The sequence below is a fragment of the Coffea arabica genome, chromosome 5c (genome assembly GCF_036785885.1).
Source record: "Coffea arabica cultivar ET-39 chromosome 5c, Coffea Arabica ET-39 HiFi, whole genome shotgun sequence".
In the NCBI taxonomy this organism is placed as follows: domain Eukaryota; kingdom Viridiplantae; phylum Streptophyta; class Magnoliopsida; order Gentianales; family Rubiaceae; genus Coffea; species Coffea arabica.
The window spans coordinates 2,638,011-2,710,099 of NC_092319.1; the positions used below are offsets into that span (position 1 = coordinate 2,638,011).

Here is a 72,089-nt window from a genome sequence, read left to right on the forward strand (position 1 = left end):
GGAAAATACACTTTTTAACTCGAGATTCTAATTTTCCATCATTTACATGCATGTATGCTGGACACCCAAAAATTTTAAAATCAGAATAATCAGCAGGAATACCTGACCAAACTTCCTCAGTAGTTTTGAAATTAAGAGCAGCAGAAGGAGTACGGTTGACAATATAATAGGCCATAGAAATTGCCTCAACCCAAAAATCCTTTGCCAACCCTACGTTAGAGATCATGCACCTCGCTCTCTCCAAAAGTGTTCTGTTCATACGTTCGGTTACACCATTTTGCTAAGGCGTCATCCTGATAGTGTGATGCCGAATAATTCCTTCATTCTTGCAAAATTTATCAAATTCTCTTTCACAAAATTTCATGTCATTATCTGTTCTAGGCCGCTTGATCTGTTTACCTGTCTGTTTCTCAATCAAAACTTTCCATTGCTTGAAAGTGAGGTAAACGTCATTCTTATGTTTAAGAAAATAAACCCAAACTTTTTTTGAATAATCATCAATGAAAGTCAACATATATCTGGCACCACCCTTAGACGGAATACGAGATGGACCCCATAAATCTGAATAAATATAATCAAGAGTACCTTTCATCTTATGGATTGCTTGAGAACTGAAGCTAACTCTTTTTTGCTTTCCAAAGATACAATGTTCACAGAATTCCAGTGACCCAGTACTCTGACCGCAAAGAAGTCCCCTTTTGCTTAATATGCCCAGGCTTTTCTCGCTCATCTGTCCCAAATGCATATGCCACAATTTGGTGATGTCAGAATCAGACAAAGATGATGATGACGAAACTGCAACCGAGCCTGTGACAGTAGATCCCTGCAAAACATATAAACTACCAACCCTGCAAGCTTTCATTACAACGAGAACATCTTTAGAAACCTTCATAACGCCATTTTCAGCTGTATATTTGCACCCAAGAGTCTCTAAGGTGCCCAAAGAGATGAGATTCTTTTTCAAATCAGGAACATGTCTAACATTAGTGAGCGTCCTCGCAATACCATCATGCATTTTAATTCGAATTGTACCCTTACCAACAACATTACAAGCGGCATTATTACCCATCAAAACAATTCCACCATTGTAAGATTCATAAGTAGAAAATAAATCCTTATTGGGACACGTGTGATAAGAGCACCCCGAATCTAAAATCCATTCATTTTTAGACCTTGTCCTGTCATCAGTTACAAAGAAAATACTTCCTTCATTCTCATCAGCTGCAACACCAGATTCGGCAGTCTCAAAATTTTTCTCGCCAAGTTTCCCCTTTTGTTTTAATTTGTTTTTCAATTTGAAACAATCTGCCTTAATGTGCCCCATTTTATAACAATAATTACACTCCATATTTCTATGTCTGGATTTAGATCTAGATTATCTACTTTTATCAAATTCTCTTCTCTCAGTTCTGCCCGTAACAACCAAACCTTCTGCATGGCCTCCACTAAATTCCTCAGTAATATTCCTGTCTATCTGCTCCTTAGATTTTAATGCAGATTTAATTTCCTAATACGAAATTGTTTCTTTTCCATAAATCATAGTATCGCGAAAATGTTTAAAAGATTGGGGAAGGGAACACAAAAGTAACAAGGCCTGATCCTCATCATCAATTTTTGAATCTGTATTTTCCAAATCCATAATAATGGAATCAAATTTATCAAGATGTGAGAGTATAGATGTAACTTCAGTCATGCGAAACATATACAAACTTTGTTTTAAATAAAGCCGATTCTCAACTGTCTTCTTCATGTACAAGACCTTAAGTTTGTCTCACATAGCCTTTGCCGAAGTCTCAGTGGCTACCTCCCGCAAAACCTCGTTAGAGAGATTTAAGATAATACTGGATCTTGCCTTTTTATCCATCTCAGCAAAATTTGCTTCTATCACACTCTCTGACTTTTTCTCAATTCCGTGTATCGCTAGATCAACTCCGTCTTGAACCAAAATGGCCTCCATCTTAAGCTGTCACATCTCGAAGTTGACATTCCTGTCGAATTTCTCGATGACAGTCTTTGTTATTGTCATTGTTGCCACAAAATCCAAAGCCTCCGAAGAAGCTCTGATACCAGTTTGTTAGGTCTGGCCCCAAGAAATTGACGAAAAGATTTTTGGCAACCCCAAAAGACAAATAACAAAGCAGAAATAAGTAAAACAGGAACACAAGAATTTACGTGGTTCGGTCAAATTGACCTACGTTCACAGGCGAAAGAGGAGCAATATTTTACCATGAAGAAGAGAGTACAAAAGATGCCTTAGGAAAGTGTTCCTAGACCTAAAACACCTAATACTAAAAACACAAGAGAGTCTAAAAATATTTAACTAAACAAAAGGTTTAATGACCCAAAGGCCCAAATAGCCCACTAATGCTCTCTTGATTTTGGTGCACTTAACCCCATCACAGGCCCACTGTATTTATAGGCAACTAAGGGAAAGGTTCCCTTATACAAAAGCCAATGTGGGACAACGCCACATTAACAAAATCCTTGCCTTGTGTGCTTAAAACTACTAATCATTATGCATTCTATTACCTTCAAAGGAATTAAATCATAGAGTGGTAATTCTGTTAACCAACCTAGCAAATATCTCCATCCACAAGTTCACCAGAGGCTATTCTTCGCTAGTATTCTACAAGGGGCCCTGCTCCATCTATTTCTGCAGTTAAACCAAAATAATCCAATAAACAACAAAAACTAAAACTGACAGGTTGTCAGCCTGTGCAATAATAAAACCTGCTCAAATTAAAAGTAATTTCTGTAGATAGCGGAAAGCAGGGTCGAATCCACAGGGACTGGGTATATTTGTTTCTTAAGAAATCCAAAGTAACACAAGGGGTGATTTTGTAGGAACGACGACAATCAAATAAATTCAAATAAGAAAATAAAAATAAGTAACTGACTAGAAATTAAACCACAATTCATTGAACTCAGAATAACAATAATTAAAGGCCTGAATCAATTAAAGCAAGAGAGCACTTAAAAATAAAATGAAGTAGACAACTAGAAATCAAATGGCAATTCACTAAAATCAAGGTAATATTAATTAACGATCTAGCCAAGAAATAACTTCAGCAATGGTTCACCTAATTGATCATCGATGCAAAGCCAATTACAATTATTTACCAATAAATAGGTTATAACTACCAAACAAGCGATGGCAGTCAACCCCTCCTTACTGTGTCGGTGATTAAGGTACGCCCGTTAATCACTACTCTAATTAAAAAATAATCTTAGGTACGCCCATAAGATTTAATTCCCCAATTGCTTTACGTATTAGAGGAGCCCTATTCTAATCAAATAACGCACTACCAGGGTTATTTTAGATTAGCCCGCGTATTCCCCTGACACGAATCCAATCATGCCAGTTATCACTATTTTGAAACAATTAAACAATTACGGATTTAACGTCCCAATTGACAATAGATTATCAAATTAACTAATTATCTGGATCCAAGACAATCAATTAATTGAACAATCATAAGCACTGTAACCAGGGAATATGCGAATACCAATAAATAAAAGCAAAAGATAAAATTAAATCGATCTCACAATTTTAGGCGACCCAAAGCATCCGTTGTCCCTTGACTAGACAAAGGGAATTAGTTCATAATTGATGAACTAAACCCATGGAAAATTGCAGCAAGGAACGCGACCATTATCACAGAAACTGGGAAAATGCAATTCGCTTGCGCGATGGAGGATAATGAAGCTACAGAGGAGAATTCAATGTTCCTGATCGCCTCTGACATGCGAGGGAAGCAAACCCACTACAAGACGAAAAGCTAAAATCTAAATCAAAAGTACTACAGAGCATGACTCAAGTCTTTCCTTTTGTTCTTGACATACGTGAGCTCCATCTCTCAAAGCTCTCTATAGAAAAATCAAAGGTAAAAGCTAAGCTACAGGACGAAAAGCTAAGGAAGCCAGCCGTCCTCTTTCTCTGCTATTTGTTTGGTTTTTATCCTCTGCCTTCCTCAGATGTGCGGCGGCCCAGGAGAAAGGAAGACTTCAGCCCAAATTACAAAGGGCTCACGTCTTTTTTGTGTTCCCAAAATGCCCCTGTCAACCTCCTATTTGAATTCTTTCCTGATGACTGTCAAATTAGCATTGATTGTGGTATTTTCGTTCTACTCCCTGAAATAAATGTAAAATACTAAAAGTGAGTAGAATCCAGCAATTAAATCACATTGAGTCAGGTAATAGGGAACATTTATCAGCAAATGGAATGACGCGCAACATTTATCAGCAAATGGTCCAACTATTAACCAGAATCTCAACATTAAATCCATAAATCGGCAAGCTGACTTTTATTACACACTAACACAACTTTCATTTTTTTTATCACATTTTTCTACTTTTCTCTTTTGTTGATTTTTTTTTCTTCTCTCTCTTTTTTCCGTTTCTCAATAGTAACAAAAGACTTAGTCGCTAGCCATTAGAGTCTTTTGACGTGAACTCCAATATTTGCCAGATGAAGGAGCCCGATTACTCAGCTTCTATCGCCACGTGACCACGTACTCATAGGAATTACTACCTTTTGACGCGAGAATCAACACTTTTAGGTGCAGATCCCGGTTACTCAGTAGTAACTAATAGTGGAGTACAGTCAAATTTATTCATAACTAAAAATCATAAAAACTTAATATAACACACGAACCAAAAGAAAACTTGCATCAGCTTGCCTCATTTTCAAACATGGAGAACTAAAATTAATAACCAGACCAATTCACATGAAAATGCCAACAATCATTCCCTATGCCTAGAAAAGTTAACCAAAAATTATAAGAATGAAACAATCATCGATATTCACCAAAGAGATATTTTTGGATTCAACCACATTAACTCGATACCCTTTTATTATTAAAACTTGGCAATAGCAGAAATAGAGGCAACAATCCAACATCAAACTTGGTAGAGCTAGACAGATAAATGACAAAAAGTAGGCGAAAACTAGACAAATAACAAACTAAAAATAAAAGAAAAATATCTGAAAACTAAAAACTAGAAAAAGAAACTAGCACAGCTGTCCCCCCCACACCTAGATCCTACATTGTCCTCAATGGAGGAATTAAAGCAATTAAAGTGAAGAGGACAACGAAACTTCCCTCTCAAGTGGCTACTGGGTAGGCGGGGACGATGGAGGGAAACCGATGCGGTGGAAGTGCGCACCCAAGTTCTGAGACATCATAACTCAATTCAACCAGCAAATGCCAAACTCTGTCCACCCAAAATCTCAAAAAAATGGTTCCAGTTGGCCAGTTAATGCCTTAACTTAAAATCAGCAATTTCAACAATGACAACTTAGATATTTGAAAAAAAAATTAAAAAAAAAATAACTCAGCCAACCAAATAGAGGTACCAAATTCAATTGAAAATATTCCCACTAGTACCACTGGGGGCAAAACGTAGTCCAAAATCAATGAAATTGCTATAGCAGAGTAGAGCAGTAGTAAAGCAAAAACCCCCCAAATAAGTATTCACCCACCAAGAAATACAAATACCCAATTCTCGACAGCCAGACTGCCCCCCAATAGATCAATTTGAAACTAGCAACAGCAGCAAGTAAATCATGTGGCACAGGTCTCCCAACTCAACATGCAATTCATGAATAAGCAATATAAAGGGCATAGAAGCCTCCCAATCAGACAAACGAAAGCAAGAATCGCCCCACTAAAGTGGCAATAGACGATCCAAGCAGACGATACCCAAATTAATCTCCACAACCGACCTCAAATTACTCAGTAATAAAGCAGCAGAGTGGGTCACAATTGATCACAAAAAGTTGTCCACGCACTCGAATTTGCAAAGTCACCAACAAGGGTTTCCGGATACGTTAAAGAGCAGGAGTGAAAGGAATACCTCCACCTTGACAACTACACGGAGCAATGGTGCTGCAAGGGGGAAGGCCGGTGGCGCTGCGGCTTGGTCGCGGACAGGAGCTTGCGACGCATAGGTGGAGAGCGGCGAGGTGGGAGTTGCGAAGAGGAGAGGGAGGGCGCGAGGGCAGGTTGCGGTCTTGGCGCACGATGGTGGAGTTGGCGGCGGCGATGGAGGTTCAGCGGCGGCGGCGGCCAGTGGAGGCGTGGGTTGCGGCTGATGGCCGCGGGTCAAAGAGAGAGGGAGAGAGCTCGCTGCGTGAGCGGAGCTGGTGGGAGGACGTCCGTGGGTGGTGGCGCGGCTCTCGGTCGGCGTGCGCAGGATAGAAGGGAAGCAGTGGGGAAGAAAGAAAGAAAAGAGAAAGAAAGAAGAAAAAGAAAGAAGGAAAGAAAAGAAAGAAAGAAGAAAGAAAAAGAAAGGAACTGTTTTTTTTTTCTTTGTTATTTTTTTTTTTTGAAATTTGGAAACCAAAGCTACGGTGAAAAATATCTCCCCCTTCTTTTTGTGTTTTTTTTTTTTACGGAAATTAATAATTTTTTTTTCTCTTTTTTTTTAATTTTGGAAACTAAAGCTACGGGGATAAAGAAAGATTTTCTGTGTTTTTTTTTTAATCCTTACCTTTCCCGCGAACGTGACGCGGGCACGCCATGAGAGCAGAGGAGCTCTCTGATCGTGAGCTTACTGTTTATCATGACGCGGGCGCGTCAAGAGGGCAAGGGAGCTCTCTGACCGTGAGTATCCTGGGCGTCATGACGCGGGCGCGCCGAATAAGATAGACACCTACAACTCACCAAAAACGAAAATTTCAACCCGAAATCAGTTAAATTCAAGAAAAACATATTTAAACTATCACACAAAATCAAAACAAACAATTAAAAGAAACAATTGGATTGCTTCCCAATGAGCGCCTTTTTTTTAACGTCTTTGGCGAGACATTGAACACCACTCTTCAATTTGGGTGTAACTCAATTTTCCTGGAAATCGGTGGCCCTCCTTCAGGATCCAAATAGCCTTTGAGTGCAGCTCTCTTTCTAAATTTTCTACTCCTTTTCACCTCATACAGTGATTTCATCCCCTTATCCTTGTTCTCAGTAAATTTGAATTTATCCCTACAAGCAAACTCAGAAAATTCTTGCACAGAGGGATTAATAGCATGAATAGCAAACACAGGGTGAGAGTTAACAGGATGTTCTATTGTATCAAAAATATTAAAGTGGACTAGTTCCCCATCAAATTCCATGGATAATGTACCCTTATTAACGTCAATTTTTGTTTGTGCTGTGCTAAAAAAGGGTCTACCTAGTAGCAAAGGTGAGGGGTTAGGGGAATGATCATCATCCATGTCAAGTACATAAAAGTCAGCCGGAAATATCAATTCATTAACTTTGACCAGCACATCCTCTATCAACCCATCAGGGTATGCGTTTGTTCGGTCAGCTAATTGAATTATTATCTCGGTTTCTTTTAATGGACCGAGGTTCAGAGAAGCATACATAGATTTAGGCATTACGTTGATCGATGCTCCTAAGTCCAGCAGGGTATTCCTAATCAGAGTATTACCTATCTTACATGGGACAGTAAACCTACCTGGATCCCCGCACTTTGGTGGAAGCTTCCTTTGGAGAACTGTTGACACATTCTCCCCAACAATGATCCTTTCGTCTCCCCTAAGCCGCTTTCGGTTGACACATAGGTCCCTCAAAAATTTTGCATATTTCGTCACTTGTTTGATGGCGTCTAATAAGGGGATATTGATCTCCACCTTGCGGAACACCTCTAGGATCTCTTTCTCTTTGTCCTGCTTCTTCGGTTTCTCCAACCTGCAAGGAAATGGAGGGGGATCAGTTTTAACGTCTATGATCGGGTCAGGGAGTACCACTGGATTTTTGGTGCTTGTATTCTCTGCATGCAGTTCTTTCTCAATCTTCTCTTCGTCCTTATCCTTTGGAGTCACGAGTTCGGGCCCTTGAATTTTCTTCCCGCTCCTTAAAGTCATTGCACTTACGTTCTTCAGATTCAGTTCAGGTTGGGATGACAATCTTCCATTTATTTGGGACTCCAAACGGTTGATTTTTGTGGCTATTTGACTCATCTGATTTCTTATGTCATGCATTTCGGAGTCCGTCCTTTGCTGATTTTGCATAATGGTTGCCTCCGTCCTTTGCTGATTTTGTGTCATGGTTGTCATCATTTGTTTCATCATCTCCTCCAAAAAAGGACCAGAGCTTGGGGCCGGAGGTGGTCGGGGTTGGTATTGCTGCTGGTACCATGGTAGCCTATTTGGCACAAAGTTAGACTGCCTGTTCGGTGTAAAGTTGGGTTGCCTATTCCCTCCATAACTGAGGTTGTGATGATCTCCACCCGGGGTTGTAGGTGCTTGAGTAAGGGTCGTACTGCTTCCTTGGCGCGGGCGCGTGATCAGCCATGTTCACATGTTCTGCAGTTTCTTCCTGAATCATTGGGCACATGTCTGCAGAGTGACCTATACCAGTGCAAATCCCGCATACCCTGACTTGTGATGCATTTCTCACAGCCAGTTGCCTAACAAACGCGGTCAACTCAGTTAGCTGCTGCTGCATGGAGGGTGTCTCTACCTCATTCACCCTGCGTATTGGAACATCCTCTCTCGTACCGAATTGTTGTGAATTTTCTGCCATCCCCTCTATTAGCTCCCGTGCTTCCTGAGGGATTTTGTTCACCAGCGCCCCTCCACTTGCAACATCAATTATGCTCCTGTCTCTGAAAAAGAGCCCCTCATAAAAATATTGTATGATCAACTGCTCACTTATTTGGTGTTGGGGGCACCTGTGCAACAAGTTCTTGAACCGTTCCCAATACTCATAGAGTGACTCCCCTGGATGCTGCTTGATCCCACAAATTTCTTTCCTCAGACTTGCAGCCCTGGACGCAGGAAAATATTTATCCAAAAATTTTTTCTTCAATTGGTCCCACGTGGTGATGCTACCTGGTGACAGGTAGTACAGCCAGTCCTTCGCAGAATCTTTCAAGGAGAAGGGGAATGCCCTCATTTTTATCTGCTCTTCTGTGATACCCGGGGGCTTCATACTGTTGCACACGACATCAAATTCCTGCAGATGCTTATACGGTTTTTCACCTGGTAAACCATGAAAAGAGGGTAAAAGCTGAATCAGACCAGATTTTAGTTCAAATGGAATGTTATCATTTAAGGTGGGGAAGGTAATGCATAGAGGCTGCTGATTTAAATTAGGGGCAGCCAACTCCCTCAATGTTCGTGCATTAGCCATGATTCCTTCCTCCTGGTCAGAGTCACTTGAAATGTCACCAAACGAATCTGTTGGGTCAACTCTTGGCTCAGGTCTCTGAGATGCAGCACTGGAGTACTCCTCTCTGAGCTGTCTGGTTTCCTTTCTCGTTCTACGCTCGGTCTTCTCTACCTCAGGGTCAAAAATCAAATCACCTGTACGAGAAGATCGATGCATACACTAGAAGAAAACCAGAAAATTAGGACAGAAAAAAATGAATTTAAAAAGAAACAAATAATAAAGCCAGTCCCCGGCAACGGCGCCAAAAATTGACAGGTTGTCAGCCTGTGCAATAATAAAACCTGCTCAAACTAAAAGTAATTTCTGTAGATAGCGGTAAGCAGGGTCGAATTCACAGGGACTGGGTATATTTGTTTCTTAAGAAATCCAAAGTAATACAGGGGGTGATTTTGTAGGAACGACGACAATCAAATAAATTCAAATAAGAAAATAAAAATAAGTAACTGACTAGAAATTAAACCACAATTCATTGAACTCAGAGTAACAATAATTAAAGGCCTAAATCAATTAAAGCAAGAGAGCACTTAAAAATAAAATGAAGTAGACAACTAGAAATCAAATGGCAATTCACTAAAATCAAGGTAATATTAATTAACGATCTAGCCAAGAAATAACTTCAGCAATGGTTCACCTAATTGATCATCGATGCAAAGCCAATTGCAATTATTTACCAATAAATAGGTTATAACTACCAAACAAGCGATGGCAGTCAACCCCTCTTTACTGTGTCGGTGATTAAGGTACGCCCGTTAATCACTGCTCTAATTGAAAAATAATCTTAGGTACGCCCATAAGATTTAATTTCTCAATTGCCTTACGTATTAGAGGAGCCCTATTCTAACCAAATAACGCACTACCAGGGTTATTTTAGATTAGCCCGCGTATTCCCCTGACACGAATCCAATCATGCCAGTTATCACTATTTTGAAATAATTAAACAATTACGGATTTAACGTCCCAATTGACAATAGATTATCAAATTAACTAATTATCCGGATCCAAGACAATCAATTAATTGAACAATCATAGCAAAAGATAAAATTAAATCGATCTCACAATTTTAGGCGACCCAAAGCATCCGTTGTCCCTTGACTAGACAAAGGGAATTAGTTCATAATTGATGAACTAAACCCATGGAAAATTGCAGCAAGGAACGCGACCATTATCATAGAAACTGGGAAAATGCAATTCGCTTGCGCGATGGAGGATAATGAAGCTACAGAGGAGAATTCAATGTTCCTGATCGCCTCTGACATGCTAGGGAAGCAAACCCACTACAAGACGAAAAGCTAAAATCTAAATCAAAAGTACTACAGAGCATGACTCAAGTCTTTCCTTTTGTTCTTGACATACGTGAGCTCCATCTCTCAAAGCTCTCTATAGAAAAATCAAAGGTAAAAGCTAAGCTACAGGACGAAAAGCTAAGGAAGCCAGCCGTCCTCTTTCTCTGCTATTTGTTTGGTTTTTATCCTCTGCCTTCCTCAGATGTGCGGCGGCCCAGGAGAAAGGAAGACTTCAGCCCAAATTACAAAGGGCTCACGTCTTTTTTGTGTTCCCAAAATGCCCCTGTCAACCTCCTATTTGAATTCTTTCCTGATGACTGTCAAATTAGCATTGATTGTGGTATTTTCGTTCTACTCCCTGAAATAAATGTAAAATACTAAAAGTGAGTAGAATCCAGCAATTAAATCACATTGAGTCAGGTAATAGGGGAAATTAATAATAAAATAAATAATAAAATCGCACCCTATCAAAAACTTCATGTCCATTAAAAATGCCACTAGAAGAATTGCGAACCATAAATCACCAATAAGGTATCAACCTCCATTAGCTAATCTTGCAGCATCAGCATGCAAACCTCTGGAGAACAGGTAAGATGGATGGTAACATCTGCAAATAGCTGCATATCGGTGTAGACTTTAGGTTGCCTTTCACTCGTATTGACCCAAAAATGCTGTCTTTTTGGAAATCCGATAGAGACAGTATCTGCTCTGTACCGAGAGACTGATTTGAATTGCTTGATGGACCTAAGAACTGCTCTCATCCCCAAATCAGAACTCAAGTAAAGCAAAAAGGGGATAGCTGCCAATCCAGTTTTGCCAAGGAAAGAGTAAAAAACCCTGAATTTCGCATCAGAGCTGAATCAAGTTGCTTTGAGAGAAATGATACGTTGCAATCAGAATATTCCTATTTTAAAGGATCATAAAAAGACAGACTTTTGACTGTAGCATCTACTTTACTCAATAAAAAAACAGCATTTCCCTACCATGAAGTTTGATAACATTAATCCATCAAGTAACACTACCATTGTGCAAAAACCATCGACTTCAGTCATTAACCATTCATAATGGGCACAAAGAAATCTCAGATTCTTCAGACAATAAAACAGAAAGAATATTGAAAGCATCAACAATCTCATCGTTCCTATTAACATATTACATCTAATATCAAATTAGAGGCTGAAAAAGACAAGAATCACGTCTTTTGCATACAATCCTCCCTAGTCAAAAAGATTGAAGAGATTAAGAGAAAAGGTCAAGAAACACACCTGATTAGATAAAATGAGCAAAACCCAGGTGTAAAAACCTATGAAGTCAAAGACTGGATTATTGTTAGGTTTTTTGAAAAAATAATGCACCTTCTTGTAAATTGGATTTCATCTAAAAAATTTTCTAAGGCTTGTACATAAAATTAACAAAATTGATTAAGCAAACAGGCTGCAAGGCTTTGTCAAGTTTTTTTTTTTAAGCACCTTGCAAACAGCCCAGCAGCCTTTGAGAAAAGTTTCCAGCCTAAGCCCAGTAGCTTAACATTTAAAAAAAAATATATTCAAGCAGGTTGTCAGGCTAACAATCTTAGCAGCCTTTTAGAAAAATTCCTAATTGGCTGCTGAAAAATATTTTTGCCCTTCCTGTCGAGCTAATTAGCATGGCAGGCATTGTTCTGTATCATTTTCCTATGAAATCAATATTCATGATTTTTTTTCAACAATAAACAAAGGAATTAGTGGATATAACGTACTTATAAATAGTAGAAATGCATATTATTCTATCCGCTTTTTCAACACTTGATACAAAGGGAAAAAAATCGTGGCACAACAATTATTATTATTATTATTTTCAATGCAATTCTTGATTTTTGATCTCTCTCTCTCTCTCTCTTTCTCTCTCTCTGTCTCAGTGTTTTGAAAATCAGATTGGACCAGCCGGTTCGATCGGTTGAACCGCGAACCGGCCATAGCACCGGTCCGATTCTATACTAAAGTTGACTTCATTAGAAAACCGGTCAAAATCAGTCAAACCCGTTAAAATCGGTGAACCGGCAGTTTCTAGTTTTCAACATTCCCCTCTTTTTTTTTTTTAAGTTTTGCAAAATAAAGCTACCAAGGTTCGAACTACCTTTGTGATAGAAGACAATGTAATAACCATTGTACCACCACATTCTATTAGCCTTTTTTGATAACTTATTTATATAGAATAAACATCCATCTTTCTTTTCTCCATTTTTCTTACAAAATTCATCCTCTCATGACTCTTTCTTTTTAATCTTCAACTCTAATATCGTTTTTGTTTGAATTTGTCTATTTGTCGCTAAATCATTCAAGACATATAATATTTAAACATATCAATGTCCCTAACATAATAATACAAATGGTTGTACACTTAAGAATGCAAATCCTGTTAAATTTTATCTCCATAACTACATTTTTTCAGATAGAGAAAGACATCCCTCTTATTTTACATGATAAGGGGAAAAATAAAAATTATTAGTGAAAAAATAAACTATAAAAATATTACCAAAGTTCTATACATTTCAGCTTATACAATTGAAGTTGAAAGGAAAACTGCCGGACTTAGTCAAGTTGAAAAAAAAAAAAAACCTACCTAGCAAGTTGTGGGGCTGACAGCCCGTTAGCCTTTTACAAAAGTTCCCAACCTAAGTCGGCAGCCCAACATTGGCTGTCAGCCAGGCAGCATTTTAGAAAAATTCCCAACTCTTGGCAGCCCAACATTTAAATAAAAAAAAAAATTGCCTTGCCTAGCAGTCATAGTTCTATACCACTCTCGTATCAGGTTAATATTCTCAATTTTTTTCTGCAATAAACAAAAGAATTAGCTCAATATAACATTCTTATAAATAGTAGAAATGCATATTATTCTATTCCCTCTTTCAATATATACTTAATATAAAGGGAAAAAATTGTGGCACAACAATTTTTTTTTTTGTTTTGAACGCAATTCTTGGTTTTTTACTTCTCTCTCTCTCTCTCTCTCTCGATATAATTAAGCTAATAAATCCTAAATGTGTTTCATTTTCTCTTTAAATTATTGAAATGTATGTCTTCAAACTAAAATATTGCATTTAAGATAGAAAAAAAATATGATTTTTAGCATTTACTTCTACATACTTTTGTACTTTGTAATATATAATTCAAAGCTGATGATAAGTTGTAAATTTAAAATACAAGCACCAGCGGATTTAGATATACAGTAAAACTTTTATAAATTAATAATTTTGGGATCATGCAAATTTTATTAATTTAAAGAGGTATTAATTAACCAATAAATTACTAAATTTATTAATCTGTTGAATGTACTTACGATTCAAAGAAACACTCATTTAATCAACTAAAATTTTATTTTATTTTATAAAAATATAAATTATTTTATTAATAAAAGGAGTTAAAAGTCTGAGGATCATAAATCCATATCTGTTTGATTTGTAAGTATAATTTAATTGGATAAAAAATTTGGATGATCTTCAAATATTAAGTTGGTCAACTTTTAACCCTCCAACTATTAAGTACATCCCTTTGCACCCTCAAACTTGTAAAATGGTATATCTCACCCTTTTGGCTAGAGATAATTTTAGAAACCTTTCTTGCAGTTTACGTTAATAGCATTTAGGATCTCTAAAGTTTCAAAATTATCACTAACCTCCCATAAAACTATACCTTTGTATATCTCACTCTCGTATTATTAAAAAATTCTTAAAATAATCTGTTACCGAGAGAGATATATTTTTCTCCCAATTCTACCCTTTTGTATTGTTTTATTATCCCTTAGCATGATCGTAGGATGATGGGAGAAGCGCTAAGTTCTTTTCCAATTACACAGTAGTACAGAGTACATTTGTGAGACATCAATTCGAACTAGGTTGGCCTCGTTTAAATACCCTCAAATATAGAACATTACACTGCTCTGCCATTTTAGGTATTAGGTAGATGTGATGCGACCGAATGTACCTTCGGTAGCTTCCAAATGACCAAGGGTGTTTTATTACAAACGTGTATATAGTTTTACCATGGGTGTTTTTATCAAAAACCATGAATTGTTTGTTCCTAATCTGAATTGTTTAACCTCTTGGCCTCATAGATATTACTACCTTAATCATCTAGAATATTGACATGGCATTTGTGCCATAACTTTCGGTATTTTTGTTGTAAATGCTGACTTCTCTAGTGGATATTAATACATTGATTGTATACATTTTTGAAATGCAGGCGTGGAGCAACGGTAGAGTGCATTCCCCATTTCATAGAGTAACTATGAAGGGAAGAGGAACTAGGTATTCGATTGCACAATTTTCCTATTGCAAAAAATTGGTAAAGACACCAACAGAGCTGGTTGATGATGAACACCCCTTATTATATAAGCCATTCGACTGTTTTGGTTATCTACGATTCTTGAGCACAAATGAGGATTGGAATATTCCAAATTCGCTGAAGGTCTATTGTGGCGTCTAAAACACCAGATGCATCGAATTTTAATGATCACAAGACTACATGATCTATGGATGAAAAGCTTTTTCTTCTTTTCAGTCGATGTTTATTCTTCTCCCCTATTGTGCCCATTTTTTCTTGAAAATGTTAGGGGAGTAGCTTTCTCCAGGATTAATCTATGAAATAGTTTATTTTAATGTGCTATCTGTTTTGTACCTAGAAGCAATAAATAAGGGAAAAGAAAGAAATTGGAGGGATACAAATAAATAAAATTTGGCAAATAATCTACTATTCAATCAAAAGGATTTGGAGGTTGACGCATCTGATGAGATATTTTTTTCTTCCCATTTCAATCTTTACTGATTTTTCAAAAGGATTTGATATCTTTATTGATTTTTCTTAACATGGTGTTTTAGCCATTGCGATTGTTAAGATTTTTCTCTAGGTTCGATTGTGGTCGTGGCATGAGTGAGGAGAAACTCTTAAAAAAGTAGAAGAAAACACTGTAGGATCGAGTTTTTTTAACAAAGAAGAGAATTTCGAGGATGAAATTCTGTTAAGGGGAAGAGAGTGTGAGAATCCAAAAAATTAGGTTAAATTTATTTATTTCTTTGAATGCATTTTCTTTACTTTAAATAATTGGCTTAATTTCCTCGATATTTTTATAAGTGTGTTAAGTTTTTAAATCATTTTTTTGGTATAAGTTAGTACACGTTAAGTTTGAAGTGCATTATGGACGTGGGAACCGCTAATGCGGTTAGTGAGGTAAAATTTTGACTACTAGGTGAAGTTTTGCATAAAGGGATATTGTTTTACAAGGTGTTAGGGGATAATTAGAGGTTAGCTAGATAAATTAGCTTTGGAAGACAAGAAGATGAGAACAAAACCCTAAGACGCCATTTGTCGCAAAACCGTTGGATGTTGGACTTTGACCAACCTTTCTTAACTTTACTAAAAATCAAAATTTGACCAAGATGTCTTCATTTTCTCCTTGTCTTGGCTGAAAATTGTGAGAGGAAAAACAGGAGAGAGCGCTTCATCTTCCACCTCAATGCTTGCTTGAATCTTGAGATTTAGCCATCAACTTTGCAAACCACTCCATAAGAGTTGCTCACTAAGGAAGATTAAAGGTGTTGGTAGAGTGATTTTGGAGGAAGAAGCATTAAGTTGCCATCTTTCTTGAGGTTACAAGGTAACATTGCTAAGAAATCCCTTTTTGCTTCTAATACTACCATACTAGTGGTTTAGGGTTGCTAAAATGGTATTTTATGAGAGGACAAATCAGGGATAAAGTGAAGGGTGGCAATTGATTGGTGAGTGTACCACTCGCATGACTTGTTGCTTAACTGGTTTACTTGTACATGCAATTTGTGACTTGAATAACTGTGACTTCTGTATATTCAAGGCGAAATGAGGGTGTACTTTATCACACTCGTTTTTCTTGTCTGTTTGACTGGTTGCTGTATAAATTTGAATCTGTTAACTGTACATGATTTGATGTCGTTTGGAGGCTTGTATCCAACGACCTTGCGTGACATCTAAGCTCAACCTTATTAGTAGTTTATCGAATCGAGCCAGCAAGGGTTTGGTCGAAGTAGATTGACGAACCATGAGGCACTGAAACCCCTCTGATATTTGGTATACTCGAGTATTACCACCTCTGTTTCTGTTTGGTGTTTGGGCCCGGTAAGGGGTATGTTTGGTGGATGGAAATTGATGTAAAGTGGGGTCTACAGTCATGGTTGCTTCTCTAAACGTTGGCGGAGAGTCAACGAGTTTGGATCAAGTACTGCAACGGAATTTGACCCTTGAGAGCCATCTGTATCCTTTCTATTTGAATTACTATGTCTGACTATGGTGTTTGTTCATCTCCCTATTTGGTGTTTATATTTGATTGAGTAAAAGTGGAGTTCAATGATTCTTAACTATTTGAACTTTTGATACCTCATTGGGCGAAAACTCATACCCGTTGCCTTTGTTTTCCTTACAAGGGACAAATATTGGAACCATGATTTTGGAGAAGAGTTGAGCTAGATATAGTTATTTTGGATAAGCTCCTCTGTAATAGTAAACCCTAATTGTATTTTTATCAAGTATAACATTTTGGCTTGTAAAGACTCCAATGTTTATATATTTATGCAAGCGTATGCTTATGTATATTAGTTGAGAATGCATGTTTCTATGGTTATGTGAACTTTTCTTGTATTCGTTGGAAAATCAGGTGAGCGCGGAACTTGAGCAAGGAAAGAAAAGAAATCTGGGGGGAAACAATTGCAGGGAATCCGGCCGTATATCCGGCCAGATACTTGGCCGGATTGTCAGGGAAAGATGAGACAATTTTTGTTTTGGTCACTGCCTTGAATCCGGTCGGCAATCCAGCCAAATCTTGGCCGGATTCTGACTTGGCCTTAGTTCTTTGCGCGTTTCGTTGGAGCGTTTAATCGAAGTCCTATTGCACCGTATGGTTTGGTAAGTGTGTTTTCGGCTTAGTAGTCCTAGTCAGAGTTGGGCAGGGAGTTCGCTAACCCTTAGGGTACGCTCTAGGGGAAGGTGGGGTTGTCACACTCCCTCCATCCCTCTTTCATACTTTTCCCTCTTTTCTCCCACAATCACTTCTTCCTCTCATCAAATACTATATTCCATTGTTAGCAGTCATACCACTATCAATTTTTTACCATCTCCAAAATTTATTTGTACTTTTTTGTTTTTCTGTCTCTTTCTTACTATAAAAATTTTAGACTATTTCTTTTTTTTTAAAAAAAAATAGTTTTACTCTTTTCAAATGTTAGCCAATTGAAGTTACCAAATTAACAAGGTGCGAACTATAGATTTCATTGTCAAACTAGGAGAAGATAAAAAAGGTGGCAGTGATATAGAAAAATAAAATAAAATTGAGAGTTGGAAGATAAAGAAGTGACTATTATGTTTGTTAAGCAAAAAAATCTAGTAATAATAAAAAAATTCATTGGTTCTCTCTTTTATTTGCCTATTGATTGTGGTTTTGCTATGAAGGTAGATTTTGTCTCTATTTCTAATAGTACTAGAGTAATAATGAATCATGTTCTTAGGGACATGATGGCATTTTTTGGTTCAGTATTGGTAATGGTAGCAGTGAGTTGCATTAGTCAAGAATTAGCAAGTAATGAATTTTGAGATGAGTTGGAATTGCTGGACTATATTTGATTTAGTGAGTATGCCACGTACAAAAAGTTAAAAATTAAAACCTTATTTTATTTTGTCTTATTCTCTAGAAAAAGGGTATTTTAGGATATTTGTGAAAAAATATAATCTATTGGTTTATATTGTTACATAACCTTAAAAGCAAGGGAGGTAGGTGTAATTTTTAAAACTGATGAGAGCTCTCTGTAATTGTTGGAAACCTCAAGGGAGGTTTCTGAAATTATCCCAAAAGTTTAACACATTTTCTTGGGAACAGTAGTAATTCAATGAGATTCCTGTCAACCATTGATTTTGAATTCTCGTAACAAATTCAAGGTGCGGGCTAATTTTGTAACTCCAACAAAATATTCAAGAAACCTTGAACTCTAAATGAAACACAATTATATGCATTTCTACTGTTTTATAAGTACGTTATATCCTATGCTATAAATCCACATCCTACACCCTTGATGGGAGCAGAAGAGATGGTAGTATTCCCAATACACTTAAGGCGTCGAGCTAGCTCTGCAAAATCCGTCTAGTTCAATTTCATGGATAACCCAAAGTTGCAAAAACTTCCTGTCATCAACTTCGGTCAGGAGAATTTGCAGTATGGCACAAAAAGCTGGTCCTTGGCACGCAACGAAGTCCGCCACGCTCTTGAAGAATGCGGTTGCTTTCTTGCTGTGTATGATGCAGTTTCTTTCAACTTGAGGGATTCAGTATTTTCTGCGCTAGAAAAACTGTTCGATCTTCCCGTGGAAACAAAAAAGAAGAACACTTCTGATAGGCTTTTCTTTGGTTATCTTAGCGACCACCGTGACTCAGCTATTCGTGAGAGCGTGGAAATCGAAAATGCAACCGACATAGAAGAAGTCAAGAAATTCTCTAAGCTCAAGTGGCCCGAAGGAAATGATGACAATTTCAGGTACAACTTGATTTATTTATCCTCATCTTATCAATTCTTACTAGTAAATCCAACAATTAATTAGCGCGCAATGTATTGAAATGATCCCAAGCGAATTGCACCTTCAATTTGTTTCCTTTTATGAATAATTGTTAGTGGGATCATCCATGAATATGCAAATCTGGTAGCGAAGTTGGAACAGGTGGTGACTCGAATGGTTTTCGAAAGCTATGGGGTAGAGAAGCTGAAGTGTGATTCTCACATAGATTCAATCACGTACTTGCTTCTGCTCAACAGCTACGAGGCGCCTGGAGTAGACGATGAATATCTTTTAACTTGAGGATATTTTGTAATACAACAACTGCAGTGTGAATTGTAGCTCTTCTTTTTTTTTTTCTGACATTTTCTTACGGAATTTTCGGCAAATAAATCTAACTCCCCAGAGTAACTCCAAAAGCCGGCAACTTTTGGAGTCCTGTGAGAGACTTATAAACCTAAATCCCAACCCCCCCAATACCGATGTGGGATAGAAAACCCCACAGAGTGCCCCGCTACTAAGAGATAAAGACCCCCCAAGCCTCTGAGAATGAGTTTTCTTTCTGACATTTTCTTATGAAAGTAAGAATTTTCGGCAAATAAATCTAACTCCCCACAGTAACTCCAAAAGCCGGCAACTTTTGGAGTCCTGTGAGGGACTTATAAAACTAAACCCCAACCCCCCAATACCGATGTCACAGGGGTGAATTGTAGCTTTACTGCAGTGTACTTGATGATGACAGCAATGAAAGTTACAGATTTACCAAAAAATAATAATAATAATTTTTAAAGTCACGTTCTTTAAAATTTTTGCTGCATTTCCTTTTGTTTCTGTAGAAACTGGAACATGGAGAAAATTCTTAAATTGTGATGAAAAAAAAAGTTATTCTACAAAGGGGGTAATTTTTTAAGTAGGTTCCAGACTTGTGATCTTCGCATTTGTGAAATGCGAGTTCAGATAACTCGCATTTCACAAATGTGAGGTAAGTGTTTCCAGAAAAAAAGAAAAAGAAGATCGCATTCTCCAAATGCAAGCTTCTTAAGCTCGCATTAGGAGAATGCGAGATTATGTACCTCGCATTTCTTAAATGCGAGGTACTCGATCTGAAAACAATCAGATAAGCAAATTGGCTACAATATGGACTCGAAAGGGGGGTGCTTGGAAACGTTAAATAAAACAAGATAAGCATGTATTTAATAAACTTATATTCAATTTAATTAGGAATTCTTGATTAACATTTTGGCATGATGCGTAATAATGTATAGGGGGTTAGAGGGAATATTAACTTAAAATATTAACTAAAAATATGTATACAAGACAAGCATGTATCACATTTGCTTGTACTACTAAAATATTAACTAAAATATTTGTACCATAGTCTTGTGCTACTAATTCTAATTTATTTTTCCAGTTGCAGAGAATGGACACTCGCTTGGCACGTATAGATGATCATTTAGGCATTACTCCACCTCAGGGTGGAGCTGCAGATGAAGATGACGATTGAAGCTGCACCATTAGGATCACTATATTATTTGTACATGGATTTGCTTGCATTTTGTTTTTAATCTGTGGAATGTTGGATGTTTAACTTGATTTTACTTTTTCTGTTTTTTAATTTACTAAAGACTTGTGCTTTTGCAGTGGTTTGTGATTATTGGCTAACAAGTTGCTTGGATTAAATGTTGTCTATTTTGGGTTTTCTGGTAGGGAGTTTAGTCCACTTTTTAATGGGAGATTCTGTCATAATTTTTCCAAAAAAAATTTATATATATTTAATCATAATAAATTACAATAAACAAATAAAATGTTTTTCAAATATCCTAGTGAAATAAATATATGTGGTTTGGGAATATTTTTTCTCATTTAATTTGAAAATGATTATTATGTGATTATAATTTTTGCATTTATAGGAAAGTATATCTTTTAATCTATAAGATAAATAATCACATAATAATCATTTGATTTTTTTTTAAAACAATCTCTTTATTAATCAACTGCAATGAGGGAAAAAGAAACAAAAAGCAAACTGCTACCTAACAAGCTAACGAAACTCTACTCCTACGAAGGCTCGGAACGCCCAACCGATCCAGAGTAATATCACCTCTCACCAGGCGAGGCAAGTCAGAGAACGAACCATACGTTGAATTAATCCCAAAGTCCACCCCCACATTGGCCAATCTATCCGCAGGCCTATTCGCTTCTCGAAAACAATGGGAAATCTCCCTAATATACCGTCTAGCTTCCATCAGCTCTTGTAAACCACTTTGCAACTGCCATGGACACCTCACTGTACCCCTAACAATCTGAACTAGCACCAAAGAATCTGATTCGATGTGCAACTCACGATACCCCCGATCCAAGGCCAACCTAATCCCATGAAGAAGCGCCTTCAATTCCGCCTGCAGACTCGTCAGCTCCCCAAAAAAACATGAGAACCCTAACAGAAACCTTCCCGCACAGTCGCGAATGACGCCTCCTCCTCCACTCTTGCCAGGATTACCCCTAGAGCATCCGTCAGAGTTTAGCTTCACCACCGACTGCACCAGACACTGCCATCGAACAATTTGCACATGGTAACGCCGAGCCAAACCAGCTACAAACTCAAAAAAACTCGGCCACCCTCGACAAGAGGTTACAGAATTTTTAAACCTAATCCGAAACAGGTCTCGCAGATCACAAAAAATTCTATCACAGACTATAGTAACAGGCAAAAGCTGACCTTCGAACACAACGCATTTTCCACAAATTCCAACATATCAAAGAAGGCAACAAACGAAAGAGAACCTGAAGAAACGGGTTCCGAGTAGGCTTCAACCACCAGCTAATCACCTTATGTCGTATCGTCGAGGAAACACCAAACCCTCCCACCACCACTTCAAAGTTAGCCCAGATTCGCCGTGCAACCTCCCCAGTACAGAAAATATGGTCCAGAGACTCCTGGCATGGGAAGGAGCAACAAAAACACCGAGACGGCCCGACAACCCCAAACTTGTGCAAAATATCCATCACTGGCAGTCTGCCTCCCAGCAGACGCAGCATAAAAAATGAAACGTTACACGGCAAATCCTGACTCCAGATCGAGGAATACAGACAAGACCTGTTACCAACCCCTCGAGCAATTTGGTAGGCCGACGATAGGGAAAAATTCCCTGAGGTACTGGGAGACCAGACCATTCTGTCCGAGTGCGCCTCAGCGGGAGGTACAACACTCAAGATCTGCCCCGCCCACCAGCTGGGCAAGACAGAGCGTAGCCTCTGCTCATTCCACCGACCGTGCTCCACGAATTCGGAAACTGCATATTCCTGGAAAGTATCCACCTGGCGGCATAACGGACCTTGTCCTAACCAATCATCATGCCAAAAGCTTGCCGAACCGTTGGACAAGATCCAGCGAATATGTTTCTCAGCAACCCCCTGAATAGATACCAATCTCTTCCAAGTCCAAGAACTCCCCGGCAAGACTTCAGCAAAACAAGGGTGAGAGTTCGGGCAATATTTACAATGCAAAAACTCAGCCCATAAGGACTTCCGCAACCTAAACTGCCACCACAGTTTCATTGAGAAAGCCTCGAAAACATGCCTCAACGACCTCAACCCAGCACCTCCCCTGTCATATGGCTGACACAACTGTTCCCATTTGATCCAGTGGAAACGCAGCCCCCCCTCAGAGGAGCCCCAAAGGAAATTAGCAAACGTCTTCTCCAGCATCCCAAAAATAGCTTTGGGAGGAGTCGATGCCGCAAGAATATGAAGAGGCATAGAAGATAGCACACTCTTGATCAGTACCAGCCTACCACCATGCGACAATAACCTCCCCTTCCACGATAGCACCGTGCCCAGTATGGAATCACAAATTGCCGAAAAATAAACTTTCTTCCTCCGCCCGACATATAAGGGACAACCCAAGTATTTAACTGGAAACTCCCTCGAGGAAAACCCCGTGAGTTCTCCAAGCATACGTTTCCTCGCCCTGGGAAAGTTGCTATGGGTCAAAAAACAACTCTTTTGATGGTTCACCTGCTGACCTGATACCAAAGAGTAATCTTCCAGAGCTTTCAACACCAAACGAACTGACCTCTTCAGCCCGCTAGAAAAGATAACGACATCATCGGCATAAGCCAGATGCGTAACCTTCGGGCATCCTTGGGATACACTAAACGGTGAGAAGAGCGGGGAGGAAAGCAACGAATTTAACAGGCGAGAAAGAACCTCGGCACCGATCACAAAAAGAGCTGGAGAAATAGGGTCCCCCTGCCGTAGCCCACGACTAGATTTAAAGAAACCTTGTGGGACACCATTAATCAAAACCGAAAACCAGACATTCGAAATCAGCCTCCAAATCATATCAATCCATCTCTCTCCAAACCCAAACTTACGCAAAACCTGTAACAAAAAAGGCCAAGAGACTCTGTCGTAGGCCTTGGCCATATCCAACTTCAACACTACATTGCCCCCTCGATTAGATTTCCGAATATCAGATATCAACTCCTGGGCCAACAAAAAATTCTCAAAAATCTGCCTTCCCTGAACAAACCCACTTTGTTGCGGAGAGATAATACTCGGCAGCACCTTTGACAAACGGTTGGCCAACAGTTTCGAAATGACTTTATTGACAAAGTTACAAAGGCTTATCGGCCGAAATTGACTAAAATCTTGCGGGGAAGTTACCTTGGGAAGCAGCATTATCCACGTCGAAGAAACGCTTCTCGGCAACTCATGACCACAAAAGAAACTAATCACTGCTTCACACAAATCATTGCCCACCACCTCCCACGCAAATGTAAAAAAGGTGCCTGTAAATCCATCTGGCCCACCCGCACTCTCCCCATCCATTTTAAACACCACCTCCCTTACCTCCTCGTGAGATGGAAACCGCTCCAAATCAGCATTTTGAACATCGGAAACAACCTTAGGAATTACGTCCAAAATACTCCATGACCCGCCGGCAGTCTCCTCCGAAAGTAAGGATTTGAAGAACTCAACCCCAATAGCAGACACCTGACCTTCATCTGATATCCACTCCCCCTGGTCATTCTTAATTCGGTGTATGATAGACTTTGCTCTTCTCTCCGCCACTATCGAGTGGAAGTACTTAGAATTTTTGTCCCCGTCCTTAAGCCATTTGACCCGTGCCTTTTGCCTCCAAAACCCTTCCTCCCTTGCCAGAGAATTCCTCATTATAGCACGAGCCTCCTGGAGAGCCAACCAATGCGACTGAGAAGGCTCATTTCCAAACGCATCCTCTGCAGCTGCTACCTCGCCCTCCGCCCTCTTCACCGCGTCAAAAATGTTACCAAACTCCACACGAGACCAAACTTGAAGGTCCCGTTTAACATTTCGCAATTTAGCAGATAAACGTTGCAAAGGACGCCCAGAACAAGGGGCTGCCCAACTCCTCCTAATGACATCCAAAAACCCAGGCTTCGTCGTCCAAACATTCAAGAACCGAAAAGGTTTAGGCTTGTTATCCAGCCTCGTCGACGATGACATTAAAAGGGGGGCGTGATCCGAAGGCTCCCTCCCTAGATGTTGAGCCTGAAACTGCGCCCCTGAAAGAACGGCCGTTTGATTGACAAGCATTCTGTCCAGGCGTTTCCAAATGCGAGCCATACCCCCCCTATTATTACACCAAGTGAAAGGGGACCCCGAAAAACCAACATCCGAAACACCCGCCATCGACATGAAAGTTCTAAGCTCCACTCCTTCATCTACTCGAAAAGGCAAGCCGCCCCTCTTTTCCTCCGCGCTAACAGTGACATTGAAATCACCCGCCAACATCCAAGGGTGCTCCGCCAGATTTTCCGCTAACAAAGCTGACCAAAGCAAAGATCGCTCCTGCTCATTACACTTTGCGTGGATAAAAGAAAAATAAATTGGACCTGATAGAAGTTGAGAAGTGATTTTAAGCGACAAATGCTGAGAGGATTCTCCCACAAAGGCACAATCAAAAGAGTTTTTAAAGAACACCCAAATAGACCTCTGGCTATTCACCATCCAACTATCCATCCTGAGCCGTGCTCCAAACACATGAATGTCGCATGGTAACGCCTTAGGCTCACAAATAGCCACTAAAGGAATTGAGAACTCATCAATTAACCGTTTTAACCTACGAAAATATACAAATTTATTTAATAATAAAATTAGGTGTTTTCAACCGTCTGATTATCAAATCTTTTAATCTATAAGAAATATAACGTTTTGGTTATTTATATACAAATAATTACTAGTACATAAAATTTTGTACTGAGACCTCACATTTGTTAACTTCTAACTCGTGTGAGTTTTAAAATAAAAAGGATTTATTCCTCTATGATAAATGTCAATGCAAAAACAAAAATGATTGTGTGCTCCTAATTAAAAAAAATTTTGAATATAATTTTTTAGGAATTCGCTTTTATCGGATGTGAGATACAATAAAGCCGAAAGCATACTAGTTCGGTTAAGATTTATTGCCCCAAATTATTATCAAGTATCGATGGCAATATTATGGGATCTTTTTTTTTTTTTCAATTTTGATGAATTTACAGCCTTAGGTAGTAAAATTTGTAGAGATTTTCATTGCAAATTGTAAATCATTTTATAATTTGCAGTGAAATCATAAAGCAAGGGAAGGCCTGCATTAGAACTGAAGCAAAAAGAAAAATCATGGCAAAATCTAGATTCATGTTCTTGAAAATAATTTGAAGATGGTAAATAGTTAATTTTGGCTCCAGTTTCATCACTGGCATGATGAAACACGCACGGCTTCTAACTTATGTCAATTGTTTGAGCAGCCTTTTTATGTAAAATTGCAGCTTGATCACGCTCACTGGACCAGGGGCTTCTTTCGTCACAATGCTCGCTAAATGCGAGCTGAGTTGCCTGGCCGAGAACCCCGCATTTGACAAATGCGAGGTCTGTTTTTCTTTTTCTTTTTTTTTATTTGGATGCTAGGAAAATTCAGGGAGACCTCGCATTCAGCAAATCATCATAATAATGCTCCCTTTGTAGAATTTTTTTAAAAATCATCATAATTTTAGAAATTTCTCCTGGAACATGGGCTGCTGGGACATTTGTACCAATGGTACGTAAGCTTAGAGTAGAATTGAACAGGAGAGGCTCCATCTCCTTAAATACTGGTACAAGGCGAAAGCTCAGTTACCAGGGCGAATCCACAATTCAGTGAACATAGAGTAGAATAGAATCTGTAATTAGTAGGCCGGTGGGATCTTTTGAAGTGTAGTAGTAATATGGATTCTTTGGCAGAAACAACCAAGAACCAAGTTGTACTAAAAGAAGAAGAAGAAGAGGAGGAGGAGCACTTCTCGTACGCCATGCAGCTAGTTACCTCCGCAGGGCTGCCCATGATGTTGCTTGCTGCCATCCGGCTCAATGTGTTCGAGATCATCGCCAGAGCTGGTCCCGGTGCTCAACTGTCGCCTTCAGAAATTGCGGCTAACGTGTCTTCAGAAAACCCAAATGCCGCTGCTATGCTGGATCGGATGTTGCGGCTCCTGGCAAGCTACTCTGTGCTCACCTGCTCCGTTGCCACCGACGTGGATGGTGATCATGCTATCCAAACGCCAACAAGAGTGTATGGATTGGCGCCGGTGGGCCAAGTTCTTTGTACAGAACAAAACAAAGGGAGGAGGTTCACTAAGCTCCTGCTGGCCTTGCTTCAAGATAAGGTCTTCATTGACGGTGAGATTTTCACTTTTCTTTTATCCTGTTTAATAAAAACAAAAACTCCTATAGTTGAGATTACTCCTTTGTGGATGCATAGTGCCTGGTCCAAAAGCGATTCACTACCCTAAGAAACTCCATTGAGCCCTCTTCTTTTATTTTAATTTTTAGAAATGAATAGAAATGAACTTGTGGCAGGAATTATTACAGTCATGATTGGCCAAGAAAAAAAAAATGCACGGCTGAAATTATGACTTGGGAATCATTTTCAACAATATGTGTGGATCCCACCAAAATATATACTGAACTTACACCGTGTTTAAAATGATTAACATTGTAATCAAATTCATTTACATCTTGTTGAAATACACATAACCGGTAAGGAACTGTTCCAGCCCCTAGTCCATTAAATATTATCAGTGTCTGGAATAAAAAAAAAACAAATCACTCCTTTGCGTCTAACTATGCCTTAACCTACAAGTTGTAATTCTACGATGCACGTAGCCATTTTGTTAGTGATGGTCTTAATTCCTCTGCAAAAGGATTACTTTTAGTGATTTTCTTCTAAAATCGCCAAAACAGGATCACTGGATTTTGATAGAACAACACAAGATAGTGGACTTAAACGACTCAAATCTCTACTTTGGATGTAACACATAATTCCTTTGTGAAATATCAAATCCATAGACAATTATACTTAAAGTAGCACTGACTACTCAAGCCAACATTAAAGTAGCACTGAATAAATTTTGTTCATAGTTTTCGTTGTGAGTACACGTGTGAACTCTATGGATGCTTTTCTTCCTTGCATGTATTTAAGAACAATTCGGCTTGTAAAAAGGCCTCCATAAAATATGCTTTTGGACCCAAAATTTAGGTACCAATTAGAAGATGCAGTTCGCGAAGGGGGAGATCCGTTTCACAGGGCGCATGGTACACATGCTTTTGAATTTCTTGGAAGCGACCCCAGATTCAATGAGGTATTCAACAAGACAATGATCCACCACACAGCTATCGTCATAAACAGAATGCTTGAACGGTACAAAGGTTTTGAGCACCTCAAAACTTTGGTAGATGTTGGTGGTGGTCTTGGAATGAACCTCAATATAATCACAACTAAATACCCTAGCCTCAAGGTAATAATTTTGATTTGCCACATGTTATACAACATGCACCAGCCTATCCTGGTATAATTTTTGCTCTTCTCCATTTGTTGCTCAGTTATGTTTGCTCTTTTGCTTCATTACCCTTTAATTAACCAATTCAAGATAGCATGTGAGAACAAATAAAGAAACAGATGCAGACACTTCAAAATAATCTCCGTTAAATTGCAAAACGAATGAGTTAGTTTTGGGGAAGAAAGACACTTACCATCATGAGTTCTATAATTTTTTTTTTTTTTGGAATTAAAGAAGTTTCAATATGTTGTACGACACACTGTTATACTGAATCACAGGCTTCCACAAACTATTGCTTGAAAAGAAGAATTGTTTATTCCATAATCCACTGCATTAGAATAGGATTTTTTTTTTCTAAATCTGTAATCCATTACCTTCTACCCTTAATAAGGTAAATTTGCAGGAGTTGAACATGTTGGAGGAGACATGTTTGAAAGTGTTCCACAGGGGGATGCCATTTTATGAAGGTAAGTTCAACTTTGAAGGAAATCTTATTAGAAGTCAGTCAGTCACAACAAATGCTATCTTTGAACAATATTCTGCAGATCTTTTCAATCTAATTATGTACAGTCCTTCTCTTTTGAACCATATTATGCAGATCTTCAGAGTCTAATAAGTTACCCAACTTCTTATTTGAGTTGCATTTATTTTTACCACTTTAATCAATGAACATTTAGTTGTTAGGCAACAGACGCTTTAACTTTAAAGGTTACTTACACACATGGTTCAAAGACTCGGTCGAGTCGTTACCGTCTCGGTCCCTCCTGATACGATACCGGGACGATACGATTTTGAAATACTTGACTCATCAAGACGTCACCGCAAAGGGTTAAAACAGCCGAGTCATCACTCCGAATCATCCCGAGTCAACTTGAATTTTCATTATTTTTACTAATTTTTTAATTATCCTTGTTTATCAAATTTTTTACAATTTTTAGAATATTAAATATTTCAAAAATGCGGATCTCGCCGAGACCGCGACTGATATGTCGAGACCGATGTGAAACTGTCCGGGCCGCGACCGCGACTTTGAACCACGCATACAAATTATATAACACTCTCTCTAACTTTAGCTATACCATATGGAATTTTAAATAATCAGGAAAGTATCTACAGATCCGGTGAATACTTATAGATTAAGGGATAGGATAATGACACATTAGAAATATTAGTAGTTGAGAGTGATCTATAACTCTCAAGATCATAAAGTCTGTCATCGTCTTATGATGCTTTGTAAAAGGAGTGCCTTTTGTCTGGAATACTCACAGACAACATCCATCAATACTTTTGTAATGGATACTTCATGATTGGGATGATGATCATTGCTTGAAGTTGCTGAAAAATTGTTACAAGACTTTACCAGACAATGGAAAGGTAATAGCTGTTGACGCAATTCTTCCTGTGATTCCTGATTATAGTGCACGCGACAAAGCTACTTGCCAAACAGATCTTATAGTGGTGACTAAAGAAGGAATTGAGAGATATGAAACAGAGTTTCTTGCCCTGGCTACTGCTGCTGGATTTAAAGGCATAAGTGTGAAATGTTTCGTATGTAACTTGTGGGTCATGGAGTTCTATAGTTCATGGGGCATTGTACTTTAAAACCTTAAATGTTGTATGTTGAGTGATTGTTAATGTCATGGTGATCATCTGCAATCTACAGCGAGGAAAAAAAACTGCAATAGTGACCTCGTAAGAATAAATTTAAATATTGTTTTGTTTCCGAATATGATAATTATGATGGAGTTAAGGCAAGTATGATTTAGGTGTGGTTGGGTATTGTTATTTTACTTCATCCATGCCTTAGCATACTCCAAAAGACATGAAAAAAAGTTTTCTAATACAACACATTTACGTAAAAGTGCACTATCCTACCTATTAAAAGCGCCAAACGCTGAGGAACAGTAGAAGTGGCGTCCTCTGGTGTTCTGCCGGTTCTTTGGTGATTTTGTGCAGCCTTAGAGGCAATTTCGGCGGGAGGTTTCCCTTGCTGCCTGCTTCTTTCTTTTGTTTTTTCCCATCTCCCATTTGGTGTTTCAACCTGGTGCTGCATGTAGTTTTTTAATGCTCCCAAGCCACAATTTATTTTGGTTTTGCCATGATGAGCCACAATTTGTTCCTGTTTTGCCATGGCTTGAGCCTAACATTAAAAAAAAAAAAAAAAATGGTGCCTGGTTTTGGACTGATACTACCTTTTTTAGCCATTAGGAAAATATAAATTTAGATTAACATTTTAGTATGAGTTCCGCTTCAAATTTCTTCTAAATTAGTCACCAAAAAGCCTACTCCAAATTTTCTCTACACTCCTAACCAAAAAAAAAAAATACAAAAGGTCCTTGTGTGGCCATTTCTACAACACTTTTTGCTCGAATTCAAAACAAATTTCAGTATAATTTTGTTCCAAATTCAATTGAATATTTTAATACCAATTTTGTTCGAAATTCTTCTACATTACTTGAAAAGGAAAAGATGTATGGTGAGCTTTGTCTACACTCCTGACCAACAATAAATACATAAATAAATAAAGTGTCCCTTTAGTGTCCACTTATACAACACATTTTGCATGAATTCATTGCTACTACTTTTATGCATCATTTAATTACTTGCATGAAAAAACAAAATTTTATTATAATTTTGTTCTAAGTTCAATTGAATATTTTTAATACCAATTTTATTCAAAATTTTTCTATATTACGAAAAAAGAAAATGAAGTATGGTCAGCTTTGATTACTTGCATACATTTTAAATAGTCAAAAAGTAATAATAGTAATAGATGACTAAACAAACAACATATAAAGTCTTGGTAAAAAATAATGGTGAGCTTTAATTACTTATATACATTTTAAATAGTGAAAAAATAATAATAGCAATAGATGATTAAACAAACAACATATAAAGCAAATTTATTATTTCCTACCTGTTTCTCCAAGTTTTTCCCTTCCTTAAATGGCTTTTTTCCTAACTATTACTTTGTATTAATAAACATAACTTAAAGAAAAATTCTAGGATAAATTTTGTTCCAAAATTTTCTATATTAGTGAAAGATGCTTGCAATTAATGAACGTAATCTAATAATCTAACAAAAAGAATAAGGATACATTTGCTCCAAATTCCTCTATATTAGCGAAAAATTAGAAGCTTCCTTGATTGATTACTTATTTAATGCTCTTTGGATATATTAACTATTACTATTTTTATGCACCATTTATTTATTTCTTCGTTGCTAAAAAAATAATAATAAAGGGTCCCTTGAGTGGCCACTTATAAAGCACTTTTTGCACAAATTAAAAAAATTAGTATAATGTTGTTCTAAATTCAATTGAATATTTTAATACTAATTTTGAAATTCTTCTACATTACTGGAAAAGAAGAAGATGTATGTTGAGCTTTGTCTACATTCCCGACCAAAAACAAAATAAATAAATAAAGGGTCCTTTTAGTGTCCACTTATATAACATTTTTTGCAGGAATTCATTGTTACTATTTTTATGCATCATTTAATTACTTGTGTGGAAAAATAAAAGTTTAGTATAATTTTGTTTCATATTCAATTGAACATTTTAATACCAATTTGTTCAAAATTTTTCTATATTGATAAAAAGGAAAACGAAGTATGGTGAGTTTCAATTACTTGCGTACATTTTAAATAGTCAAAAAGTAATAATAGCAATAGATGATTAAACAAACAACATATAAAGTTTTGGTAAAAAATAATGGTGAGCTTTAATTACTTATGTATGTTTTAAATAGCCAAAAATAATAATAGCAATAGATGGTTAAACAAACAATATATAAAGCAAAATTTATTAGTTCCTATCTGTTTCTTTCAGTTTTTCCCGTCATTAAATGACTTTTTTCCAAACTATTACTTTGTATTAATAAACATAGCGTAACAAAAAATTCCAAGATAAATTTTGTTCCAAATTTCTCAATATTAGTGAAAGATGCTTGCCATTAATGAACATAATCTAATAATCCTGTCTTGCCATGGCTTGAGCTTAATATATATATTAAAAAAAAACATGGTGCCTGGCTTTGGATTGATTTGACCTTTTTTAGCCATTAGGAAAATATAAATTTAGATTAACATTTTAGTATGAGTTCCGTTCCAAATTTCTTCTACATTCCTCCCCAAAAAATTTGCTCCAAAATTTGTCTACACTCCTAACCAAAAACAAAATTGTAAAGGGTCCTTGTGTGGCCACATATATAACACTTTTTGCACAAATTCAAAAAAAAAATTAGTATAATTTTGTTCCAAATTCAATTGAATATTTTAATACCAATTTTGTTTGAAATTCTTGTATATTACTAGAAAGGGAAAAGACGTATGGTGAGCTTTGTCTACATTCCTGACCAACAATAAATAAATAAATAAAGGGTCCCTTTAGTGTCCACTTATATAACATTTTTTGCACGAATTCGTTGCTACTACTATTATGCATCATTTAATTACTTGCGTGAAAACCAAAATTTTAGTATACTTTTGCTCTAAGTTTAGTTGAATATTTTAATACCAATTTTGTTTAAAATTTCTATAGTACTGAAAAAGAAAATGAAGTATGGTGAGATTTAATTACTTGCATACGTTTTATATGCTCAAAAAGCAATGATAGTAATAGATGATTAAACAAACAACATATAAAGTCTTGGTAAAAAAATATAATGGTGAGCTTTAATTATTTATGTACTTTTTTTTTTCATAATCTTTTTTTTTTTTTTATTGAGAGGAAAATGGATAGCACAAACATACAAATGCTGCATGGAAGCAGCTATTTAACCTGATATCTACGGAAATTTGGAAGACCCAACCTATCAAGAGTGATATCACCTTTTACTAGACGAGGTAATTCATTAAAAGACATATACGTTATAGATACCCTCGATTCCACCCCAACATTAGACAATCTATCTGCAGGCCTATTTGCTTCACGAAAACAATGTGAAACTACCTTAATAAACCTTCTAGCTTCCAACATTTCTTGTAACTCCCTGCGCATCCTCCAAGGACATCGTGCCTTACCTTGAATAATATGAACCAGCTCTAGAGAATCAGATTCTACATGCAAATTTTGGAAACCCTTATCCAATGCCAACCGAACACCAAAAAGGAGCGCTTTGAATTCCGCATGTAGGCTCGTAAACTCCCCAAAGAAACAGGAGAACCCAAAAAGAAATTCAGCATTACAAGATCGAAGAACGCCTCCTCCTCCGCTCATGCCCGGATTACCCCTTGAACAGCCATCAGAATTAAGTTTCACCATTGATTGCACTGGACACCTCCAATGAACTATTCGCACTTGATAACGTCTCACCAATCCAGCTACCGAAGAAAAAAAATCTGGCCAATCTTGATATTGCAAATAAAGCTTCTTAAATTTTAGGTGAAAAAGATCACGCATGTCACCCAAGATTCTCTCACATATGAATGCCACCGGCAAAAGTTGACCCTCAAACATGGTTTTGTTTCGCATTTTCCATAAGTTCCAACATATCAAAGAAGGTAACAATCGGATGAGAAACTGAAGGTAAGGGTTACGAGTAGGTTTCAACCACCAACTAATGACCCTGTGTCTTACTGTGAAAGAAGGATGGAAACCTCCGACCACCACCTCAAAGAAATGCCAGATTTTGCTCGCCACCTCCCCATTACAAAAGATATGGTCAATAGACTCGGAACATGGAGATGAGCAACAAAAGCAGCGAGATGGACCTAGTATCCCAAGATGATGTAGCCTATCCATGACAGGCAACCTGGCTCTAAGCAATCTCATCATGAAGAAAGAAATGTTAACCGGTAAACCCTGAATCCAGACCGATGAGTACAGCCAAGAAATGTTACCACTGCCCTGTACACATTTATAAGCTGTTGATATTGAAAAATCGCCAGAGGTGCTAGGGGCCCAAACCATGCTATCCGGGGATGTGTGACATGGGGGATCAACCTTCAATATACGTCCCACCAACCAAGAGGGTAAGACGTCGTTTAACTTGTGCACATTCCAGCGACCTTGCTCAACGTAGTCATAGACTGCACACTCCTGGAAGGTTTCCACCTGGTGACATAACGGACCTTGCCCCAACCAATTATCATGCCAAAAATTGACCGAGCCATCGGATAATTGCCAAAGAATGTGTTGCTCCGCCTTTCCTTGAATAGCCATCATCCTCTTCCAGGTCCATGAGCTTCCCAACTTAACTTCAGCAAAGCAAGGATGAGTTTTAGAACAATTTTTGCAGTGCATGAACTCAGCCCATAACGACTGTCGCGACCTAAAATGCCACCATAATTTCATAGAAAAAGCCTCGAATACATGCCTTAGCGAACGTAAACCGACACCCCCCCTTTCCTGAGATTTACATAATTGATCCCATTTAATCCAGTGGAATCGCGGCCCATTGTCGGAGACGCCCCAAAGAAAGCCAGCGAATATCTTTTCCAAAAAACCAAACAGAGACTTGGGGGGAGTCGAAGCTGCAAACAAATGAATAGGCATGGAAGACAACACACTCTTAAGCAAAACCAACTTACCACCATACGACAAAAGCTTCCCTTTCCATGATAACACCCTGCCTACAATCGAATCGCAAATTTCCGAGAAATAACATTTCTTTCTCCGTCCAACATATAATGGACAACCCAAGTACTTGACAGGAAACTCGTGAGGTTGAAATCCAGTGATCTCTGCAACCATACCTTTGCGTACCCTAGGGATATTAGAATGCAACAAGAAACAACTCTTTTGTTGATTAACCTTTTGGCCTGATACCGATACATAAGAATGTAGAGCGTTCATGACCAATCGAATTGATCGCTTCAATCCACTAGAAAAAATAATCACATCATCGGCATAGGCCAAATGTGTAATACTCGGGCAATCTGGAGGGACTTTGAACGGCTTAAAACCCTTGCAAAGAAGCAAGGACTTAAGAAGGCGAGAAAGAATCTCGGCACTAATTACAAAAAGGCCCGGTGAAATAGGATCTCCTTGACGCAATCCCCTGCTGGATTTGAAAAAACCTTGGGGAGCACCATTGATAATTACTGAAAACCAAACATTAGAAATCAACCGCCAAATCATATCGATCCACCTTTCTCCAAACCCAAACCTTCTCAACACCTGAAGCAAGAAAGGCCAAGAGACTCTGTCATAGGCCTTTGCCATATCTAGCTTCAAAACTATATTTCCCCCTCTATTTGGTCTTCGAATATCAGAAATCAGCTCCTGAGCCAACAGAAAGTTATCAAAAATCTGCCTGCCCTTTACAAATCCACTTTGTTGAGGAGAAATAATGCTTGGAAGCACCTTTGCCAAACGAGCAGCCAAGATCTTTGAAATTATTTTATTGACAAAGGTGCAAAGACTAATAGGCCGAAATTGATTGAAATGTTGGGGGGCATTAACCTTGGGGATCAACACGAGCAATGTAGAGGAAATACTCTTCGGCAGTTCATGCCCACAGAAAAAACTCATCACAGCTTCACATACATCTGTGCCAACCACCTCCCATGCAAAAGTAAAGAAACGACCAGTAAAACCGTCCGGTCCAGCCGCACTATCCCCATCCATCGAAAATACCACAGATCTTATTTCATCATTAGAGGGAAAACGTTCCAATTCAACATTTTGTTCTGCAGAAATTAACTTAGGAACCACTTCCAAAACATTCAATGATCCCATGATAGGCTCCGCGGATAGTAATGACTTGAAGTATTTCTCCGCTTCTGCCGAAATATGGCCTTCGTCTGATATCCACTCCCCCTGGTCGTTCTTAATACGATGTATGATTGATTTAGCTCTCCTCTTCGCCACCACCGAATGGAAATACTTCGAATTTGTGTCTCCGTCCTTTAACCATTTAACTCTTGATTTTTGTTTCCAAAACGCTTCCTCCCTAACAAGAGAATTTTTCAAGATTGCCCTTGCTTCTTGCAGAGAAAGCCAGTGTGGTTGAGATGGCTCATTGATAAATGCATTTTCTGCTACCTCTACTGCTTCTTCAGCTTGCTTCACCGCATCAAAAATATTACCAAACACCTCACGAGACCAAAGTTGGACGGCTCGCTTAACAGAGCGTAACTTTGCAGCCAGCCGTTGTAGTGGTTTCCCAGAGCATGGGACTGCCCAACTTGACCTAATAACATCCAAGAATTCTGGCCTCGACATCCAAATGTTCAAAAATCGAAATGGTTTAGGCTTGTTGTCCAGTCTAGTTGAAGTCGAAATTAAAAGCGGGGAATGGTCCGAAGGTTCCCTTGCCAGATGTTGCACCATAAAAGAAACTCCCAACGAAGAAATCGACTGATTCACAAGCACTCTGTCCAGACGCTTCCAAATACGAGCCAAACCACCCCTATTGTTACACCATGTAAAAGGCGACCCCGAAAAACCAGCATCAGAAACACCCGCCAGAGACATAAATGTTCTCAACTCCATCCCTTCATCCACTCGAAAAGGCAAACCGCCCCTCTTCTCATTAGTAGTAACAATAGCGTTGAAGTCCCCCATCACCATCCACGGGCAATCTTTGCCTTAGAGCGTAAAGACCGATTACTCGTGGGAAGGGTTCGAGAGCTCTTCGGTTTTGCCTTATTAACCAAATTAATCCCCTTCCCGCCATTAACCTTGTGTTGAGCTTGTTGAATGATGGGATCAAGATTAAAAATATCAATAACCAAGGATTCTGATTCACCATGTTGCCCGGATAACATCCCTCTCGATGATAATCTCCCAGGTCTATGTTCTGCGTTGGAGATCTCCGCCTCTGCAAGTTGGAGCTCGGCATCTGATATTTCCTCTCTCGAATCAGACAAAGCCTCTTCTAGTTCTACAATGCCCGCATCAACCTGGACAGAAATATTGTCAAGAGTGATAGCGGTTTGATGCTTTGAAGGAGATGTGTGCTTTGTTTCACCCCTTGGCTGAAGTGAAGACAGAAATGGGCTGTCACCAACTTTAGCAAGAGTTGGCTTTTGTTTTTGCGATGACCCAGCAGTAGTTTGTTGTTGCAATAAATCAGAAATCCCATCTTGAATTTCTTCCCCTTGAGAAAGCTTGGTGGAAGTTGAAGAATGTACATTGTCTCGTGTTTGTCGGCCACCGAAATCAGTAAAGAGATTTTGCAGTTTCGTGTTTTCGGCTCCGTGATAATGTTCAACGCATAAAGTTTGTTCCATAATGGATTGAGGCCCCTCAATGTCATGGTCATGAGTATTGTCGACACTATCAATTTGCATTGGATAAGTTTCAGACATTTGCTTTCTTTCAACAATTTGTTGCTGTAATTCTCCCAAAGTATTCTCCACTGCCATTTGTTCCTGGGACCCTTCATTATCATGATGTTGTACAATGTGCTTCATGCCATCATCCAAAATGGGTTGTCCAACAGAATCCAAAGCTACTTTTTGTTGTCCCACATCAGTAACTCCATTCTCTGCCGTAACCGTTGCCGCAACAGAGACAAGTTGAACAGATAGAGAAACCGCTGCTGTGTTTTCTTCATTGTCATCCACACCTGCTAATGTCAAATTCTCAGAATCTTTCTCATTAGTAATTGTATTGTGCTCAGGTGAAATATGTGCACGATCTACCATAAGATCATTGTTCCCATCAGTATCCATTATTTTCCTTTCGTCGTCGAACTGGACAGACCTCACATTCTTCACCCTTGCATCTGTTGATGTCCCTTCATCCTCAATCATACCAGGAAATGGCACTTCATCGGAAACTTTCCCATTAGAAAGAGCCTTACGCATTTGTTTGGTTACTAGCATGGAATCATGTTGACTTTGTAAATGTAAACCATGTTGCAGCCGCTTGGATTGAGTATATTCCACCTCAGTCGAATTCTTTTTGCAGTCCACAGACAAATGACCCAATCTCCAGCAACAAGAACAGTACGGTGGCAAATTCTCTGGTACTATCTTTTGCCAAAAACCTGATTCTCCTTCAACAGCTACCCAGATCCTTGGTACAACTTGTTTCAATACATCAATCTCCACACATACCCTGGCCACACTAGGTCTTGTCCCAGCAGCCGTTGCCGAATCCAAGAACAAAGGTCTTCCTACTGGAGAAATTATGGAGAACAAAGAATGTTTATCAAAATAATGGATAGGTAAATTAGGAAGACCTACCCAAACTGGAACCAAAGATGATTCTTTATGCACATGAAACTCCCTGGTCCATCGGAATACACGCATCGGATATTTGCCCAATTGCCAAATCCCTCTCGTCCAAATCCTGTTGAAATCTGATTCAGCTGAACACTTAATCAAAACATGTCTATAATCCATCAATCCAATGGAAACTTGATCTTTCAGATTTAGTGAAGAGAAGAACTTTCGAGTCTCCTCCAATGACGGTCTTCCATGAGAAAATTTTCCAACCAAAGCCCATCTAAATGGTGCCGCAAGTTTATCCGCATCTTCTCTGGAAAATATAACCGCAGCTTCACCCTTGTAAATAGACGCTTGCCGAATTTGGATAGGTGATATAGAAGGCTGTGAGAAAAGTTGGGAAAAAGATTTTTTTTCTGTAGGAGACCTTTGCCCCTCAGCCGAAGGCTGAAGGGCAGCCATTCAAGCTAAATGAATTCACGGAGAGAACCAAACTTTTTAGAAAGAAGGTTTTTAGAGAGAAGGCGGAGAAAACTCGGTTTTACTACAGCTTCTCGGACATGAATTGTGCTTTAATTATTTATGTACATTTTAAATAGCGAAAAAATAATAATAGCAATAGATGATTAAACAAACAACGTATAAAGAATAATTTATTATTTCCTGCCTGTTTCTCTGAGTTTTTCCCCTCCATAAATGGCTTTTTTTCCTAACTATTACTTTGTATTAATAAACATAGCGTAAAGAAAAATTCTAGGATAAATTTTGTTCCAAATTTTTCTATATTAGTGAAAGATGCTAGCTATTAATGAATATAATCTAATAATCTAACAGAAAGAATCAGCATACATTTTGCTCTTAATTCCTCTAACAGAAAGAATCAGCATACATTTTGCTCTTAATTCCTCTATATTAGCGAAAAATTAGAAGCTTCCTTGATTGGACACTTATTTAATGCTCTTTGGATATATTAACTATTACTATTTTTATGCACCATTTATTTATTTCTTCATTGCTAAAAAAATAATAATAAAGGGTTCTTGAATGGCCACTTATATAGCACTTCTTGCACAAATTCAAAAAAAAAATTAGTATAATGTTGCTCCAAATTCAATTGAATATTTTAATACCAATTTTGTTTGAAATTCTTCTACATTATTGGAAAAGAAGAAGAGGTATGGTGAACTTTGTCTACATTCCCGACCAAAAATAAATAAATGAATAAAGGGTCCCTTTAGTGTCCACTTATATAACACTTTTGTAGAAATTCATTGCTACTATTTTTACACATCATTTAATTATTTGTGTGAAAAAGCAAAATTTTAGTATAATTTTGTTCCAGATTCAATTGAATATTTTAATACTAATTTTGTTCAAAATTTTTCTATATTGCTGAAAAGAAAATGAAGTATGGTGAGCTTTAATTACTTGCCTACATTTTAAATATTCAAAAAATAATAATAGCAATAGATGATTAAACATACAACATATAAAGTCTTGGTAACAAATAATGGAGAGCTTTAATTACTTGTGTACGTTTTAAATAGCCAAAAAAAAATAATAGCAATAGATGGTTAAACAAACAACATATAAAGCAAAATTTCCTACCATTTCCTACATATTTCTTTGAGTTTTTCCCCCTCCTTAAGTGGCTTTTTTCTTAACTATTACTTTGTATTAATAAACATAGCGTAACAAAAAATTTCAGGATAAATGTTGTTCCAAATTTCTCTATTTTAGCGAAAGATGCTTGCATTAATGAACATAATCTAATAATCTAACAAAAAAAATAGGATACATTTTGCTCCAAATTTCTCTATATTAGCAGAAAAAAATAGAAGCTTCCTTGATTGGACACTTATTTGGTGCTCTTTTGATACATTAACTAGTACTATTTTATGCACTATTTATTTATTTCTTTGTTGCCAAAAAATAATTATTCTAACTTTTTTTGTGTTAAATGCGTTGAGCACCAATTGTTTCAATGAGTTTTAGATAATAGAAAAAGAATGTTTAACAGTTGGAAATGGCTACACATAAAGAATACAAGGCAGAATTTATTTTTACTTGCTTGCTTCTTTAAAAAGCTTTTTGCTTGATAAATTTTGTCCTAATTACTCCCTCTGTTCCATTTTGGTAGTATTTTTTTGTTCATAGTTTAAGTAAAACTGCTTAACTTTTGAAAGAATAAATCTAGTCTACTATTTTCTTAAAATACCATTAAACCAATATCAGAAGTTTGACTAATCACCATACCTTTCTCCCTTTCTCTCTCAACATCTCTCCCTCTCTTGCTTATTTTGAATTCTAGGGTTAGCCAAGATGAAGGGCAACCTATGCATCCATTACCATCAAAATGTTCCTTCACATATATAGGGCTTGTTTAACAAATAAATTTTCGCCTAAGTTTGTCTGCTACAAATTTTTTAATAACTTTAGTTATAGTAATCTGAAAAACTTCTCAAAGTTTTTAAACTATATATTTCAAACTATCCAAAAATTTACACACTTCAAAAAATTTTTTTACAATTTTTATAGTAAGTTACAGTAAAGTTTTAAACAAACACTCAAAAAACTCATTTGCCAAACAGGGCCATAATCTCCTCTTCTTCTCCTACCTTAACGCCAACTTCTTGTCTCAAACCTAGTGAACTTTACAGGGAGGAACGAACATTATCCTTTTGGGGGGAAGATGTTCGGCTCCTCGCTGCTCCTTTCAAGTTTGTGCTCTTTGGAAAATTTTCCAAAGGTCGGCCGTCCATGGAAGGGCTCAGAAAAGAATTCTTGGCTCTCGGCTTTAAGGGTCCTATATCTTTAGGACTTCTTGACCCTCAACACATCTTAATCAGATTCAAGTTGGAAAATGATTTCGATAGGTGTTGGCTTCATGGATTCTGGTCTTTTCAAGGATTTGACATGAGGGTTTTTAAGTGGTCTCCAACCTTTCACTAGACATGGAATCATCGATTGTCCCAATCTAGATCCGGTTGCTGTGCCTTCTAGTGCATCTTTTTAACAAGGGACCCTTGTTTTCCATAGCTAAATTGATCTGTGAACCCTTAAGGCTGGACGCATCGACAGCAACGCTTGCTAGGCCGAGAGTGGCAACGATTTTTGTTGACGTGGATCTACCACGGCCCCTTCCTGAATGTGTTTGGATCTGGAATCGGTCCAATGGTTTTTGGCAGTGAGTTGAGTACGAGAATTTACATGATTATTGTGTGAACTGTAACAAACTTGGACACCATAGTAGCGCTTGTAGACAATTTAGTAGTTCAAGGAAGCAACGTGATAATAAGGATGGGAATATTGGGGGGCGATGGGACAACATAAAATTTGGATCCCAAAGGATGGTCACAATCACTCGAAGGAACGAAATCACACTTTGTCAGATAGCAACTAGCATCTTCAAATTCGAACAATCAATTGTGGAGGAGCAAACGATGCTGAAGAACTTAGTCCCGGACAATCAGTTGACACTAACGGTACAACATAATAGTCACAACCCTAGCTCGCAACAACCGACGAGTGACCAGCAATCAATGGATTTGAATCATAGCCAGAGTGCATCCAAAAAATTAGCCTCAGTGGTGCAACGGCAGCACCAGACCAAAACCTAGGAAACTCCAATGGAGCAACCACAGAATAAAGTTGTGCACTAGCAGGAATTAACCTTGGTAATTCCATTAGAGCTAGGGCAAAGTGAAGTTTTGCATTAGCAGGCATCAACAGTGTTGTAGTGTGAGACATTGTAGTAGCCATTAGAACCACAAACAAAATCGCTACCACAACTCCCCTTGACAGATCACAACACCTTCGCTAGCTCTATTATAGATTACCAGAAGCTTTATTCTAAATGAAGAGGAAACCTAGACTCTTTCTCAGATGTTGAGGGATAGCAACATTAACGTAAACCTCGTGAAATACTGGTAGAGGACTTTATTCAATTCAAGAAACATGTAGACCACCTCTTTCCAATACCCCAGAAGGAGACGCAATTAGCCAAACGTTGGCAACGAAGGCGATCTCTAAACTTACCAAAGACTATTGTAACTAGGCAGTTTTCAAAGGTATCCACAGAATCTTCCTCCCAATTTTAATTATGACGAGTATTTTGGTTCGGAATATAAGGGGCATAGTTGGTCATGCCTTTTCGCATCGTTTAAAGAAGTTAATAAGGTTTCATTCAGTGTCGTTTTTAGTAATCTTAGAGCCTATGGTTGAGCCGGAACAATTAGATGGTTTTACAGCCAAGTTTGGCTTCCATCTTGGTGTTAGTAACTTTTCCAATAAAATATGGGTCATGTGGAAGGCAGGTTTTATAGTAGATGTAGTAATTAATGCAGATCAATTTATTCATTTGGCTGTTGCTCATGAGTCATGGATTTTGTTTCTTATTGTTCCTTTATATATGCTAAATGTTCACAAATTGAAAGAAGATCTTTATGGTCGGACTTAGTTTCTTTGTCAGGTGGCTTGGTTTCTAAGCCGTGGCTGATAGGTGGTGACATTAATATTGCTGCATCCATTGATGAATACTTGGGCCGAGCACTATAGAACTTGAGTGTAATGGTGGAATTTGCTGATTGTATTTCAATCTATGGTCTGAAACATATTACTTTGTCTGAAAGTTGTTACACTTGAACTGGCGTTCGTCATGGTAGGCGAGTGTGGAAGAGACTGGATAGGTTCCTAATGAATCTAGAATGGCAGCACCTCTTTCCTAACTCAGAAGTACAACACCTTAATCGTGCAACTTAAGATCAAGTCCATTATTGTAGTAACTCCAGCCATGCTCGAGCTTGGGAACGCGATCATTTAGGTTTCAATATATGTAGGTTAATAACCCCAGCTTTCTCATTGTGGTTCGAAGCAGTTGGGATCAGCCGGCTTTAGGTTACAGTATGGCGAGGTTTGTCATAAAATTGAAGAGACTTAAGTAGGTTTTGCATGAATGGAATAAGGTGTCTTTTGGGAACATTTTTGATAACATAGCTAAAGCTCAAGAAGAAGTTAAACAGAATGAATTACAACTAGAAGAAGAGGAAATAGAAGCAATGCATCTGCAATGGAGTCAGGCAAATGCTGCCCTGCTAAAGCATTTGGCGGACGAAGAAGTTTCTTGGAAATAGAAAGCTAGAGTAGGTGGTTAAAAGAAGGTGATTCGAACACAAGATATTTTCACTGTGCACTTTTAGATAAGTGAGTTTGGCTTTCTATGTAGAAAATTAAAAGCTTGAAGGGGGTCTACATTGAGGGAGATGACAACATTGGTGCATCGGCTGTAGATTTCTTCAAGTCCTTGTTAGCAGATTCTTCATTGTTAAATACCAGGCAACCTTGAAGCTATGAAACAATGTTCCTGCCCTTGTAACGCCTCTTTAGAATGACCAACTGATAGAGGAAGTCACTCTAGAGGAAGTTGAAAGGGCAGTGTTTGAATTGGATGGGCAAAGTGCAGCTGACAGCGATGGATTTGCGGGTTGCATTTATACTCATTGTTGGGAGATCATTGCGGAAGATGTCTTCCGAGCTGCTCGAGAATTCATGTGTGGAGTTCCACTACCTAAGGGTATTGCAAGTACTCTAGTGGTATTAATTCCAAAGAAGGAGGTGCCTACGACATTTGCAGACTTCAGGCCAATTAATCTTTGTACCTTTATCAATAAGGTCTTCACTAAAATTCTTAGTAATTGAATGAAAATCGTTCTTCCCACTCTCATCTCACCAGAACAATTCAGATTTGTCAGTGGAAGAGAGATCTCAGATAGTATCTTACTTGCATAGGAGATGGTTAACTCAATTGATAAAAAGGTCAGGGGGTACAATGTAATACTCAAGATTGATATGATAAAGGCATTTGATCATGTCTTATGGCGTTTTTTGTCCCTATTGCTGGACTGTTTTGGCTTCCATTCTCATTTTTTCTCCCTGGTTATGAATAACCTCTCTTCCACTTGGTTTTCAATCTTTGTCAACGGGAAGCCATATGGATTTTTCCAAACAAGTCATTGAAACAAAAGGATCCCCTTTCTCCTTTTCTTTTTATATGGTGTTAGAGGTGCTTAGTAGAGGCTTGAAGAGCTTAACCTTGATGGGAACAGCACAACCATATGCTCTTGGCTGTGGCTGCATGCCAGTGTCACACCTAGCATTTAGGAATGATGTTGTAATTTTTTCAAGAGGAGACCGTCGTTCAGTTAGCTAGGAAACGACTAATGGCTCGGTGAACGGGGTTTCAGTAGATGGATCTCCCCTTTGTTGATTAGCGAGCAAGCTTTTCAAAGGAAAGGGTAAGAAAGAACACTTTCAGCAGTTAGTTGAGAAGATGAGACAAAAGTTGGCGGGCTGGAAGAACAAGTTGGTATCAGCTGGTGGCCAGATAATTTTAATCAAACATGTTTCGGCTGCTATACCATTATATGCTTTTACAGTTTTACAGCCACCTAAGAGTGTGTTAGGCTAGTTGGAGAGGATTATGTCCTATTTTTTCTGGGGGGAAGTAGATGGACTGGATAAAAGACATCGGATTAAATGGAGCAATGTGTGCAAGCCAACACAGGAAAATGGTTTGGGGTTGTGCCGACTGGAAGACAATGTGAACGCTTTTGGGTGCAAACTATGGTGGAAATTGCGGTCTACTGAAACTTTATGGGCTCGGTTCATTCACTCTAAATATGCTATTGCTAAGAAGGTTTGTCACAAGTCCGAGGTTTGGTGGAAGAAAACTTGCAAGTTGCAAGTATTAATAAGGGATGGTAGCTCCTCATTCTGGTACGATAATTGGTTTGGCTCCGGTCCTCTTGCTAGCCAAAAGGTTCAAGTGCCATTGCCAAATGTTCGTGTTCGAGATTTGTTGCAAAATAACGACTGGAACTTGGGCCAAGTAGAGTTGGTTCTCACACATGAAGAAAAAAAATGCAGATTTTACGGTCTCATACGTAGCTCTCCCAGGGTAAGGATCTGATGGTCTAGTGTCCATCTGCAAATGGTTCGTTTTAGGTATCCTTAGCAATGGAAATGCTTCGGCAACCTTCAAGCTCAATGATATCCAGGAGGATGAGCAGGCGAATGCCATCAAAGGTATCGGTCTTTATGTCGAAACTGATTAATTTCATACTGCCATTTCCAGATATCCTACAATAATTTGGTTTTAATCTCCCCTCGAAGTTTGCATTCTATGATAATTAGGACGGTTTTGCCCACTGCTTCCTTGGATGTCAACTGGGAATTCAGGTGTGGAAGAGAATAGAGTAGAAATTGGGTTTGAAAGTACCACCATCAAAGGATATTATGCTTCATTTGCAGAATTGGTGGATGCACTCTTTGGGGAGGTCAACAATGGCCAAGCTGACACAGATAATCCCCTTGTTAATCTGCTGGGAGCTGTGGAAAGCAAGGAACAAAGCCATTTTTGATGATTATAAAATGATAGCTGGTCAAGTCTTTCATCATGTGCTTGAGTTGTTACATTTTATTTCCTTGGCTCACCTCTTTGTCTTGGAAAATTGTAGTGGAAAGGATCTTCAGCAGCTGGGGTTGTGGCTTTCCTTCACAGTTTCTAAACCCAAAAATGCTTAACTCTAGTTTGGTCTTTGCCATCACACCCTCATGCAAAACTAAATATAGACGGCTCGTTGCTAGGGAGTCTGGGAGACTCGAGGGAGATAATATCACTCGTTGGCGTCCCTTCCCGTGTGCGAGGCTTTGCCGGTTAAAACAAAAACATTAATTACAATAACAGTACTATAAAAATTATACCATTTAAACTATGAATCTAAGCAATTCATGAATAAAGTAGATTATACTCATTGATAATAAAGTACATTAAATAAAAGTATTCTTAGAGAAATTAAAATTTAATTAATTTTTAATTGAAAAGTGGGTTCTAGGTTGGGCTCACGAATGAGCTAATAAACGAGCTCCTTAGTAGCAAACATCATTGGTTCGATGTTTCGGGTGAAACCAATTCACTAATAAAAAGCATTTTCTAAGTGAAGATCTGTGTGAGTTGAAGTGAGACTATATTTTAAAATGAATGAAAAACAAACTATTAAAGTGGGACGAATAGATTACTTTGTATTGATATTAATAAATGAATGGTGTAATAAAAGATTCCATGAATTTTGTTCCAAATTTATAAATTTTGTTCCACATATTTTCTATTTATATTAAAAGAAAAATAAAATGACCTCTTGATTAGACTTTGACATAATTGATATGTACTAACTGACGTAAACAATTGCTATAATAACAAAACTCTATTAGAATATTAAACAGAGTTGATTATAGTGAGTTATAATTTGTTTAAAAGGTTGTATACTAGCCATTCCACATTTGTTCTTGGCCATTATTGATACCCCTTTTTTAAAAAAAAAAATTATGGAGGAGGAGAGCGGGATAGTACAACGTCTCTGCAACTGTGTTTTTAAACTTGTACTCAATAGGCTGGTCCAACTAGTCGAACCAAAAACTGGCTAGGCTTCCTATTCGTGTCTCTTTTAAAAATTGCACGTCAAAAACTCTGTAAATCCCGATTTTACTAATCTTGTCATTTTTTCTATATTTTTTCATTACTAATTTCTATTTTTTTCCTATATTTTCTTCATCTCTAAAGCCTAATTTCATCTCTCCACCAATCAGGTGATCAGATATGCAAAATCATGAGGGAAAAGTTTCAAGAAAAAAGCAAGAAAGAAAGTGGGAATATAGATTTATAAATCTATGCATTGCTATCTTTTTTTTTTTGGCAAGAGAAAGTTGCTTTTATTGATCTGTACAATATAACCTTACAAAGGAATAAACCTCCTACATCGACAAAACTTCTAGTGCAATATTAATACTGTACAGAACAGGTAGAAAAGCTAACAACATTAAAAGCTGAACCCATTAATCAATCTTGGTACAAACCCCAGTCAAGCATCAATTGCCAATTAGTCTTAGTCCTTGGAGCTTTGGGTCAAGAAAGGGCAGATAGCCAAATCAGTCTAGTAATATTCTCCATAAATTTCAGTGTTCCTATAAATGAATGCTGATATATCCTCCTATTTTTTTCTTGCCATATATGCCAAACAGTGGTTGCAAAAACATGATGCCCAATTTTAGACACAAAGGAGCTTGAGCTAGCATGTTGAGACCATCACGTTACTTCTTCATCCCATGGTAAAGAGCATCTATATACCAAACAAAGTCTCTGTAGTTTCTCCAATATGCAACCAGAGAAAGTCCATTGGAAGAATAGATGCTCAATCGTCTCATTTTCTTGATTGCAAAAAACACAAATTGGAGAGAAATTTTCGACTCCCTATCTAGCAAGTCTACCCTTAGAAGTTTATGTTGTACTGCTAACCACAGTACAAACGCAAATTTTGGTATATGGACACTCCCCAAGTAAGCTTGAATCAAGATACCTTAGTTCCTGTGTGAAACAATTTTTCCATAGTAGACTTAACAGAAAGTACTCCATTTGCTGCTGTTGTCCACCTTACATAGTCCTGCATATGGGATTGCAGTAAGATTGGAGCACAGTCTTTAAGCTCTCGCACCCTAGCATTAAAACATCTTCCAATAGGCCAGATCTATTCACCCTTCATAATCAAATCATCCACTTTTAGATAGCTTAGATAGCTTTAGGTCTCTAAGCAAGGATTCAGGAAATATCAAGTACAGGGGTCCCAAAGAGAGCCAATTATCAAACCAGAAAGAAGCGTGTATTTTGATTTCCTAGAGGCTGCATTTCTTCAGCTTAACCGAGTGGACCCACCTCACCCATAAAGTGTCTTTTTTTTTTGTACATATATTCCTAATCATTTGAGCATCAAACAAGTATTACACTGAACAATATTTCTAATCCCCAAACCTCCTTCTTCCTTTGGTGTACAAACACCTGACCACTGATCGACAAATTCCTGCAAGCGCAAAGGGTCAATCGTAGTAATAATTTACCTGGAGTATTTCAAGGTCGAACCCATAAGGACGAGTTAATTTTCTACTTTAATTATTCTAATAAAATAACAAAATTCAAATTTAAGGAGTGTATTTTCTACTTAAGCAATAAAAGAAACAATCGATTTAAATAAAGTAGTGGTGAGAAAACAATAAAGGTGAGTCAAGGGTTTTAGGTTTTAATTCAGAATTTGAGTCAATTATCTTGTTAATTTCTTATTAAGTTATGAATGCATCACATGACTATATTTTAGACCACTCTCAATGCATCTAAAGTATGTTTAATTAAATCCTATGCCTCTATCGATGATCATAACAGGTTAGTTAAACCCATTAAAATTCTTGGTGATATAGGTGCATCACATATTCTCTAACCTACTTTTGTGATTAGTCTACGTGTGTTTATCTATCTAGTGCATGGTTGTATCTCCTTTCTCAAGTTGACACAAACCCAACATTCAGATTCATGATGATCAAACATAAACATACATTAAGAACAAGATAAATAAATTATAGTAAAAAGCAAGAAATTAAATTAGAAAAATTATCAAATTCCTTCATAATACCCTAACCCTAGAAACAATTTAGTTCAACATGATTTAGAAGTTAAAACCACAAATTCAAAAGGTTGCTACAAAATAAGAGAAGAAGTAAGAAAACTTCTCAGTTGCTTGCTCCAATCTTCTCCAGATGTGCTCCTTCATTCGCCTCTGTTTGATCCTAATCTTTTAAGAATAAACTATGAAAAGATGTTAAAACTAGGCTAGAATAATGTTTTCCACCAAAAAACCACCTAAAAAACCTCTATTTATAGTTTCGTGAAGATATATCCTAAACAAGGTAAGAATAGGCTCTATTGGACTCAAAAAATCGTGTTTTTGCATATTTATCCGATGAAGACCAACCCAATTTCCGGCGCCGGTCATTGGACTAAGCACAAAGCATAAAAAGATCCAGAGATGTTCGGCGTGTAGTCATTAGCAAAGTTCAGTGCAGGTCATGGATCCGCCCGCAGATCAGTGCGGATCCACACATGGATCACCTTTGAAACCTCAAAACTCCATCAAATAGGCCAAATCAGTTCTTGCTCAAAATACAAAAATTGTTGTTCGATGGCTAATTGCGCACATAAATTGTGAATAATTTTCCCTTTATTTTGCTAAAATATGGTGTTAATTGATCGATTTTACTCATGCTTGATTTTTGGTGTTGTTTCTAGGAATTTGTGGTGAAAAGAGAATAAAAAGTGTATTAAATATAAAATTTCCAAAAAAAACTATACTTTACAAGACGTAGGCATACGATATCACCAAGTGAAAGACGGAACCCACAGGATTGCACTTGCCGTGTCCTTGATTGCTACATTAGCCACAAATTGGAAGTTCTGATCAATTATGGAGTGATGCATTTCATTTGGAAAGTAATTAGCCTATTGAATTTTTATTAGTTTATTAGTTTAAGTAAGAATAAGACTAGAAAAGGAAGTTTTTTCCTTTTAGGAGACGTTTTCTTTGGTCCTTTGGAATTAGACTAGTCTCGTAGGAGTATGAGAAAGAGGAGGGAGCCGTCGCTAAAAGGGATGATTTCCTTTTCCTCTTTCTCTCTTCAATAAATGCTAGTATTTCTTGTGGCTACGAATCCACCATGAAGAGCGGCTAGTTTCTTTTTTAGTTGAAGGATAATTGAATCTTTGGTTCAACAATACTGTGAGATCTAATTTGATTTATTTGTTTTATTTATTTATTTATAAGTATTTATATATTTCCTGTTCATTCATGATTATGATTATTTTATATGATTAAATAACTGGCCACTATTTAATTGTAGGAATAATCTGCTGCCATATAAAATATCAAATCCGTAATTTTTTGATGGTTTTAGTATTTGTGGCGAGTGATATAATTTGATTGTAGAAGAAACTTTTGAATTTATGTCACGGGAATATATAATTTAATTTAAATGAACCGAGCTTTTGTGTTTGTTGGTTAGAATTGGTAGCTTTTCTAATTATTAATGCTGTCAATAGGTTAAATCCTAAGAACTTGTTTAGAGTTGCATAATTGACAAGAAAATAATCATAGGGTTTCTTGTGATTATCAAAACAGTAAGGAGAGGTAGGTTATCAAAACTCGTTGATAACCATAACCAATTTATTTATGAATAATTGATTTTACCTTTGCATTGATGATCAGTTAAATGAATCAAAGTAGAGATTTGACCTTTGGCTAGAGTATTGCCTTTTCTTGGTTTAGTATTATTTAATTTTGTGTTATTGTCTTTATTTTTATTCAAGTGAGCTATTTAGTTAAATTCTCATAACCTTTTTTTATTTATTTATTGTCTTTACAAAGAAATAAATCACTCAATTCCTATGGATACGACCCTCCTCACTGCTACACTTAAATTCATAATTTTAGAGTAGGAACATGCCAACAAATTTTGGTGCTGTTGCCAGGGACTGGTTCCTTTGTTAATTTATTTTGTTTGGATTTTTATTTTTATTTTCTTTTTATTCTGTTGCTAGTTTATGTCTCGATCTTCTCACACAGGTGAATTCCAATACAATCCTGAGATAGAGAAGACAACATGTAGATTGAAAAAGGAAACTAAGCAACGAGCAAAGCCGTCGTCATCTTCATCCCCTGGGTTAAAATTGGCATCTGACTTAGTGGAATCTTCTAGTGAATCCTAAGAGGAGATTGAAGTCATGGCAAATGAGAGAATCTTGAGAAAGCTGGCTACACCAGATTTAAATCAACAACCTCTTTGCATAACATATCCTACTTTAGAAATACCATTTGAATTGAAATCTGGATTAATTCACTTACTTCCTTCTTTTCGTGGACTTGCAGGTGAAGATCCTCACAAGCACCTCAAGGAATTTCATGTGATATGCTCAACCATGAAGCCGAGTCACTGAGGAGCAAATAAGATTAAGAACCTTTCCATTTTCTTTAACTGATAAAGCTAAGTAGTGGATCTATTATTTGTCCTTTGGATCAATTACCATGTGGACCGACATGAAGTAGTAGTTTCTTGAGAAATTTTTCCCTGCCTCCCGAGTTGCAAGTGTTAGAAAAGATATATGTGGGATCAAATAGTTCAATGGAGAGACCTTGCACGAGTATTGGGAAATGTTCAAACAATTATGTGCAAGTTGCCCTCATCACCAAATTCTGAATCAGTTTCTTATCCAGTACTTCTATGAGAGACTATCATCAATGGATAGGAAGATAATTGATGCTACCAGCGGAGGAATATTGATGAATAAATGCCCATAGAAGCAAGGGGACTGATTTCAAGTATGGCTACCAATGCACAACAATTTGGTGACAAACAAGACTATATTCCCCGTAAAGTTAATGAGGTAGGTACTTATTCAATTGAACAAAAATTAGATTCTCTAACTACTCGTGTAGAAAAACTGGTTGTAGGACAAGTGTAGAAGATTAAAAACATGTGGCATTTGTTTAGCCTCGGATCATCCAATTGACAAGTACCCTACACTCCAAGATGAGCCAAATGCTCATGTGAATGCTATTGGAGGCTTTCCAAGCACTCCCCAAAGGGGATATAATCTTTATTTGAGCACGTATACTCAAGGATGGGGAGATAATGCCAACTCCAATTATGTAGCTAGGCCACCAATTCCACATCAACAACCAGTTTCTACACCAAGTATGCCTCTTGAAGAAATTGTTAAATCATTAGTAACTAACACACAACAATTTCAACAGGAGACAAAAATGAGCATTCAAAACATGGAGAATCAAATGAATCAACTGGCATCTGTGGTGAGTCATTTGGAGTCCCAAGTTTGGGAGAAATTTCCTTCACAGACCATTATCAACCCCACGCAAAATGTGAGTGCAATTACTTTGGGAAGTTGCAAAGAATTGCTAGAGTATAAAAAAGGAATATCTAAGCATAATCTTGAAGAGCAAGTTGAGGAACAAACAATGAAATCCCCAACTCAATCCTTTCCCAGGAAAGAGCCCAGAGATGAACCACTAGTAGTGGCAACACCTCCTCCTCCATTTTGAAGTCAATGTGCAAAATCCAAGACAAAGGAGCAAGAGCAAGAAGTTTTTGATATTTTTTGCAAAGTTGAGGTAAACAATCCCCTTCCTGATGCCATTAAGCAAATTCTTCGATATGCAAAATTTCTTAAAGAATTGTGCACCACTAAGAAAAAATTAAAGAGTTTTGAAAATATTTATATTGGAGAAAATGTTTTAGCGGTGCTATAACAAAAATTGCCTCCTAGTTCAAGTTGATAAATTGATTTTTCTTGCAAATTTTTATGTGTGATATATGGATGATGATTTTTCTATTTCATCCCCAATTTTGTTAGGTAGGCCATTTTTAATGACATCTAAAACAAAAATTGATGTTTATTCAGGAACCTTGACAATGGAATTTGATGGCAAAATAATACAATTCAATATCTATGATGCCACGAAATGTCCTAGTCAAGCACATTCTATTTTTGTTATAGATGTTATTGACCCTTTCATATAGCAAAAGTTTGAATTAAATGATAGCGAAGCATTGAAGGTTGCACTCAATCGCAGTTTGAATTCGCAAGAAATGTCAAGAGTTGCAAAGAAATTTGAGCTATACCCTGATTAAGCACATGACATTGTCTAGCCAAAGACGTTAAAGAAATGCGTCACTTGGGAGACAACCCAAGAGTTTTAATTTTTAGTCATTTATGTTTTTATTTCATATTTTTGTATTAAAGATAAGTTTATTTTGTTTCCCATTGACAGAAAACTTTTTATTGTAGGTCTCGAGTATGTTTTGCGAAGTTTTTATTTGGATTAGAGGCAAATTCTTGTACAGAAGACTTCCTATTACGCTTTTATGTCAAATGCAAATTGGTGTTTTTAAAGATTGATGGACAGAAGACTATTTCTTATACATCGTACCTATGCCTTACAACAAAACCGCCAATACCGCGATTTCGAGTTGAAACTCACTACGTGCTTCACTTGCATTGATTTTTTAAACAACTTATTCCCTCCCGAATGTTTAGCTCAATAACTAGAGAAGTCCTCTTTTTCTTCTTTTTGCACTTAAGTTTCATCCATTGAGAATAATGTCTGATTCAGGTGTGAGAGAGAGAATCTTTCAAGTGAAATTAGTGAAATTTTTTCGAAATTTGGCATGAAAATTTTTCAAATCTAGTTTTGGAGCTTCTATTGTGTCTTAAAAAAGCAATCAAGATACAAATATGAATAGTGTAATGTTACTAGCATGAGTATGTTATTTTCTGCCAATTGATTTGAATGATGGATGCTCAAGATTTGACATTGTGACAGCCCCACCTCTCTGTAGGGCAAACCCTAGGGTATCAACGGGCTGCCTGTCCAACTCTCGCCAGAACTCTATCGTTCAAAGAATTAATATCATCAATGAATCGGATAGAACATCTTCCAGTACAGGGAATTAAAACCCTACTTAAAACATAATCACTATTTCGACGTTCCAGCTTAGTATATGTATCATCCCATGTCAACTCACCACTCCACACTCAAAATTACATAGCATAAGTCATCCTTAAAAATTTAAACTTACAAGTCTGCTTAATCAAAAGTTACAACCTCAAAATGCAAGTACGCGCAAAATAAAACTAAGAAATCTCTTGATCAAGTGCCTTCCCGATCTGTTAAGGAAAACAAAGGGAATAGGGTGAGTTAAAACCCAATGAGATTCCATGTAAAAACAAGTAAACGCATAGTCACATAAGGTCACAGAATAACCAAAGAAGCATTGTACAGCAGAATAACAATTAATCCAGTTCAATTTAAGGATACAGGTGACTTTCAAAAGTCAAAGATCCACATGAGTTTGATCATAATTGCCTCCTGTTGACACTCCGTCAACACTTGTATACACAGTATAAAAGGGTCCATAGAACACCACTTTCACCAGTTTCCGTCCACCAATCAACCCCCTACCGGACCCGCACTCCATAACAGTAGTTTGGTAATATTTGAGTATACCGATTTCTAGTATACAGTAAACAGTTCTCAAAGTTTATCGGCCTTCTCGACCAAGCCCTTACTGGCTCGATACGACCGATTCACCTATGAGGTTGGGTATCCAAACAGTAACAGTAGTTGATGGGATATCACCCAAACAACTATTCAATCACAGGCATTCATAGAGATATCACATCTCATAATAGCAATATATATAACTTTAGTAAAAACAAGAGAGATCGAGTGCGGTAAAGTACACACTCGCCTCCATTTTATCAAAATAGTGTTTCACCCCAACAGTTATCAATCAAGTATTTCAGATTTTTTACATAACAGATAGCAGGTAGTGGAACACTTACCTGTCAAGCAAAAGTAGCAATCGACGTCAAACATCTCAGTTACAATCACCTTCATTTCCCAAACTTAGGTCAACGAGTGAAATCATTAACAATTGAATTCGTTTCTTACTAAAGTATAGGTTCATTAAGAAACCGAGTGAGTAGTCTAAGCTACTTAATTCGGCATGCAATAAGGTCCATAACATGGTAAAAATTCATGAGAAAATAAATTTAGTGTGTACATGAAAGTTCGGCAAAAGAAATGTTTCATTTAGACTTGAAGGTTCCTTATTCGGATTAAACAGTCTTGCCCGGCAGTCTCGGAAAAATGGTTATAATTCACTGTATAAAAGTCGGAATTAGGTTCTGTCAGTACCATTAGAAACTAAGTTCACTAGGCTATATTTGTGTAGAAGAAATCATTTCCAAAATCCAAACGTAGGTGGTTCAAAATTAAGCAACCAAATGAATTTTCTGGACAGTCTTGGATGAACAGTAACAACCCGGCAGCCAATTTTCAAGACTCGCCACGAATTGTTCGGGACGAACCAGAAAATGAGCTTGGTGCCATTTTAAAGCTCTAAGAGTCTACTTTCAAATGCCACAAACGGCACTCAAATCCAATCATTGAGTAAAATGTTATGACCTTCACAAGATCACTGGTCAGAAAATTCCTGGACCTAGTCCAGTTTCGCCTTTTTGCTCATAACTCAAGATTTATCCAACCAAATTGGCTAATTTTTTGTAGACAACCTCCACACACATACCCCAACATATATCCCTCAACTTGTAGCCAAATTAAGCACGAAATTATCAAAGCAAAACAGAGCAGCAAACCCTTGAAATTTTCAGACAGCACCTCCCCAACTTTTCTAACTTTCAACCTTCCATGATTTGTACTCCAATCACTTAACAAGTATTAGATCTGCTAAAAAAGGATTCAAAAACATGTTGATACCTCATACACACATATAAACAAAGGCTAGGCATTTTATCAAACACATGGTGTGCATACCAATAAGCTTTACCACTACTTGATTGATTCATGGAACTAACCCCAAATATCATCCACAACAACTTGCAATTCATCATTAAGGCTTAAAGTGGATGATATAACATCATAAAACCCTAATTTAAAGATTACTTACCTCACTTATAAGTTGTCCAAGTCACTAATCAATCCACCACAATGGAAACTTTACGTTTGGAATAACCTCAAGGATTGAAGAAAGTTGTCTCACAACTCTAGATCTTTCTCCTTTGGATTTATGTTCTTGATTTACTAAGGTTAAAAGCAAGTGTATGGAGCTCTCTCTCCCTCTCTTTTGTTGCTAAGAGGTTCGGCCATCTAAGTGAAGAAAAGATCCATCTTTAGTTTTTATTTTGTCTTCTAATCCTTAGTCAAACAAACCCATGACTAGGGTTTTGCCACATGGCTCCATTATTGTCCTAACCTTTCTTAATCTTTGACTAATGCCATTCTTACCTTTCCAAATGCACCAATAATTATTCAACACCTCTAATCTCTCACATAAAGTCTCTACCACTAATAAAAAAAGAACACTTGGACAAATAAAAGTCTCTACCACTAATAAAAGAACACTTCGAGGGTTCCATTCACTCACCTCCTCCAACAAATTCCATTCCCTCACCATTAATCCAGCTACTTGCACTTTTTAGCTCAAAGCATCCGCTACAACATTGGCGTTGCCCGGATGGTAGTTAATTGTACAGTCATAATCCTCAAGAAATTCTACCCACCGTCGCTGTCTCAAGTTCAACTCCTTCTGAGAAAATAAATATTTCAAATTCTTATGGTCAGTATACACCTCGAAAGTCACCCCATATAAGTAATGTCTCCATTTCTTTAAAGCAAAAACTACTGCAGCCAATTCTAAGTCATGAGTGGGATAGTTCCGCTCATAAGGTTTTAATTTCCTAGAGGCATAGGCAATCACACTTCCATTCTGCATTAGAACACATTCCAAACTTTCTCTTGAGGTATCCGTATACACAGTGAAGTTATCTTTCCCATTTGGTAAAGCCAAAACAGGTGCCGACGTTAACTGTTTCTTCAATTCCCGAAAACTAACTTCACACTTAGAGTCCCAGACAAATTGACCAAGCTTTTTGGTTAGGTCGGTTAAAGGACCGGCTAATTTGGAGAAATCTTTAATGAACCGACGATAATAACTAGCTAACCTTAGAAAACTACGAAGCTCAGTTGGGGTTTCGGGTCATTTCCACTCAGATACGGCCTCTACTTTTACTGGATCCATAGAGATGCCATCTTTAGATATTATGTGCCCTAGAAAAGAGATTTACTCCAACCAAAACTCACACTTGTTAAATTTGGCATATAATTGATGTTCTCTTAAGGTCTGTAAAACTATCCTCAAATGTTGCTCGTGATTCTCTCGAGTCTTAGAATATACCAAGATATCATCTATGAACACCATAACAAATTGATCCAAGTAGGGTTTAAAGATCCGATGCATCAAATCCATAAATGCTGTAGGTGCATTCGTTAGACCAAAAGATATTACTGCGAATTCAAAGTGGCCATATCTTGAATTAAAGGCAGTTTTCGGTATATCTTCTTGCCTAATTCGTAACTGGTAATACCCTTGTCTCAAATCCAACTTAAAGAAAACTACTGCTTCTTGTAGTTGATCAAACAACTCATCAATGTGTGGCAAAGGATACTTATTTTTCACCGTAACATCATTTAAACCACGATAGTCAATACATAGTTTCAAACTGCTGTTCTTCTTTTTAACGAATAAAACAGGTGCTCCCCACGGCGATTCACTTTCTCGAATAAACCCCCACTCTAACAAATCCTGTAATTACAGTTTTAATTCCTTAAATTCAGCTGGGGCCATTCGATAGGGCGTTTTAGAAATCGGAGTGGTTCCAGGCACCAGATCAATCTTAAAGTCTATTTTCCTCTCTGAAGGCATTGACTTCAATTCATCGGGAAAGACATTAGGGAATTCTTTCACTACTAACACATCCTCCAATCCCACCTTTTCTCCAGAAGGATTAATTAAAAAGGCTAAGTAGCCTTGCGCCCCTTTACTCAACAACTTTCTGGCTCAGATTCCCAAAACAAGTGCGGACGAGGCTAACCTACCCTTCATATCCAGTCTTACAGTTGCCTCTCCGAGTATAGAGAATTCCACTACCTTAGTCTTACAGTTCAATTGAGCATCATAACGAACCAGCCAATCCATATCTATAATCACGTCATACCCCTTAAGATTTAAACTTATCAAGTCCCCTACCAACTTCTATTCTCCTACCCAAATCTCGCAATTTTTATAAACCATATTGGTAACTAAGTTTTGGTTCCCTGTAGGTGTTTTTACTACTAAGTCGTAAGGCAACTTAACAGGATTCACAGCAATACCACACATAAAGGCAGGATTCATGAAAGAATGGGTTGCTCCAAGGTCAATCAAAAGCTTAGCTAAGCGGTGGAATACAGGAATCGCACCTTCCACTACTTTTGAGGATTCCGGAACTCGCTGGCGGTCCAAAGCAAAAACCCTAGCAGAGGTTTTGGGTCGACTTGAACTGGCGATAGGTTGCTTAGGGTTTGATTTCTCTGACTGGGTATTCCCGTTCCCGTCACGATTTTTAACAGGGCAAGTGGCAATCTGATGTTCGGAACTTCCACAAACGAGGCACTTTCTCATTTTTTTTCAGCAATTGTTCTCGGTATGATTTGTCTTACCATAATATCCACAGCTTGCACGAGTAGTGGGTGTAGGAACTCCTTGGAAGGTAGCCCTCTGTTGTTCTTGTCCTCTTTCACTTTGAGGTCCTCTAGAGGGAGCTCCTCCTTTTGGTGTCCCCGCAGTTCGGGCTCCACCCGCACCTCTTCCAAACTTAGGAGGTGGCACATTCTGACCACCTTGTCCAGGAGTACTACTAGATGCATCACGTTTCTTAGCTTGAAAGGTCCGAACTTGAAATCGGGCCTACTCCACTCATTGAACCTTTTCGAGAGCATCCTTGAAAGTATCAATTTGAGCGGCAGTTAAATCCTTTTGAATTTCCACATTTAAGCCTTGTATGAACTGCCTTATGCGCTTTTGTTCACTAACTACCAATTCCGGAGCAATTTTGGAAAGTCGGGTGAATTAGGTCTCATATTCCACCACATTTAAAGTGCCTTGGCGCAGTTTAATAAACTCATTCTCCCTTTTTCCTGGATCAAGGGCAGAAGAAACTTCTCATTGAACTCCCTAGTGAAGTTTAACCAAGTACGTGGAGTTTGCTCCCTTTCCCACTTGGCCCTTACTACGTTCCATCAGGAACAGGCCGCACTTTTCAGCTGGAAAACGGCGAAGGTAACTTGTCTCTCTTCGGTGTAATGCAACGCAACAAATATATCCTCCATTCGCTCGAATCAATTTTCAAAAATTTTGGGTTCAGATCTTCCAAGGAATTTTAGAGAAGCAAACTTTTGGAACCGCTCCAGGGCTCTATTCTCACCTATTTCAGGGTCTCTTTGATGGTTACCAGGTACTTGTTCCTGCTGGTCAACCAAGCGGGCCAGTAAATTAGTCATTGGGTTAATAGCCGTAGCTATCTAGTCCCCGCCTTCCACTCTGTGTCCTTCGTTTTGATTTGCTACCGATCCTTGTTCCTCCCCTTGGTTCCCAACCTGCCTAGATCCATGTCCATGGCCCCGACCATGCCTTCTAGTCTCCATTATTACTCATCGGCCTAGAGCCCACATATAATAACTAACAGGGTAAGCATATAGGGGTATACAATATATGCTTACTCATATTTCAAAGTCACATAAGAAATGGAATCGGAGTCACGATAAGTGAGTGAAATTATAAAGCAGTTGAAGGCCAAAGTCGAAGTAAAGTCAACAGTCAAAAGTCAAAGCCAAAAATCAACGGTCAAAAGTCAAAAATCCAAATCAACAGTCAAAACACCGTACATAAAGGCTCTTAACAGTCATTTATAAGATAACAGGACCAATAGTAATAAGTACAAGTCTCAGAAGTACAGATATAGTAGTACAGTCATATCAAACAAAAACCTAGCACAAGTGTCAAAAGAAAACTGTACAACCACCGAGCCACAACCTCCCCTATCTTTTTTATGTGCAATAGTCAAAATCATCCAAGGTAGTAGCCCAGGAGTAGAGGCTTAATCCATCGTTGGACTAGCTGACCGCCCAAACTGGGCGGGTTCGTCTCTAACCTCGCCCTCTATGTAAGAAGCCTCGTCACTAGCCTCTCCTAGAAGATCATCACAAACATTCAAAATGGACTCCGCTCTAGTCCTCACTTTCCTTGCCCTAGTAATCATGCGCTCCTGAGTTTTCCCTAGTTATGCGCACAGATCATCAATTCTCTCCTGGCCCTCGTTCATATCGTACTCGAGCTCTTTAATCCGCTCAGTTTGCGTTTCATTAGCTTCATTTACTCGTTTCACTTCAGCTTCAAGCCTATCATTATCCTTCGCTAACTCTTCTCTTTCCTCTATCACAGCCAAGACAACCATATTGGGATAAGTATAAGTATGGCGGCACTCGCAACGCCGATGACGGTTGGCCGGATTCCAACATATAGTGGTCCCTCTTGGCCGGATCCGATACTTAATCATCGGGAGTACGCCACGAGGTTGCTCACCAGTCGGACAATCACTAGGGCTACTATGTCCATCCATCCTATACAAAAGTGTAAATAAACATAAGTATTCTTAAGGGAAATAATCCAATATAATCCTCAAGTCGGAAATTGCTAACTCGCCCAGGCCAATTCAACCTAGGCTCTGATACCAACTGTGACAGCCTCATCTCTCCCTAGGGCGAACCCTAGGGTATTAGCGAGCTGTCTGCCCAACTCTCGCCAGGACTCAGTCGTTCAAATAACTAATATCATCAATGAATCAGATAGAATATCTTCCAGTACAGGGAATTAAAACCCTACTTAAAACATAATCACTATTTCAACGTTCCAAATTAGTATATGTATCATCCCATGTCAACTCACCACTCCACACTCAAAATTACATAACATAAGTCATACTTAAAAATTTAAGCTTACAAGTCTGCTTAATCAAAAGTTACAACCTCAAAAAGCAAATACGCCTAAAATAAAGCTAAGAAAGCTCTTGATCAAGTCCCTTCCTGATCTGTTAAGGAAAACAAAGGGAATGGGGTGAGCTAAAACACAATGAGGTTCCAGGTAAAAACAAGTAAACACATAGTCACATAAGGTCACAAAATAACCAAAGAAGTATCATACAGTAGAATAACAATTGATCCAATTCAATTCAAGGACACAGGTGGATTTCAAAAGTCAAAGATCCACATGAGTTTGATCATATTTGCCTCCTGTTGACACTCCGTCAACACTTGTATGCACAGTATAAAAGGGTCTGTAGAACACCACTTTCACCAGTCTCCGTCCACCGATCAACTCCCTACCGGGCCCGCACTCTATAACAGTAGTTTGGTAATACTCGAGTATACCGATTTCCAGTATATAGTAAACAGTCCTCAAGGTTTATCGGCCTTCTCGACCAAACCCTTGCTGGATCGATACGACTAACTCACCTATGAGGTTGGGTATCCAAACAGTAACAGGAGTTGATGGGATATCACCTAAACAACTACTCAATCATAGGCATTCATAGAGATATCACATCTCATAATAACAATATATATAACTTCAGTGAAAACAAGAGAGATCGAGTGCGGTAAAGTACACACTCGTCTCCATTTTATCAAAACAGTGTTTCGCCCCAACAGTTATCAATCAAGTATTTCAGATTTTTCATATAACAGGTAGCAGGTAATGGAACATTCACCTGTCAAGCAAAAGTAGCAATCGACGTCAAACTTCTCAGTTACGATCACCTTCGTTTCGCATACCTAGGTCAACGAGTGAAATCATTAACAATTGAATTCGTTTCTTACTAAAGTATAAGTTCATTAAGAAATCGAGTGAGTAGTCTAGGCTACTTAATTCGGGAAAAAAAGAAAAAGAAAAAAAGAAAAAAATTTTGTTGTGAATTGCACTTGCTAAATTTGGGAAAGTTAATAACATGCCTTGAAGCTAGCTATGCACGTGAATGAAAAAAGAGTTTGACTTCATGCAAAGTATTATTGATATTTCCTTTGATATGTTTATACCTAAAATTTTTCCTTTTTATCCAACCCTTAACCCAAGCCTCGTTACAACCCTTATAAAGACCCTTTGATTTTTGCATTGAATTCATTTTAAGTGGTGGAAATGTGATATATTAGCAAGATTATGGTAATGTCTTTTCATAATATTGATTCGAGTGCTAAATGTCCCCTGAAACACTTTGAGTGCTAAGGGTATACGGTAATATCCATGTGAGGATTATTAAGTCTTGTACATCTTGATTTCGATAAAATTGTTGAGGAGATATAATATATGTGTGCTAGTATGCTGCGCTATGCATGTTCGCCATCTTAATTATGATTTTTGAGTAGTGAATGCTTGAGGGCAAGCATTGTCTAGGTGTGGAGGAATTTGTTAGATAGCTCATTGCGCACATAATTTGTGAATAATTTCCCCTTTATTTTGCTAAAATATGGTGTTAATTGATAGATTTTACTCATGCTTGATTTTTGGTGGTGTTTCTAGGAAGTTGTGGTGAAAAGAGAATAAAAGGTGCATTAAATATGAAATTTCCAAAAAACTATACTCTATAAGACGTGGGCACACGATATCACCTAGTGAAAGACGGAACCCACAGGATTGTACTTGTCGTGTCCTTGATTGCTACATTAGCCACAAATTGGAAGTTCTGATCAATTACGGAGTGATGCATTCCATTTGGAAAGTAATTAGCCTATTGAATTTTTATTAGTTTATTAGTTTAAGTAAGAATAAGACTAGAAAAGGAAGTCTTTTCCTTTTAGGAGACGTTTTCTTTAGTCCTTTGGAATTAGACTAGTCTCGTAGGAGTACGAGAAAGAGGAGGGAGCCGTCGCTGAAGGGGAAGATTTTCTTTTCCTCTTTCTCTCTCCAATAAATGCTAGTATTTCTTGTGGCTACGAATCCACCATGAGGAGCGGCTAGTTTCTTTTTTAGTTGAAGGATAATTGAATCTTTGGTTCAACAATACTGTGAGATCTAATTTGATTTATTTGTTTTATTTATTTATAAGTATTTATATATTTCCTATTCATTCATGATTATAATTATTTTATATGATTAAATAACTGGCCACTATTTAATTGTAGGAATAATCTATTGCCATATAAAATATCAAATCCGTAATTGTTTGATGGTTTTAGTATTTGTGGCGAGTGATATAATTTGATTGTAGAAGAAACTTTTGAATTTATGTCACGGGAATATATAATCTAATTTAAATGAACCGAGCTTATGTGTTTGTTGGTTAGAATTGGTAGCTTTTCTAATTATTAATGCTGTCAATAGGTTAAATCCTAAGAACTTGTTTAGAGTTGCTTAATTGACAAGAGAAATAATCATAGAGCTTCTAGTGATTATCAAAACAGTAAGAAGAGGCAGGTTATCAAAACTCGTTGATAACCATAACCAATTTATTTATGAATAATTTATTTTACCTTTGCATCGTTGATCAGTTAAATGAACTAAAGTAGAGATTAGACCTTTGACTAGAGTATTGCCTTTTCTTGGTTTAGTATTATTTAATTTTGTGCTATTGTCTTTATTTTTATTCAAGTGAGCTATTTAGTTAAAATCTCATAACCCTTTTATTTATTTATTTATTGTCTTTACAAAGAAATAAATCACCCACTTCCTGTAGATACGACCCTACTCACTGCTACACTCAAATTTATATTTTTAAAGTGGAAATTTTATTTTTGTTGGTTTGACACGCCAATAGCAGTAAATCTTTAATCATGCCATAAGAATCATGTCATTTGAAGATCTGGACATTGAGATATGCCTAAAAAACTGATACCTGATCATAAGAGCTTTGTAGCACAACTGTACTTTAGTAATTTGGACTTTTGACAATGAAAACGTGAGAACCAAACTTTGAGGTCTCTATAAAAGTTGTAGATAATTCTCTTAACTTAAAATTAAATCAAGAATCATCTTAATTCAATTTGTGTAACTCAAGTTATTACCAAAATACTGAAATATGTCATTCTTGCGAAACTTCTTTCCTTTGACATTTTCCTCTTTCATTGCTACTTTACACCATGTTTTTAGTCCATTTTCTCTCTAATTGAGGGCCTGTTTGGAAGCTTGGTTTTTTACCAAGTTTGTATAAAACTAGTTTTTTAACAACTTTTGCTACAGGAACCCCAAAAAACTTATCAAAGTTTTTAACATACACACTTAAAATATCCAAAACACAACAAAAAATAAATTGGACCAAAGGGTGCTCCGCCAGATTTTCCGCTAACAAAGCTGACCAAAGCAAAGATCGCTCTTGCTCATTACACTTTGCGTGGATAAAAGAAAAATAAATTGGACCTGATAGAAGTTGAGAAGTGATTTTAAGCGACAAATGCTGAGAGGATTCTCCCACAAAGGCACAATCAAAAGAGTTTTTAAAGAACACCCAAATAGACCTCTGGCTATTCACCATCCAACTATCCATCCTGAGCCGTGCTCCAAACACATGAATGTCGCATGGTAACGCCTTAGGCTCACAAATAGCCACTAAAGGAATTGAGAACTCATCAATTAACCGTTTTAACCTACGAAAATATACAAATTTATTTAATAATAAAATTAGGTGTTTTCAACCGTCTGATTATCAAATCTTTTAATCTATAAGAAATATAACGTTTTGGTTATTTATATACAAATAATTACTAGTACATAAAATTTTGTACTGAGACCTCACATTTGTTAACTTCTAACTCGTGTGAGTTTTAAAATAAAAAGGATTTATTCCTCTATGATAAATGTCAATGCAAAAACAAAAATGATTGTGTGCTCCTAATTAAAAAAAATTTTGAATATAATTTTTTAGGAATTCGCTTTTATCGGATGTGAGATACAATAAAGCCGAAAGCATACTAGTTCGGTTAAGATTTATTGCCCCAAATTATTATCAAGTATCGATGGCAATATTATGGGATCTTTTTTTTTCAATTTTGATGAATTTACAGCCTTAGGTAGTAAAATTTGTAGAGATTTTCATTGCAAATTGTAAATCATTTTATAATTTGCAGTGAAATCATAAAGCAAGGGAAGGCCTGCATTAGAACTGAAGCAAAAAGAAAAATCATGGCAAAATCTAGATTCATGTTCTTGAAAATAATTTGAAGATGGTAAATAGTTAATTTTGGCTCCAGTTTCATCACTGGCATGATGAAACACGCACGGCTTCTAACTTATGTCAATTGTTTGAGCAGCCTTTTTATGTAAAATTGCAGCTTGATCACGCTCACTGGACCAGGGGCTTCTTTCGTCACAATGCTCGCTAAATGCGAGCTGAGTTGCCTGGCCGAGAACCCCGCATTTGACAAATGCGAGGTCTGTTTTTCTTTTTCTTTTTTTTTATTTGGATGCTAGGAAAATTCAGGGAGACCTCGCATTCAGCAAATCATCATAATAATGCTCCCTTTGTAGAATTTTTTTAAAAATCATCATAATTTTAGAAATTTCTCCTGGAACATGGGCTGCTGGGACATTTGTACCAATGGTACGTAAGCTTAGAGTAGAATTGAACAGGAGAGGCTCCATCTCCTTAAATACTGGTACAAGGCGAAAGCTCAGTTACCAGGGCGAATCCACAATTCAGTGAACATAGAGTAGAATAGAATCTGTAATTAGTAGGCCGGTGGGATCTTTTGAAGTGTAGTAGTAATATGGATTCTTTGGCAGAAACAACCAAGAACCAAGTTGTACTAAAAGAAGAAGAAGAAGAGGAGGAGGAGCACTTCTCGTACGCCATGCAGCTAGTTACCTCCGCAGGGCTGCCCATGATGTTGCTTGCTGCCATCCGGCTCAATGTGTTCGAGATCATCGCCAGAGCTGGTCCCGGTGCTCAACTGTCGCCTTCAGAAATTGCGGCTAACGTGTCTTCAGAAAACCCAAATGCCGCTGCTATGCTGGATCGGATGTTGCGGCTCCTGGCAAGCTACTCTGTGCTCACCTGCTCCGTTGCCACCGACGTGGATGGTGATCATGCTATCCAAACGCCAACAAGAGTGTATGGATTGGCGCCGGTGGGCCAAGTTCTTTGTACAGAACAAAACAAAGGGAGGAGGTTCACTAAGCTCCTGCTGGCCTTGCTTCAAGATAAGGTCTTCATTGACGGTGAGATTTTCACTTTTCTTTTATCCTGTTTAATAAAAACAAAAACTCCTATAGTTGAGATTACTCCTTTGTGGATGCATAGTGCCTGGTCCAAAAGCGATTCACTACCCTAAGAAACTCCATTGAGCCCTCTTCTTTTATTTTAATTTTTAGAAATGAATAGAAATGAACTTGTGGCAGGAATTATTACAGTCATGATTGGCCAAGAAAAAAAAAATGCACGGCTGAAATTATGACTTGGGAATCATTTTCAACAATATGTGTGGATCCCACCAAAATATATACTGAACTTACACCGTGTTTAAAATGATTAACATTGTAATCAAATTCATTTACATCTTGTTGAAATACACATAACCGGTAAGGAACTGTTCCAGCCCCTAGTCCATTAAATATTATCAGTGTCTGGAATAAAAAAAAAACAAATCACTCCTTTGCGTCTAACTATGCCTTAACCTACAAGTTGTAATTCTACGATGCACGTAGCCATTTTGTTAGTGATGGTCTTAATTCCTCTGCAAAAGGATTACTTTTAGTGATTTTCTTCTAAAATCGCCAAAACAGGATCACTGGATTTTGATAGAACAACACAAGATAGTGGACTTAAACGACTCAAATCTCTACTTTGGATGTAACACATAATTCCTTTGTGAAATATCAAATCCATAGACAATTATACTTAAAGTAGCACTGACTACTCAAGCCAACATTAAAGTAGCACTGAATAAATTTTGTTCATAGTTTTCGTTGTGAGTACACGTGTGAACTCTATGGATGCTTTTCTTCCTTGCATGTATTTAAGAACAATTCGGCTTGTAAAAAGGCCTCCATAAAATATGCTTTTGGACCCAAAATTTAGGTACCAATTAGAAGATGCAGTTCGCGAAGGGGGAGATCCGTTTCACAGGGCGCATGGTACACATGCTTTTGAATTTCTTGGAAGCGACCCCAGATTCAATGAGGTATTCAACAAGACAATGATCCACCACACAGCTATCGTCATAAACAGAATGCTTGAACGGTACAAAGGTTTTGAGCACCTCAAAACTTTGGTAGATGTTGGTGGTGGTCTTGGAATGAACCTCAATATAATCACAACTAAATACCCTAGCCTCAAGGTAATAATTTTGATTTGCCACATGTTATACAACATGCACCAGCCTATCCTGGTATAATTTTTGCTCTTCTCCATTTGTTGCTCAGTTATGTTTGCTCTTTTGCTTCATTACCCTTTAATTAACCAATTCAAGATAGCATGTGAGAACAAATAAAGAAACAGATGCAGACACTTCAAAATAATCTCCGTTAAATTGCAAAACGAATGAGTTAGTTTTGGGGAAGAAAGACACTTACCATCATGAGTTCTATAATTTTTTTTTTTTTTGGAATTAAAGAAGTTTCAATATGTTGTACGACACACTGTTATACTGAATCACAGGCTTCCACAAACTATTGCTTGAAAAGAAGAATTGTTTATTCCATAATCCACTGCATTAGAATAGGATTTTTTTTTTCTAAATCTGTAATCCATTACCTTCTACCCTTAATAAGGTAAATTTGCAGGAGTTGAACATGTTGGAGGAGACATGTTTGAAAGTGTTCCACAGGGGGATGCCATTTTATGAAGGTAAGTTCAACTTTGAAGGAAATCTTATTAGAAGTCAGTCAGTCACAACAAATGCTATCTTTGAACAATATTCTGCAGATCTTTTCAATCTAATTATGTACAGTCCTTCTCTTTTGAACCATATTATGCAGATCTTCAGAGTCTAATAAGTTACCCAACTTCTTATTTGAGTTGCATTTATTTTTACCACTTTAATCAATGAACATTTAGTTGTTAGGCAACAGACGCTTTAACTTTAAAGGTTACTTACACACATGGTTCAAAGACTCGGTCGAGTCGTTACCGTCTCGGTCCCTCCTGATACGATACCGGGACGATACGATTTTGAAATACTTGACTCATCAAGACGTCACCGCAAAGGGTTAAAACAGCCGAGTCATCACTCCGAATCATCCCGAGTCAACTTGAATTTTCATTATTTTTACTAATTTTTTAATTATCCTTGTTTATCAAATTTTTTACAATTTTTAGAATATTAAATATTTCAAAAATGCGGATCTCGCCGAGACCGCGACTGATATGTCGAGACCGATGTGAAACTGTCCGGGCCGCGACCGCGACTTTGAACCACGCATACAAATTATATAACACTCTCTCTAACTTTAGCTATACCATATGGAATTTTAAATAATCAGGAAAGTATCTACAGATCCGGTGAATACTTATAGATTAAGGGATAGGATAATGACACATTAGAAATATTAGTAGTTGAGAGTGATCTATAACTCTCAAGATCATAAAGTCTGTCATCGTCTTATGATGCTTTGTAAAAGGAGTGCCTTTTGTCTGGAATACTCACAGACAACATCCATCAATACTTTTGTAATGGATACTTCATGATTGGGATGATGATCATTGCTTGAAGTTGCTGAAAAATTGTTACAAGACTTTACCAGACAATGGAAAGGTAATAGCTGTTGACGCAATTCTTCCTGTGATTCCTGATTATAGTGCACGCGACAAAGCTACTTGCCAAACAGATCTTATAGTGGTGACTAAAGAAGGAATTGAGAGATATGAAACAGAGTTTCTTGCCCTGGCTACTGCTGCTGGATTTAAAGGCATAAGTGTGAAATGTTTCGTATGTAACTTGTGGGTCATGGAGTTCTATAGTTCATGGGGCATTGTACTTTAAAACCTTAAATGTTGTATGTTGAGTGATTGTTAATGTCATGGTGATCATCTGCAATCTACAGCGAGGAAAAAAAACTGCAATAGTGACCTCGTAAGAATAAATTTAAATATTGTTTTGTTTCCGAATATGATAATTATGATGGAGTTAAGGCAAGTATGATTTAGGTGTGGTTGGGTATTGTTATTTTACTTCATCCATGCCTTAGCATACTCCAAAAGACATGAAAAAAAGTTTTCTAATACAACACATTTACGTAAAAGTGCACTATCCTACCTATTAAAAGCGCCAAACGCTGAGGAACAGTAGAAGTGGCGTCCTCTGGTGTTCTGCCGGTTCTTTGGTGATTTTGTGCAGCCTTAGAGGCAATTTCGGCGGGAGGTTTCCCTTGCTGCCTGCTTCTTTCTTTTGTTTTTTCCCATCTCCCATTTGGTGTTTCAACCTGGTGCTGCATGTAGTTTTTTAATGCTCCCAAGCCACAATTTATTTTGGTTTTGCCATGATGAGCCACAATTTGTTCCTGTTTTGCCATGGCTTGAGCCTAACATTAAAAAAAAAAAAAAAAATGGTGCCTGGTTTTGGACTGATACTACCTTTTTTAGCCATTAGGAAAATATAAATTTAGATTAACATTTTAGTATGAGTTCCGCTTCAAATTTCTTCTAAATTAGTCACCAAAAAGCCTACTCCAAATTTTCTCTACACTCCTAACCAAAAAAAAAAAATACAAAAGGTCCTTGTGTGGCCATTTCTACAACACTTTTTGCTCGAATTCAAAACAAATTTCAGTATAATTTTGTTCCAAATTCAATTGAATATTTTAATACCAATTTTGTTCGAAATTCTTCTACATTACTTGAAAAGGAAAAGATGTATGGTGAGCTTTGTCTACACTCCTGACCAACAATAAATACATAAATAAATAAAGTGTCCCTTTAGTGTCCACTTATACAACACATTTTGCATGAATTCATTGCTACTACTTTTATGCATCATTTAATTACTTGCATGAAAAAACAAAATTTTATTATAATTTTGTTCTAAGTTCAATTGAATATTTTTAATACCAATTTTATTCAAAATTTTTCTATATTACGAAAAAAGAAAATGAAGTATGGTCAGCTTTGATTACTTGCATACATTTTAAATAGTCAAAAAGTAATAATAGTAATAGATGACTAAACAAACAACATATAAAGTCTTGGTAAAAAATAATGGTGAGCTTTAATTACTTATATACATTTTAAATAGTGAAAAAATAATAATAGCAATAGATGATTAAACAAACAACATATAAAGCAAATTTATTATTTCCTACCTGTTTCTCCAAGTTTTTCCCTTCCTTAAATGGCTTTTTTCCTAACTATTACTTTGTATTAATAAACATAACTTAAAGAAAAATTCTAGGATAAATTTTGTTCCAAAATTTTCTATATTAGTGAAAGATGCTTGCAATTAATGAACGTAATCTAATAATCTAACAAAAAGAATAAGGATACATTTGCTCCAAATTCCTCTATATTAGCGAAAAATTAGAAGCTTCCTTGATTGATTACTTATTTAATGCTCTTTGGATATATTAACTATTACTATTTTTATGCACCATTTATTTATTTCTTCGTTGCTAAAAAAATAATAATAAAGGGTCCCTTGAGTGGCCACTTATAAAGCACTTTTTGCACAAATTAAAAAAATTAGTATAATGTTGTTCTAAATTCAATTGAATATTTTAATACTAATTTTGAAATTCTTCTACATTACTGGAAAAGAAGAAGATGTATGTTGAGCTTTGTCTACATTCCCGACCAAAAACAAAATAAATAAATAAAGGGTCCTTTTAGTGTCCACTTATATAACATTTTTTGCAGGAATTCATTGTTACTATTTTTATGCATCATTTAATTACTTGTGTGGAAAAATAAAAGTTTAGTATAATTTTGTTTCATATTCAATTGAACATTTTAATACCAATTTGTTCAAAATTTTTCTATATTGATAAAAAGGAAAACGAAGTATGGTGAGTTTCAATTACTTGCGTACATTTTAAATAGTCAAAAAGTAATAATAGCAATAGATGATTAAACAAACAACATATAAAGTTTTGGTAAAAAATAATGGTGAGCTTTAATTACTTATGTATGTTTTAAATAGCCAAAAATAATAATAGCAATAGATGGTTAAACAAACAATATATAAAGCAAAATTTATTAGTTCCTATCTGTTTCTTTCAGTTTTTCCCGTCATTAAATGACTTTTTTCCAAACTATTACTTTGTATTAATAAACATAGCGTAACAAAAAATTCCAAGATAAATTTTGTTCCAAATTTCTCAATATTAGTGAAAGATGCTTGCCATTAATGAACATAATCTAATAATCCTGTCTTGCCATGGCTTGAGCTTAATATATATATTAAAAAAAAACATGGTGCCTGGCTTTGGATTGATTTGACCTTTTTTAGCCATTAGGAAAATATAAATTTAGATTAACATTTTAGTATGAGTTCCGTTCCAAATTTCTTCTACATTCCTCCCCAAAAAATTTGCTCCAAAATTTGTCTACACTCCTAACCAAAAACAAAATTGTAAAGGGTCCTTGTGTGGCCACATATATAACACTTTTTGCACAAATTCAAAAAAAAAATTAGTATAATTTTGTTCCAAATTCAATTGAATATTTTAATACCAATTTTGTTTGAAATTCTTGTATATTACTAGAAAGGGAAAAGACGTATGGTGAGCTTTGTCTACATTCCTGACCAACAATAAATAAATAAATAAAGGGTCCCTTTAGTGTCCACTTATATAACATTTTTTGCACGAATTCGTTGCTACTACTATTATGCATCATTTAATTACTTGCGTGAAAACCAAAATTTTAGTATACTTTTGCTCTAAGTTTAGTTGAATATTTTAATACCAATTTTGTTTAAAATTTCTATAGTACTGAAAAAGAAAATGAAGTATGGTGAGATTTAATTACTTGCATACGTTTTATATGCTCAAAAAGCAATGATAGTAATAGATGATTAAACAAACAACATATAAAGTCTTGGTAAAAAAATATAATGGTGAGCTTTAATTATTTATGTACTTTTTTTTTTCATAATCTTTTTTTTTTTTATTGAGAGGAAAATGGATAGCACAAACATACAAATGCTGCATGGAAGCAGCTATTTAACCTGATATCTACGGAAATTTGGAAGACCCAACCTATCAAGAGTGATATCACCTTTTACTAGACGAGGTAATTCATTAAAAGACATATACGTTATAGATACCCTCGATTCCACCCCAACATTAGACAATCTATCTGCAGGCCTATTTGCTTCACGAAAACAATGTGAAACTACCTTAATAAACCTTCTAGCTTCCAACATTTCTTGTAACTCCCTGCGCATCCTCCAAGGACATCGTGCCTTACCTTGAATAATATGAACCAGCTCTAGAGAATCAGATTCTACATGCAAATTTTGGAAACCCTTATCCAATGCCAACCGAACACCAAAAAGGAGCGCTTTGAATTCCGCATGTAGGCTCGTAAACTCCCCAAAGAAACAGGAGAACCCAAAAAGAAATTCAGCATTACAAGATCGAAGAACGCCTCCTCCTCCGCTCATGCCCGGATTACCCCTTGAACAGCCATCAGAATTAAGTTTCACCATTGATTGCACTGGACACCTCCAATGAACTATTCGCACTTGATAACGTCTCACCAATCCAGCTACCGAAGAAAAAAAATCTGGCCAATCTTGATATTGCAAATAAAGCTTCTTAAATTTTAGGTGAAAAAGATCACGCATGTCACCCAAGATTCTC

The 72,089-nt window shown here is 37.2% G+C and overlaps 2 protein-coding genes, 1 non-coding gene and 2 pseudogenes across 3 annotated transcripts; 4 read left to right on the top strand and 1 right to left on the bottom strand.

Moving 5' to 3' along the window:
- Positions 1-6,823: 6,823 nt before the first annotated feature.
- LOC113690701 (uncharacterized) lies at positions 6,824-8,053 on the bottom strand. The gene has a single exon (XM_027208699.1). The coding sequence runs from the start codon at positions 8,051-8,053 to the stop codon at positions 6,824-6,826; it is 1,230 nt and encodes a 409-aa protein (XP_027064500.1).
- Positions 8,054-8,661: 608 nt separating this feature from the next.
- On the top strand, positions 8,662-8,768 carry LOC113691141 (small nucleolar RNA R71). The gene has a single exon (XR_003448555.1). It is a non-coding gene; the product is annotated as a small nucleolar RNA R71 (small nucleolar RNA).
- A 9,843-nt stretch (positions 8,769-18,611) lies between these two features.
- LOC113690702 (probable 2-oxoglutarate-dependent dioxygenase AOP1) lies at positions 18,612-20,508 on the top strand. Its single transcript, XM_027208700.1, has 3 exons — positions 18,612-18,988; positions 19,124-19,280; positions 20,416-20,508. The coding sequence occupies exons 1-3, from the start codon at positions 18,612-18,614 to the stop codon at positions 20,506-20,508; spliced, it is 627 nt and encodes a 208-aa protein (XP_027064501.1).
- Positions 20,509-26,093: 5,585 nt separating this feature from the next.
- Positions 26,094-29,573, top strand: LOC140007619 (caffeic acid 3-O-methyltransferase-like; annotated as a pseudogene).
- A 35,349-nt stretch (positions 29,574-64,922) lies between these two features.
- Positions 64,923-68,402, top strand: LOC113690102 (caffeic acid 3-O-methyltransferase-like; annotated as a pseudogene).
- Positions 68,403-72,089: the final 3,687 nt, after the last annotated feature.

Coding starts and splice junctions, on each gene's coding strand:
- LOC113690701 (XM_027208699.1), bottom strand. CDS start 8,053: ATGACACAAAATCAGCAAAGGACGGAGGCAACCATTATGCAAAATCAG.
- LOC113690702 (XM_027208700.1), top strand. CDS start 18,612: ATGGATAACCCAAAGTTGCAAAAACTTCCTGTCATCAACTTCGGTCAG. Junction 18,989..19,123: donor GGAAATGATGACAATTTCAG/GTACAACTTGAT, acceptor AATAATTGTTAG/TGGGATCATCCATGAATATG. Junction 19,281..20,415: donor ACAGCTACGAGGCGCCTGGA/GTAGACGATGAA, acceptor TTATTTTTCCAG/TTGCAGAGAATGGACACTCG.